The sequence below is a fragment of the Trachurus trachurus genome, assembly GCF_905171665.1.
Source record: "Trachurus trachurus genome assembly, chromosome: 14".
Classification (NCBI taxonomy): domain Eukaryota; kingdom Metazoa; phylum Chordata; class Actinopteri; order Carangiformes; family Carangidae; genus Trachurus; species Trachurus trachurus.
In genome coordinates, this window is record NC_139903.1 from 31,002,064 (window position 1) to 31,074,152 (window position 72,089).

The following is a 72,089-nucleotide window of genomic DNA, read 5'->3' on the forward strand; positions in this document are numbered from 1 at the left end:
ATATCTCTCCAGAGACATCACCACCAGCGTTAGAGGAGAGACCACAGTAACAAGATTGGCAAAAAGGCTGAGAAAGCCACATACAGGATATGTTAATTTGATTCTATAAGCAGCCAGTAGGTAGAGCACCTGACTCTGTACCAGCTGTGCAGTGTCTGCTAAAAGTAGGTTATACAGTAGAATGTAACGACAGGTCTCATGAAACACTGGTTTACTCCTCAGGGTGTATAACATGATCCCATTAATGAAGAGAAATATACAGCATAGTGCCGTAGTCACAGTGGTGATAATCACTCTTTCCAATAAGCCCTGATACTGTAACTCAACAGTAATGTTAGTGTGACTCTGAGTTGCATATGACATTGTAGAGAAGCACTAAGATGTATAAAGGATTACGTTGCTGATGCTGGTGAAACACAGAAACACAGTGACTCTTGTTCAGTTTGTATTCCAACTGTTTACGTCCATCTTTTAAACACAGATACATGAGGCTTCACAAGAAGAACACAAAATCATCACCATATACTTTCCCTGTGCAGACAGCGTAGAGCTGGTCCTTGTTAGTTTGTAGGCAGAGTTGTTCTGCAGGGTTTGTATATCCTTACATACAAATTATTAGCTTTGTCCTTGCAACCTGATCACATGACACATCACATGTCACCGTGGTTACCACATTAGTAATAGCTGATGCAATCTCTCATCTATTATTATCCAACATGCTGGTCCATGTGTCATTGTGCGAGGTGGAGAGGTCAATGAAAAAGTCTAATGGACAATCCCACACATTTTGTCAGGGCCCAGTGACAAAATGTGTGGTGATTTCTTCTTACTATTCTACTAAGGAATCGCCTTTTGGGTGGACTAAACATGCTTTAAAAAATGCACACACACATAAGTGCAAGTCCATTTTATCAGTACTGGTGAAGATTTACATATTTTATGGGTCTCCTGCATGGGTGGGCAAAAGGGCCTGATAACAGAAGTTCCAACCCTGGGCTTCGACTTACAACATATGCATCATGCCAAACAAATCTGTTGCTAAACCCAAAACCCAACAGGATGCCCACCATTTGAGTGGAACATAAAAAAATTTTGCGACATATTAGTGACATGATGACATCATATGTAACAAACACTTCCAGAAAGATACTATGGGTGTGATGTTATGGGAACATAGAGCTGTAGGAACATATGGCCTAATATTCAGTGGGAAAAAAAGTTAAGAGATGTGGGAACATAGGGCTGTGGGAACGGTTACATGCTGTCATTCTGACATTCCAACATCCCACCACTCCAACATCCCACCATTCTGACATACCGCTATTCTGACATACCGCTATTCCGACATGCCATCGTCCCACCATTCCGACAAGGCTTTATACAAGGAAATGTGCAAAATAACAGGTGACTCCCTCCTTCTTATCTGGACTCTCTACTTCTGGACTCCCTCTATCTATCTGGCCTGTCTAGCCTCTACCTGGTCTTTTTACTAAACTTAACCAACTCCTTTCATTAAGAAGACCAACAAGTGCAAAATCTTTTTGGGGAAAAATACCCTAATAAAGGAATTGTCGGAAAGGCAGGATGTTTAAAAAAAGAAAAAAATGACCGTCATTCCGACCATAGGAGGCAAGAATTGTCGGAATGATGGGACGTTTGATGGGACGTGTTGCCATTTTGACAATTAGAGGCCTATGTCGGACTGGTGGGATGTCGGAATGGTTGCCCCCCTTACCTGTGGGAACATAGGGCTGTGGGAACACAGGGCCTAATGTTCTGACACTTTTTCATATGGCAATTTTCTCTCGTGAGAGTAAGCACGGGGTTTTGACTGGTCCGGATGTTCATTGTATTAATATGTAATGAGGCGCGCATTGATTGGACGCAGGAAGGACAGAGCCAGAATGGTGGCTGGCCCAGTGGGCTACATGCAGGCTGTATTGGAAACCACATACTTTGCTGCTCTCTGTTGTGTACCGTAACCATGTTATAACTTCATAAAATAAAACAACATTTTATCGGTTCATTGTAAAACATGTATTTATTGATGCAAATGTGGTGATTTCTGTACGTAGGCTACAGAGCCCCGGTGCAAAGCTGCTGCTGCTCTGTGTGAAGCTTCACTTTTCATTCAAACAAACTAATGCTACTGACACAATTGTTAGATTTCATCAATGAGACCAACATTTATCTCCTAAAAAGAATTTAACCAGTCGGCGGTAAACCTCTACAAACCTGCGGGTAAGTTAATTAACGACCGTTTCCTCCGCGGGCATGACAACGTAGTTTGACCGGTTAACGAGCAGCTGCAGGCGGGTTGCTGACGAGTCACTCTCCGCTCCCAACGCGAAGCAAACTTCTAAGCCGTCATTTGGATAAACTAACCGCACATTGGGGATCTAAACCCTTACTTTCTCGCATGAAAAAATATTAAAACTTAATAAATTGACGATCGTTTCCTCCGGCGGCATGACGATGTCGTTCGGCCAGGTAAACGAGCGCTGCAGGCGGGTTGCTGACAGTGACTCCTCCGCTCCTCTGTCTGGTGCTCGGCTCGCTGCAGCTGGCTGCACCTCACTTCTCCCAACGCGGAGAAAACTTCTAAACAGCCGCCATTTGGATAAACTAACCGCACATTGGGGATCTAAACCCTTACTTTCTCGCATGAAAAATTATTAAAACTTAATAAAGTGATGAAATAACAGCGCTACAGTGGGAAATAAAACAACACGTAATGGCGGCGCGGCAGAAGTCGGGTGGTGGAAGAGAGGAGTGTTTATGAAAGCAGGCTCCGTAGGAGCAGAATCAAAATCTCGTAATTTTGTGGTGTGCAGCCTCATGAGCTACTCTGGCTTAAAGCAGATATCAGCTTCACGGCCGTTTCGGCTAATGCTGCGTTCAAGGCAGGCTTTTGAAACCGTAAGTTACAGCTTCAAGTCACAACTACGACTTGGTAGCGTTCCAGGTAACCCGTAGCTCGTGTTTTTACCATCCTGTTGTCTGTGAAAGTTCCCTATAACGGCCACTCGTAACTTCCGACCCGTGAACTCGTACCAGATCGAACTGGTATGACTTCACAGGAAGGAAAAACACAAAGTACGAGTTTCTTTGAACGCACCATGAGTTAGCAGCCCCCGCCCTTGTCAGGCATCAATTGGTCCTCGTGCTACGTCACCACATTCACGCGCATCCCTTGGCTGCACACACAGCCCTTCATGCCGTTCTCTCTCCTCATTGGATAACACTTGTATCCCACAAGGAAAATTTTCTCCTCGGGTTACAGCAGAGCAGAGTGACGGAGAGACTCGTGTTTAGGCTGAAATACTTCATGTAAGTGATTGCTGACGGAAAATAGGACTATTTAGGACTTATATTAACAAAAACATTCCACTGATATCTGCTTTAAACAAAGAGCCCAAACGAAAAAACTCAGCCACTTTCAAACCCCAGGTTTTCAGGCAAGTCTCCACTGAGGTCCAACACCAGTATACATGTTTTAACAAGGTAAATGCGATTTCCGGGTGATGACTCCTTTAAAATGGATTTATAGCGTTTTGGAAAAGAACTCCTCACTTTTTCACAAAAGAAAAAAAAGATCAACATCATATTTTGTTAGCCTCATCTTAAGAGTTTTGTGAGTAAAACTTAAAGGGCAACTTCGGTTTTTTTCAACCTGGGCCCTGTTTTCATATGTTTTTCTGTATACGTGAGTGATGGATAATACTTTTATTGAGGTGGCTGCAGTATTGAGCCGGGCAGGCAGCCTGCAGCCCAGCTAACACTCTACCACGGGGCAAGTGGCTCCCGTCAAAGTTCGCCCTATAAACGGGCATTTTTTTTCAAACTGACAGGCTCAGATAGTTACAATGAGTGTCCCACAACAAACTAGAAAGGAGAAATAAACGTAATAGTCTCTACCTTTAGCACGTCTCTTCTTCTTCTGACTGGCAGTAGTCATCCCCGGTCAAAGTGGTCACAGCAGACCCTGTGGTCGGCACGGCGACGGTGCAGTGCATCGACAGGAGTGTTAGCATCCATTTGTAGCACAGCTAACTGTTAGCCCTAACTTGTGAAAGCTCTGTGAAAGCTGCGCGAAGAGAGGCCCAACATTTTGTTGTTACAATTTGTAAATTCTCCGGTCGTCTCTCTTCACCTCAGCCAGGTAACAGTATTCCCCACCGGTGTTTTGCCGCGAGTTATCGCAAGATTTCTGGCGTGGTGAGATTTGGACACAGATAACAGCAAACAGCAACCTCCAGCTAAAGGTAGAGACTATTACGTTCATTTCTCCTTTCTAGTATGTTGTCGGACACTCATTGTAACTATCTGAGCCTGTCAGCTTGAAAAAAATGCCCGTTTATAGGGTGAACTTTGACGGGAGCCACTTGCCCGGTTGAAGAGCGTTAGCTGGGCTGCAGGCTGCCTGCCCGGCTCAATACTGGAGCCACCTCAATAAAAGTGTTATCCATCACTCACATACAGAAAAACATATGAAAACAGGGCCCAGGTTGAAAAAAAAACGAAGTTGCCTTTTAACAGAAGCTTGTGTTTTCCTTGATGGGCGTGGCTCAACAATTCTGCCCAAAGAGTCCTGCCCTGAGGTCGTCGTAAGTTATTTATACCATATTTCCTCAAAAAATAGCCGGTATTCATTTAATAGCAGGGTCTCTTATAATGGCCGGGGGTGTGATTTACACGAACAAATAAAGGCTGGCCCCAAATACAGGAAAAAAAAAAAAACAGATTTCAGTCATTGTGGATGCACTGGTCTCAGCCAATTATAGTGCCACTGAACCCACACTTTTCAAGGAAACACTGACAACACGACAGAAGAGAGCTTTAGCAGCATGGCGCCCAGAAGAAAATTTGAAACTAAGTTCAAGGAGAAGGTTTTGCAGTATGCAGAGCAAACTTTAGGAGAGGAAGCTGCAAAACGCTTTGACATTAACCCGCGAAGAATCCGATACTGGAATAAACAAAAGAATGAGCTGCTCTCGGCTGACAAATTAGCATGGAGCTGGAGGGAAAGCTTTCAGAGTGGATTTACCAAATGCGGGACAAACATAACTGGGTGTCCAGAAAAAACTGAGAAACTTGTTTCATTCATTCATGACTTTGTTGCTGATCAGCTCTAAAAGGAGGAAGGACATTATTGCAATGGACGAGACAGCCGTTTGGTTCGATATGGCTCTCAAAACCACAGCACACGAGAAAAGCCATCTTACCGTTGTTCTCGCTGCCAAAGCCAACGGTACCAAACTTCAGCCTTACATCAGGCGGCTGTGGCTCAGGTGGTAGAGCGGGTCGTTCACTAACCGGAAGGTTAGTTCGGTTGGTTCGATTCCCGGCTCCCCCTGTCTGCATGTCGAAGTGTCCTTGGGCAAGACACTGAACCCACACCTGCCCTGTGTGAATGTGTGTAAATGATTATCTACCAAAACGCCTGTCTGCGAGCAGTGCTGTATGAATGTGTGTGAAAGGGTGAATGTGACCATTACATTGTAAAGCGCTTTGAGTGGTCTGAGTGACTAGAAAAGCGCTATATAAGTGCAAGTCCATTTACCAAGTCCATTTACCATCATCTTCAAATGAGCTATTCGTGAAGTGAAGGTGATGAGGGAGCAGATCACCCACGCAACGATCGCCACATCTGTGGCGGCCTTTGACACGGTGGACCACGCTTTGCTACTAGCTGGCTGGAGTCCTGGGTAGGCCTTGGTGGCTCCGCCCTTAATCTGCTCCGCTCTTACCTCTCAGAGAGAACCTTCTCAGTTGTCATTGGTAATGCCTCATCATCATCTGCCCGTCTTTCTTGTGGTGTCCCTCAAGGGTCCATCCTTGGCCCATTATTATTCTCTATATACGTACATGCTCCCTCTAGGTCAAGTCATCCACAAACACAACATCCAATTGCACTGTTATGCCGACGACACTCAGCTCTATGTCCCTTTAACTTCCTCGAACCCCACCTCGTTAGCTCCCCTCATGGCCTGCTTTGCTGACATCCAATGTTGGATGTCCCATAACTTTCTTCAACTAAATGCAGATAAATCAGAAGTTCTTTTGTTTGGCCCTCTCAGCTACAGATCCCATATCCTTAACAGTCTTGGCTCTTTGGCAGTGAGCGTTAAACACCTGTTGCAAGAAACTTGGGCGTTTCATTCGATTCACATCTTTGTTTTGAGGCTCATGTCAAGAAAACTGTGCAATCCTGTTTTATGCACCTAAGAAATATATCTAAAATCAGACCGTTTTTATCCTTCAACGACCCCAAAAAAGTTGTAAATGCCCTCGTCTCCTCTCGTTTAGACTACTGTAACGCCTTCTACACAGGTCTCAGCCAAAGTTGTCTCCACCGCCTGCAGTTGGTGCAGAATGCCGTGGCCAGACTTATTACTGGAAGAAGATCTGAGCATATAACACCAGTTCTAGCTTCTCTTCACTGGCTGCCTGTCAAACTAAGAATTTCACCATTTAAGTAATACATGTTGTGGTTATTCTGCATGTTCTGAGATGGTTATTGTACAGAGCAGGGGCCTCATTTATCATTGTGGATACTTTTCCCCCCGTTTTGTGCGTACACACTTTTTTCCCGCCAAATTTGGGATCTATCAAGCCAAAACTTGGTGGGAAAAAGTGCGTACATTTACACCCACTCTGACCATGGCGTACCGGCATTTACACCCTTTTTGAAGAACAGGAGGAATTGGCGACGCCGCTGCTGAGTCCGAGAACTGCAGTGTGCGAGGGAGAGAGAAGCACGGAGTACACAGTGTTTGAAGAAGTGGTGGTGATGATGAACCCCCCCCACCACCACCACCGTTGACGCTCTATAAGCCCTAGTATATAATGTTATGTATGTTTATTGATCAACAAAACGGGTTGAGGCATTTTAGGGGGGTGATTATGGTCATTTCCCACTAGCGCCACACGGCTCGACACGGTTCTACTTGTTTTGTTAGGGTCCGGGCAGCGCAGCTGACAGGACACTATTGTATTCCTAGGAATTCTTCTTCTTCTTCTTTCTTTCTTTCTTTCTTTCTTTCTTTCTTTCTTTCTTTCTTCTTCCAAGGAAGTCATACTTCCCATGGGCGAAAACTCACCAAACTTTGCACAAAGGTTCAGTCCCATGCCAGATTCACTCAACTCCAAGGACATGTGCCCCCCCCTCCTAGGGGGGGCACAATAAGCGTTTAAATTTAAAAACTTTAAAAATTCCTACCAAACCAACGGTAGATGCTACAGTGTTGAAACTTCACCACAATGTAGCCTCAATACTGCTGAAACTTTTGTCCACTTAAACTTATTACAAATTATGAAGTCCATCACTCTGTTTTTTTCAATAACTGTAAAACTTTTAAAATGTATCTCCTCCCACAATTTTTGCTCAATTGACACCAAACTTGCTACAGAGCATCTCCAGACCGTCCTCCACAAAACTTGTTTCTCGGATTTTTGATTAAGCAAAATTTGAGCCTACAGTGCATGAAAACGTTTGACTGCAAACAGTACTGTAAACATATACCATCAAATTCTTGATAAATACATTTTCAATCTTCCTGAAAAAAAATGACAATATTCTGGAGTCATGGTTGATGAAGTTTGGCAAATATCAGAATTTTAACTCAAAAACTGAATTTTTGAGAACATTTTGAATTCTGCTCTCATGGGAACAACTGCAATCAATGTGAGAGTGGAATTTATAAACATCAGATTTTCTCTTATGAAGCAAAACACTTATCATTAAAAACAAATCACCAACATTTCCATGCTGTCAAGATGCAATTTATGTATTATCAGATTTTTGTTTAGATGACTGAATTATTGACATTTTGACCATTTCATCACAACAGCTGCCCGGGCACTGGCTCACCTGAGTGGATAAATGAAGCTACACAGCAGGTCTCACTACCAGCCACTTAGCTCAGCGAGTTAGGAGCTGGTTCTTGGTGTCAGAGGTTGTGAGTTCGAGACCCAGCAAGGATGATGATGGTGACAGATCAAAATGTCATATGTCCTTAAGCTGTTTTGCTGTCTAAATGCAATTTATGTATTAACAGATTTTTGTTTAGATAATAGAATTTCTGACTTTCTGAAATCTGCCTTGACAACAGCTGCCTGGGCACTGACTCCCTGAGTGGATAAATGAAGCTACACAGCAGGTCTCACTACCAGCCAATTAGCTCAGCGAGTTAGGAGCTGGTTCTTGGTGTCAGAGGTTGTGAGTTCGAGACCCAGCAAGGGTGATGGTGATGATGACAGATCAAAATGTCAGTTGACCTCAATATGAAACGCAAGACAATTGTCCTAATGGTGGCATCACAGCAAGCCTCTAAATTAAAAAAAAAAACAAATAGCTTGGACTGGTCCATGCGCGAAGTCTCCTAACATCTTAGACTCATAGTAGATGTTTGACAAATATCATTATTTTACCTCAAAAACTGATTTTTCTTTTTACTGTGGTTTCAAATCTGCCTACACGACAGTGAATGGCTTACTCAATTTGTGAAGCCACTGTTGATCTACCACTTGTCAATTAGCTCAGTGCGGTAGACAATGGTCTTTGGTTCCCGAGGTTGTGGGTTCAATCCTCAACTGATGCAAATTGAACATTATAAGGTCAACTGTCTTGTCTTCCTATTCTCCTGTTTGTTGCTCAGAATTGCCTAAATTTGCCCAAAAGTAGCCCGGACCCGACCCATCGCTGCGCAGCAGCTATAATTTTTTTTGCTTTTACACACTCTAGTCCGACAAGAATCAAACCCGCCAAGTTTAAAAACACATATGATACATGATAAATGAGGCCCCTGAGCTCTAACTACTGGGTAAGATTATAAGATATTGATGTTCACTTTGAAAATGTATTGTGTTGCTTATTCTAAGACTTATTATTTACAAGACAGAGTTGATTACTGATTGACTATAATTTTAATATTGACAAGTGGAAAATGAAAAGGTCACAGGCATCTTTCTTACAAGATGAAGACATGTGAAACTGTACAATATAAACATTCAAGAGAGCGATCAGTGGCAGCCTTCATTTTTGTTACTTTTGGGCGGCCCCCCCAGATTCACTGTTGCTACCCCCTGTGCCCCCCTCCAGAGAATACTCTGGACCCGCCCCTGCGCACACAGCCCAAAAAATCCACCAGTTTTTTTTGTGTCATATGCAGAGGACAGCAGATTTAGAATGAGCTTGATGACAAACTAAAATCTTCACACTCCATTTCCACCTTTAAGAAAAGCTTCAAAAAGCAACTATTATCAACATGTTTTATTATTATATTTGTATAGAGGCTTGTTTATGGGTGAGTTAATCTATTTACTTGTTACTGTATGTGTTTCTTTTGAATATCTAATGCACTCTATCAATAATGCTGGGATTGTCTGTTGGATGTCTGTCTGCATATTGTTGCGCCCAATATCCTGTCTGTCGTTGTTGGGTATGTGTGTGTGTGTGTGTGTGTTGGAGAGGGGGGTGGGGCGCACATACACATACAGTATGAGCAGCAGAGAGACAAGCTGTATTCTGTCAGTTAAAGTCAAAGAATCAATTTTACTGAACTGGAACATATGATTTTGGGTGATGTCATTATATAACAAACCCTGTTAAGAATTTTACTCATACCTTGACCGTGAATTTAGCTTTGTTTCATAAAAGTCCAGTAATGTGCTCAACATTATGAGGCTGTATTTATCCGTTTCCTGTGCCACAACAAAGATCTTGACCCAACATCACTTCTCAGCCTGGGCTGGACAGCAGAGATAGTATAAGAGAACGGGCCTAATGGTCTGATCTCTGAGGCCATAGATGAGAGCACTCAGACATCTGGGGGACAAAACCAAACAAAGATAGAAAAGATTGAAAACGCGTGCCAGTATTAGCCGTGGTATTGTGTAAAGAGCTGCTGATAATAGATTGAAAACGGTCGATGAGAGACTGAGGCCCAGCTGCACCAGATGCAGCAGCAGTGTGTTCCGAGCCTTTCTGGCTGAAGCTTTGTCTGTAGAGGCTGACCTGGCTGCTACCATCACACCAATATATGAGAAAATTATTCCCACAGCTGATGAAAGTAACAGAAACCCAGTGAAGACTTTATCAAATTCTTCAGCTATCGGCCCAAGTGACATAGCAACGGTGCCGCAAAAGTCCTCCATCACAATGCTGTTCAGTTCCTCAAATGTAAACTTTGGTAGCATAAAAGCTCTAACGAGGGCACTTAGTGAACTGAAGGCCCAAATCCCAAACATTGCCACTCCTGTGTTTCTGATGGTGACTACGACGGAGTGCCTCAGTGGGTAACACACAGCTACATATCTCTCCAGAGACATCACCACCAGGGTTAAAGGAGAGACAATTGTTATAACATTAACTGAGAGGGCGAGAAAACAACACACAGAATATGTTAGGAAAATTCTCCAAATACCCACTAGGTGCAGCACTTGAGCCAGTACCAGCTGTGCAGTGTCTGCTAAAAGTAGATTATACAGTAAAATGTAACGGCAGGTCTCACAAAACACTGGTTTACTCCTCAAGGTGAATAACATGGTCCCATTAATGTAGAGAAACACACAGCACGGCACTGTGGTCAGAGTGGAAATCACAGCTCTTTCAAGAGTTCCAATTAATTCCTCTCCAGCAGTGCCATTCATCACAAATCGATTTCCATATGACATCTGACTGGATTTCTTCCAGATCATCACAACAGTGAAGATCCGCTGACAGCAGATATAGCTGTTGAGCTCACACAGAAAAATCTACAATCATGTACACAAGTTCACTTTGCAAACAGGCAGAAGGTTGGAGGCTTTGCTTGTTTCCATATGAGCAGAGCTTGTCTGCAGGGTTTGCCTGTCCTCACTCTGTATATGAGCTCTGTCTCACACCTATCGCTTGTCACGTCACAAGTACGTAATCTCACCTCATCTTCCCTGGAGATGTAATGTCTTCCAAATCTGAAATGAAAACAGATCATGTGTATCTGCCTCTTTGGTGCAAGGATGACAAGAATTGACCCCACTGCCCCCTAAAACCCATTGACAAGCATGCCTTCAGATTAATTGACACGTCTCTTTACTGTCTCCAGAGTCAAAGCAAAGGCTGGAGAACTGCATTCAGTTTTTATGCTCCATGGAAGTTAAAGGGATATAATATAAAAGTTGGACCCGTTATCGGTCACTGTTGCAACTACTTTGTTGAGTAGTCCATATGAGTGAATGTTTTCGATTTCTGCACCAATAACATCATACGTGTGTCTACCGCAAATTCTCCTACATGCCAATGCAGCCTTGTTGCGCTCTAATGTGGATCTACTGATCCAGTGGGAGCGTAACTCCCATATTAGCTGCGGTTGTTAGCAGTCCAAATATTGCGGTAGTTGACACAAAGTCGAACTCATTTAGTGCGGCCTTCCATCTCTGCATACTCTATCTCCAGGTAAGAGGAAAAAGATGTTCTGTGAGGCAGCTCGGCATTGATAGTAGTGGGGATCTTGTTTATTATGGCACGAAACAAGGGTGAGTCAACTGTAAGGGCAGCATTTCCTCTACAACAGTGGTTCTCAACTGGGGGGGGGGCACAGACACTCTCCCGGGGGGGGGGGGGGGGGGGGGGGGGGGCGCAAGCACAGGAGGGGAGGGTGGGGGTCATCCCCCAGTCGGTAATTTCTCCCGCTAATCATGGAAGGAAAAAGGTACGATTGTGGGGGATATTTTTCGCACTATCTGGCAACCCTGGCCTGCCTGCGCGTATGAGCCTGGTGACGTGACTCAGTGACTAACTGGAGGCACTGATACGCCAAGTCGCGTTGGGTCTCCTGCCGCTGTTGACATCGGCACGAGGAAACGGGCCCTTGAATGGCTGGTCCAGACCCCTAGATTTAAAATATGAGACTTGTTTTTGCTCCCCACTAGACCAGTTCTGAGTTCAGTTTAAGTTTCATACACTCCAGCCATTCTTGCTTTAATAATAATAAATTTTATTTGTAACACGCTTTTCCAAGTGCTCAAAGACGCTTACATAAAAACACAATTTAAAATACAATGCAGTAAATTATCACAGTTAAAATACAAAAACAAGATACACAAATTTAATTTATGGATTAAAAGCCAGTTTAAAAAGGTGGGTTTTTAAAAGTGATTTGAAGGTGTGGGGGTCTGTACAGTCTCTGATGGGTTGGGGGAGTGAGTGAATTCCAGAGGGTGGGGGCGGCAACGGAGAAGGCTCTGTCCCCCCAGGTTCGGTGCTTGGTCCGGGGGGGGTAGGGTCAGGAGATTTCCTGCTGAGGATCGGAGGGCACGGGGGGGTTGTAGTGGTGAAGAAGGTCTGTGAGGTAGGTGGGGGCCAGGTTGTTAAGTGATTTGTAGGTGAGCAGGAGGATTTTGAATTGTATACGGTGTGCGATGGGGAGCCAGTGCAGTTTCTGGAGGACAGGGGTGATGTGTTCTCGGGAGCGGGTGTGGGTGAGCAGGTGGGCGGCAGAGTTCTGGATGTATTGTAGTTTATTGAGGAGTTTGGATGATGAACCGTATAGGATGCTATTGCAGTAGTCCAGTCTGGATGTGATAAAAGCATGAATCAGGGTTTCAGCAGCAGAGTTGGTGAGTGCGGGGCGGACACGGGCAATGTTTTTGAGGTGAAAGAAGGCGGTCCTGGTGATGTGGTTGATGTGGTGGTCGAACTTAAACTGGCTGTCGAAGATGATTCCAAGGTTCCGGATGTGTGGGGAAGGGGACAGAGTGCAGTTGTTGAAGGTGAGGCTGAAGTTTTGGGTGGTTCTGGTGTGGGATGTGGGACCGATGATGATGTCTGATTTGTCACTATTCAGTTGGAGATAGTTTCTTTGCATCCATTTGTTTATTTCGGTGAGACAGTTACTGAGTGTGGAGTGGGTGGAGTTGGTGATGGCTTTGGTGGAGATGTATAGTTGGATGTCGTCAGCGTAACAGTGAAACTGGAGTCCGTGATGGTGGATGATTTTTCCGAGGGGGAGCATGTAGAGGATGAAGAGGAGGGGACCAAGCACCGATCCCTGGGGGACGCCTTGTGACAGAGGAGCGGTGGTGGAGGTGCAGTTGTTTATGCTGATGAACTGTTGTCGGTTGGAGAGGTAGGAGTGTAACCAGGAGAGTGCTGTGCCAGTGATGTGAGCTGAGGATTTCAGTCGGGAGAGCAGGATGGAATGGTTGATTGTGTCAAAGGCTGCTGTGAGGTCGAGGAGGATGAGGATGTTGAGGTGTCCGGAGTCTGAGGAGAGGAGGAGGTCGTTGGTAATCTTGAGGAGGGCTGTTTCGGTGCTGTGTTTTGATCTGAAACCGGATTGAAAGCATTCAAAGAGATTATTGGAGGTGAGGTGGGTTCTGAGTTGAGAGGCTACAGCACATTCCAGAATTTTTGACAGGAAGGGGAGATTGGAGATGGGGCAGAAGTTATTTGGGTTGTCAGTGTTGAGACCAGATTTCTTGATGATGGGTGTGATTGCAGCCAGTTTGAGGGTTTGAGGAACAGAACCAGAACTGAGGGAGGTGTTGATGATGTTGGTGATGAGTGGGGAGATGACAGGGAGGCAGTCCTTAATGAGTTTGGATGGGATGGGGTCCAGGGTGCAGGTGGAGGTTTTTATACCGGTCATGAGAGTTATTAACTGTGCTGGGGATATTGGAGAGAACTGTGACAGGGGCTGGATGGTGGCAGGTGGTGAGGAAGGAGGTGAGGCTGGTGGTGAGACGGGAGGGATTCCAGGGGCGTTGAGGTTACTGTAGATGGTGTCTATTTTTGTTTGAAAGTGTGAAAGGAAGGACTGGCATTTTTCTGTTGTAAACGATGAGGGGGTGTTGTCGTGAGGTTTGAGGAGTGAGTTTATGGTGGAAAACAGAGCCTTGGGGTTATTGGAGCCAGAGTGGATTTGAGTAGTAGGTGGTCCGGGCTGCGTTGAGTGTATCTTTGTATTGTTGTAGGTGGTCTGTGTAGGCAAGGAGGTGAACAGATAATCCAGTTTTATTGCAGTCTTTCCAGTTGGCGTTTCCGGGATTTCATTTGGCGGAGTGCGGGGGTGTACCAAGGGGCAGAGTGAGTGAACGAGACAGTTTTTGTTTTGGTGGGGGCAAGCTGATCCAGGCAGGAGGAAAGTGTGCTGTTGTAGTAGTTGACCAGGTCAGCAGGGTCATCAGAGGGTAGGGGAGGTGTGGCTTTGTTACCTTACTTTGTTACCTTACAATGATAGGAACCTCAGTCAGTACTCAATGTGCATTTTTTTTTTTTTAATCTGAAACAAATGTTCCCTTCATGTTCTTCTCAAAGTACACCAGAATGCTTCATTTATGTTTGTAAATCCCTTTTTTTTTTGGGGGGGGGGGGGGATACGCCCAGTCCGCCCTACAGGGGTTTGTTGACAAACCATTTTCACTCCTTCTGAGTTTGCAGGCATACAGTATGCATCTTCAGGTATATGCACCGCTACAGGGGTTTGGTCGAACCTTTATATTGGTATCTTTAATGGACAGAAACTCAAAATAATGACTGTATTACCAAGTCGAAATGTATAAAAAATATATAGGCTATCGTATGTATAAAAATTGCGTGTATCGTTTAGGGATTTATATTAAATGTTTACCATTTCATCCCATATAAATGTTTACACGTGTACACTGACACACCCCTACAATTTTTTCTTTGTGAAAAAGTTTTTATTTTTTTATTTATTACTTAATTTGCTTTGGTGCAAAAGCCACCAAACAGTGCATACAGATCATTATTAAACATACACACAGCAAAACCACAAACAACAACCAATCACACAGAACATGACAAGGACACAAAATAAAAATAAAAACAAACAAAAAAACTAAACAAACAAAAAAACAGCAAGGGAAAGCTTTGAGGGCAGAGGTATGTACATATCCTCAATTCTCCATGATAATATGTTATCTTGACTGTGGAACCAAAAGTGTTTTGATCAGTTCTCTTCCCTTTTCCAATACAGCTACATTCATCTGTTTGGCACCATGTATTTTTACAACTGAAATCTCCAAGTTTAAGATATCCACAACTAGGGCTGGGCGATATGGCAAAAAACGTTATCACGATATGTTTTTCCATATTGATCGATTCTCGATATCGTCTCGATATGTATTTTTTGCTGACGCTGCCAGTTCAAGCAGCATCCTGACTGAATCCTGAAGAAACCAGAGAATGTGTTCAGTTTGGGAGGATGACACGAGTTCACTTTAATGTTCATTAAGGGTGGAACAGTTCAATTATCCACAGTTTGATTTGATTTACATTGTTGTTGTTTTCTGTTGTCTTTTTTCTACCATACATCAGCTCTAAAATGTGTCAATCACGAGGCTTTAGTCTTTCTAGTTATTTGAACAAGTTGTAGACAAATATTTAGCTATTTAGCTACTCTGACAACAGGCTTTATGCCGAGCCCCACTTCTTGAACTTAACAGGCTCTGATGAATCCAGGTGTGTCTGACTCTGACCTCAGTTGTCACAACAACTGTCAGACACACCTGGATTCATCAGTTTGTCCAATAATGTAAGACAGGAAGGAAAGGAGCCTGTTTGAACTCAGGAAGTAGTGGAGCTGTGCATAAAGCCTATTTATTGATCTGACTCGGTAACCACGAGCGCAGTTCACGTCAACTCAAGTGATCTGCAGGTTGTTGTTTCACTTCACCGCTCCGACGCGACGCTCCGTGTGTGCGCGCGGCGCTGACAGAGAGAGAGGGAGGGAGGGAGAGAGACTGTCGGCGCATACTGTGAGTGGATTTGACTCCGCGCGCACTGTCCGCGGACTTTTGCGGTTTCATAGGCGAGCATACAGTGTCACATTTGAAACAGATCGAGTCCGCGCGGTCATAGAAATGTAGCTTTGCGTGGAAGGGACCGGCGGACGCCCGCTTTGGGTCCACGTCTGCCTCATCTGGACTATTACTAGATTGTTTTTGAATGTCATTTCTTTGAAATTAGCAAAAAACTTTTTTTTAGTTTTTATTGATTTTCCACGTTATCAGCTGATTATCTAAAAATAGAACGTTGCGACTTCCGACTCATTTCGCCAGAGCGGGTCACATATAATATTTTCATAACTTTTGTGATGGTACATCGACTAACAACAGGTTGAATGACACTCTGTCATGGCCTGAGGGTCTGTATTGCCTTCACTGGCACTAACCAGCTTCCAGGTGGATGGTAGGAACTGCTGCTTTATGGCACACATCACGTCCCCGTTTACCCATTTGTTAAAAACACAGAAGTCGAGGCCAACGCCTAAAGCCTGGTTTATGCTTCTGCGTCCCTCTGCAGACCCTACACCTTAGCCTGACGTGCACCTCCAAAGAAATCCTGACTACTCGGCGCGTTGCAACGTGAACCGTGGGGACTGTGATTGGTCCGCTCAGAAATTCAGTGTGGTAAATTCACCCGTTCAGCCTCGACTGGTCGGACAGACCACCTCCGCAACAGCTTCTTCGTCGCCTACGCTTCAACATTTCTAAGCGTTTGTTTTTCAGTTGCGATTGTTTACCACACAAAGACACAGCCACACCCCCCTAGCGGCTTGGTGGTGAATTGTAGAGCAACGCGTTCTCTCGACGCAGAACTTCGAATGCTCAATGACGGCGTAGGATCGACATCGCCGCGACGCAGAAGCATAAACCAGGCTTTAGTGGGATTACCGCTATCATGCAGACCTGCCAACCTTGAAATATTTTTATGAGTAGAGAGAAAATTAAAAAAAAATGTTTTTTAGAAAATGCTCTATTTCTTCACCCACGTTCAATTTTACTGTAGATGAACTATATCATTCAACTACTTTTCTACTCTTTGTGCTTTGCTAGGGATGTCATAATATCATAATATAAAAAGCAGGGTGGTTGTGCGCACATCCAATGCCTATTTTAGGCCAGGTGCCGGACAGTCAGGATAATTGCAAAGAAAAAAGGGAATATCCGCACACTGATTTAAGCTCCCATTTATTGGATAGCCTACTTGCTTTCGACGTTTCGACCGATGTGGTCTTCCTCAGGCAAATGGTGTGACAAGTGGCAGGCATATATATATATAGGCTGAAGGCCTGATGACACCACACCTCTGTCATTAGTTGGATGGGCTTCAGGTGAGCCAATTATAGGCCACTTAGTGTGCCCAGAGGTCAAGAAAGTACAATAAATCTTAACAAACACAATACACAGACACACAGGTCAAGTGTTAAAATAATGTATACAAGAAACATGAGATTATAATCAATAATCAGCAATAAAAAATACACAAAGTCCAAAGAACACTAATATGGAGATTTATCTCCATATTAGTGTTCTTTGGACTTTGTGTTGTGTTTGTTAAGATTTATTGTACTTTCTTGACCTCTGGGCACACTAAGTGGCCTATAATTGGCTCACCTGAAGCCCATCCAACTAATGACAGAGGTGTGGTGTCATCAGGCCTTCAGCCTATATATGTATATGCCTGCCACTTGTCACACCATTTGCCTGAGGAAGACCACATCGGTCGAAACGTCGTAAGCAAGTAGGCTATCCAATAAATGGGAGCTTAAATCAGTGTGATAATATCATAATATGACATTAGGCTACCTTAATAACAAGCCCATGACATTTATTGCAGTATTGTAAAGCATGTCATGATATCAAAATGTAACTGTATTATAATAGCACAGTACAATAATTATTTAATTATCCATAAGTCAACAACAAGAACATTTGGTCAAAAATAAAATACTGTAGCTTATCTGCCTTTCTCATTCACCAGCCTCTCTCCCCTTATCCCACCCTCACCTGCCTGTCTGCCCCCACCTCGCTCCTTCTCCCTCCCTCACCTGGCTCACCTCGCTCCTTCTCCCTCTCTAACCTTAAACCTGCTTCTGTATCTGCCGTCACATGACACAACGGTAGTTTTTTTTCATTCATGTGAAAAGTTTAACGATGTCCGCGTTCTACATGCGGGATGTGTCGGTCTCACGTGCGTTACGTCTGACCGCAGCTCTCAGTAGAAGCTGCAGCGACTGTTGTTGTTGCTCCAGGTAGCGCTAAACATCAACAACAGCTGCTTTGAAGTCAGCAGTGACAACGCAGCCACACACGCACCAAACAGTCCGCTGACACGGTGACACGGACGTTCGCAAGCGCCGTCATTTCTATCATTAAATGTCCGCGTCGCGCGGCTCTGCCATTTCACCCAAGCCTAAAGCCCATAGGAGGGCGGGTGCATGACGTCTGTCTGACTACCCATTTCTCCGACCATACATTTCTTTATTTTTGCGTCCATTAGTCCGACCTCCCACTTCTCCGACTTAAGTAGCCCTAACCCTTAACCTTACCCTAAACCTAAACCTAACCTTAACACTGTAGAATGGGTAGTCGGAGAAATGAGCCGTCGGACTTTTGGGCAGTCGGACTGATGTATACTCCCCGAGGAGGGCGGGTGGTTGAGTGAAAATGAAGCGTTCTGATTGGCCGAAAGCACACCACTTACGCGCAGATCTGTGTGGCACCGGAGCATGATCTTCAGTGACAACAAGGCTGGTGACAACTTGATTGAAAATTGGCGAAATACGAGATCAAACAATATGCGTACTTTAGAACATAGAATCGTACAAGCGTACGAGGAACAGCACTCACAGATGTATACAGATGATACAGACTGTATCATGGCAGAAGCAGCAAGAGAACCAAAGAAATTAAAAGTTTTGTCTGAGGAGACTAAAAGACAAAAGAGGGACAGTAACGGGCAAATTTTCACTGGATGCAGAACGGCTGTAGCTCCACTTCGGTACGACAGCTGAGCCGCAGCCGTTTCTACTTTGGTTAATGTGTAGCTTCAACCAGCTCCAGCACCCCCCCCCCCCCCCCCCCCCCCCCCCCACAACGTGCAGAGCTTCTATGTTTGCCGGATGCTGGAGCACCGTGCATAAATTCAGCACAGAGCAGCTCGTCCGGGACAGGAAATCGTGTACAAAATACTAAACAAAACACTGGTGTTTCACGCTGGTTACCTTTGTTTGTAAACGTTTGGCCTCTGTCACTGCAACTGCAGAAATTGGACCGAATTAGTGCCAATCATCTGGTCTGAGGTGTCCACAACCCCCATGTAGCTATTGTACTCCGTGACAGTGGTGGGGCGGGGGACAGGGATCTTCTGTTGTGGCCCTTCCTTTGCCTTCCACCAGCGCTGCACGGTGTCTCCACTGTATACCGGGTGGATGGTGGAGCACAGGGAGACCTCACGCGTGTCCATCCATTTCACGAAGAGAAGATCCCTGCCTGTATGTCCCACAGGCTCCGAAGCCCTGCTGTCTCAGGTGCCTGAAGAGGAGGGGACTGGTGTAAAAATTGTCTGTATAGACAATGTATCCAGACCCTAGGTACTCTTTTTTGACCAGTCCAACCACAACATCGAATGACAGCCCCTTCCCTGATGCCATGCTGGACTTGCCTGTGTAGAGGCTGAAGTTGAGTGTGTAGCCGTTAGAATCTGCAAGCACAAGAAACTTCAGTCCCCACTTGGTTGGCTTGGCCTTCATATACTGCTTGATGTTGAACCTGACCGTGGTCGTAACCATCCTCTCGTCAACTGCAAGGTGCTGTCTTGGATGGTAGATGACCTTGCACCTCATGCAGATCAACCGGTTACATGCTGCTATTCCGACATGCCGCTATTTCGACATTGACTTCTAATTGTCGGAATAGCGGCATTAACATTATTTTTCAAGCGTCCTACTATTCCGACTTTTTTTTTTTTTTCATTGTTGGAGTAGCGGCACTTTACTATTTTTCAAACATTCCGCTTTTCCGACATTGATAGTCAGACGTGTCCTGATTTTATTTTATTTTTTCATCTGAGACACTGTTTCTCATACACAAATACATAGGCCTATTAGAGAAGAAAAAACAAACCCTCCAAGTTTAAAAACACACCGGCAGCTGAGATTTGGGAGGTTTTTGTTTTTATTGTAGCTTATTAAAATGCAAGATCATTTTTCTGACTGATTTATTGCCCGATGCCGTGTATCTCGCTTTCTTTCCCCCACCCTCCGCCCGTTGTCTTCGTTGTCACTTTGTTGCCGCTCCACAGAGCGCACATGGCTAATTAACCCATAAGAACCCAGACCCATTTATCCTTGAAGGAAAATTAAGTGGGGTGAAACACAGACCAAGTGGAATGCATGGAACACATTTTTGAAGTTTTTTTTGAAATAGCGCCACCTATTGTCAGAGATCTGGAATGTTGCATATATGTCACATCGGGCGTTTTTGGCATCTTAAATTTTCACTTGAAAATAAATGGGCTTAACATTTTCTTTTGCTCTGTAACACAAATTTGACCTTTTATTTGCATTTCCATAACATATATCAAAATTACAAATTTGCTGGTTACTATTATCACCTTTTTAAGACAAGTTTCACAACAAAAAAGGGCAAACACTATAGAAATGCGAATATTGCCTCATATTGAAGGCTTTAACCAGTTACTGAAGCCTTAAAAGCTGTGCAACCACAATTTTCTTTCCAACTACAAATACCTTGGCATCTGGATGGACAGTTGTCTTAATTTTAAGCACCATATCACCACCCTCATTGCTAAACTAAGAACAATACTTGGCTTTCTATACAGAAATAAGCACCGTTTTCCTACTCACCACAGGAAAAAAAATGGAGACACTATTTTTTCTCTGTTTTATGGAGTATGGAGATGACATCTACAGATGTTACTGGTTCAAAATTGCGGGGTTTTTCCTGCACTGCAGGATCGCGTGATCGCGTGACTTTTCACCACAACTGTTTTCCTCTAGGTGGCAGCACCGTACTAAATACTGCTCAGACGTTTTGGGGACAATGCTGACAGCCTGATAGCCGCGATTAGGAGTGGCGCTGTTCATGATACAGAATACAAGAGGATGAAAGGAGAACTAGCTGCAGACAGTAAATAATATAGTAGCCTCGTTTTTCAATGACAAAATGTAACGACGGCAGCTACAGTAGACTATAGCCCACGTCTCACTCTCTTTTTTCGGTCATCTGTCTCGTCATCTCCAAAATGTGTTTTTAAAATGAGCCAACTACAGTACTGTGCAGTAGTGCCGCAGATTTCTCACTCCGCACCTTGTTTGAGAGTGCAGCTGGATGATTTCTTGTGAATGAACGGGTCTGTGTCACTTTGGGGCTGGGCGATAAAACATAGGATAAATAACTTTCCCTCGATAGAAGACGCGGCCGATACAAAGTCGTTTCATTCATCCATTTTTTGACAGACAACACAAACAGCCAGTGATAATGAGAGTGGTGACACCGTCAGCCATGCAGCCGGCCTGGACTTTTTATTTTTAATTATGAAGGATCATCTGCGCAAGGCAAAGATGATAGCATCAACAAAACACGGCGTAACACACGCGGCTGTATGGGACAGGCTTTTATTTAATTCAGAACAAACCGCTTAGCAAAAATGGAAAATATAGTCTATAATAATTAATTGATCTGTTGTTTGGCCACTGTTTGAAAATAACCCGAATTATGAGCAAATAATCTGATCCAGAGCAGCAGTCATAATCAGACTTCTTCTAAATAAACCTAAACATTCATTCTTTTTTCTCTTCTTCTTCACAGGAGAAAATGAGGTGCGCTGCGCTCACGGACGCGTTGATGTTTTGTGATTTATCTGCTGCCTTGACTCTGCCCTTTATGTGCGTTCAGATTAACAATAAGACAAGCCATGGTTGAGTTTATTGAGTTAATAATCAGCATCTTAGTACCTCTGATCCGGAGCGATAGTGTTATGAAAATCGCTACAGTTGAACTGGTCTGGTTTTTAGCTGCTCAATCTCATTGTTTCAAAGAAAAGGGATTGATTTTTATAACGAAATGAAACGAAAACAATATTATATTGATACATTGTTGTAAAAAAAATCCAAAAGAAACGAAAATGAACTAAAGAAAATAACTTTCACAAATAACTTACACATTAAAACAGTGCGATTGGTTGAAAGCTGATAATTAGCCATGTGCTTATAAGCTGATTGGCCGAAACCAAGAACAAAGCCGCGTGAATGGCCAATCGCCATACGGCCGACATGTAAATCAGCTGTTTCGATGGGCGTTATATGAATAGAGATGTTAATGTGGTACTTTGCACATAGGCTACTTTCTGTAACTGGAAGAAAAACAGCCAGCTGGAAGAATGTGTTGCCTAAATCTTTTACTGTGTGGGAGATCTCCACCAACGTAGCCGGGGAGAAAGCAAGTGGGACCATTCTGCCCAGTCTCTGAGCAGCGCACGTTTCACAGATAAGCTTCATAACGGGAGTAGCCTAATGTCAGTAGTTTCTGTTTAAAACATGCTGTTTCAACCGCCCCTCCTCTGTGTCTCAAACGACCCGCATAGGTGGGACGTTTGAGACAAATAACAACATACGTTTAAAGTTATAAAACAGCGCGATCATCCAACATATGTGTTAAATTATAGCCTATGTAACTAAGAGAATAGACATGTGAGTTGTTGATCACATGATAAAAATGTTTGTTTACATAACGTCACCTGCCCTAATGTGCGTGTCCCTTCTTTTGTCTCTAGTATATTTCCCACAACTTTAGAACAAAGAACTGACTCATGCCAGATTTTTTTTCTCTAGCTTTATTTAAAATATACAGCAGCTTTATATTAGGCTACAGTCACCAGCAGGCACACAAACAGCATCCCCAGGACAGGATATCGATTACGGTCACATGCCAGTCGCTCCTCCCTTCAGTTCTATAACTTTCTCAATGACACTGTCCAGATGATCGATGTACTTATTACAGACGCTGATGGTCAGCTTCTCCATCCAAAATGTCTGGATCGCTGCTTCCAACTCCTCACTGTTAGTTGGTTTCGCCTCAGAGCGGTTTAGGGTTATTTAGAAGAAGAGTAAGTTATTTAGAGCGGTTTATTTAGAAGAAGTCTGATTATGACTGCTGCTCTGGATCAGATTATTTGCTCATAATTCGGGTTATTTTCAAACAGTGGCCAAACAACAGATCAATTAATTATTATAGACTATATTTTCCATTTTTGCTAAGCGGTTTGTTCTGAATTAAATAAAAGCCTGTCCCATACAGCCGCGTGTGTTACGCCGTGTTTTGTTGATGCTATCATCTTTGCCTTGCGCAGATGACCCTTCATAATTAAAAATAAAAAGTCCAGGCCGGCTGCATGGCTGACGGTGTCACCACTCATTATCACTGGCTGTTTGTGTTGTCTGTCAAAAAATGGATGAATGAAACGACTTTGTATCGGCCGCGTCTTCTATCGAGGGAAAGTTATTTATCCTATGTTTTATCGCCCAGCCCCAAAGTGACACAGACCCGTTCATTCACAAGAAAGTACCACATTAACATCTCTATTCATATAACGCCCATCGAAACAGCTGATTTACATGTCGGCCGTATGGCGATTGGCCATTCACGCGGCTTTGTTCTTGGTTTCGGCCAATCAGCTTATAAGCACATGGCTAATTATCAGCTTTCAACCAATCGCACTGTTTTAATGTGTGTGTGAAAGTTATTTTCTTTAGTTCATTTTCGTTTCTTTTGGATTTTTTTTACAACAATGTATCAATATAATATTGTTTTCGTTTCATTTCGTTATAAAAATCAATCCCTTTTCTTTGAAACAATGAGATTGAGCAGCTAAAAACCAGACCAGTTCAACTGTAGCGATTTTCATAACACTATCGCTCCGGATCAGAGGTACTAAGATGCTGATTATTAACTCAATAAACTCAACCATGGCTTGTTTTATTGTTAATCTGAACGCACATGTATAAAGGGCAGAGTCAAGGCAGCAGATAAATCACAAAACATCAACGCGTCCGTGAGCGCAGCGCACCTCATTTTCTCCTGTGAAGAAGAAGAGAAAAAAGAATGAATGTTTAGGTTTATTTAGAAGAAGTCTGATTATGACTGCTGCTCTGGATCAGATTATTTGCTCATAATTCGGGTTATTTTCAAACAGTGGCCAAACAACAGATCAATTAATTATTATAGACTATATTTTCCATTTTTGCTAAGCGGTTTGTTCTGAATTAAATAAAATCAGCAAACCTGGCGTGCTCAACTCAAGGTATGAACGGGTGAATCGGGTGCCAGTCCAAAAAAATTCAAAGTCAAAAAACGCTGAGGACGGCTGATTGCCGAAACGCGTCCGTTTCTCGCTGCCGAGCAGTTTTTATGAATTAAAAAGTGTTTAACTTAAAGTGAGTGCTGAATTAAATAAAAGCCTGTCCCATACAGCCGCGTGTGTTACGACGTGTTTTGTTGATGCTATCATCTTTGCCTTGCGCAGATGATCCTTCATAATTTGTGATACATAATCATCAAGTCATAAAGCAAGACAGGCTTTATCATATTACAATAAAATGTGATTTAGGCAGGGTATACAGTAGTTAGTTCTAGTTTAATAGCCTAGAGTTTAAGCTGTGGATTACTGCACAGATCACTGAGTCATCCGCCTGTCGTCCTCCGTTCTCACAGATGCCACCTGGCGGTTGTTTTGGCACATTGAGGCTTTTCATTAAAACCTCTTGTCTCGCCAAAGAAAAAAAATGCCTGAGTCTTGTGCCGTCTCGCGTGGACCACGCGTGAAGTCCGCAATTTTGAACCAGTAACATCTGTATGGAACAGCTGCTAGTTCCACTTTGATTCAACTGGATGCTGTTTACCACTCAGCCTTACATTTCATTTCCAATGCTTCATATAATACTCATCACGGCACTCTTTATCAAAATGTCGGCTGGTCATTTCTGACAGTAAGGGGACAACAGCATTGGTTTTTATCCATTTTTAAAGCCCTGTCACAGTTATTGTCTCCTTATTTATCATCTCTGTTAACTATGAAATCACAAAACATTGGTACCCACTCGCAGAACTGATTGTTGGGTCATATTCCATTCGTCAGAACTGAGCTGGGTAAAACGTCCTTCTCTCACAATGCACCACATGGGACCCTCTCTCCCATCAGTACAGCAGTCCAGAACCCTTGTCTCAAACCTGGTTCATGACTGTTTGACTGTGTTAACTTTTCTTATTTGTTTCCTAATATTTTCTTATGTAAACTCTCATTCTTCTTTGCTGTATTTGTTGTTCTGTATACAACATCTATTGCACGTCTGATGGTCATCAGTACATCCTGAACACTGTATCCTATTTTGTTACAGAAAATACAGCAAAAAAGCATAATTACATTAATATGGGACCAGCATGGGATACTAAAATCTTGTTCATTTACTGAGAAGAGTGTCTCTGCTAAATCTGTGGTTCAATTTCCGGACTGATATATCATTTTATTAAATATTGATTGAATTTGACATTATTTTTATGTTAACATTTTTAAATTATGTTTTAAATTGAACAACATAGAGTATATTAATTCAAAATACCTGAATCACCTAATTTAATTGAGCAGTTCTTTCCCATTTTTCTCATTGTGACATAGGCGTCACATGGTATTTTTCCTGACTTTTTTAAGGCTAAGGCCCGATGTGACGTATATGTCACAGCAATATTTTCTTAAGTTGTTTTATATGAGTTTCTTCAAAAAATGAGGTCAGAACAGGTTAAATACAACAAGGGACATGTTATAAAAGGATTTGCATTGTGAAATGGGTGGTGGCTTATTTTATTGACAGAAAGCAAGCTTTTTAAAAGTAGCGGCCTCTGTGAAATGTGCCAACTCTGCTGGCCACCATCTTGGAAATGTTGTCATGGATAGAGATAATTACAGAGAGTCATGTGACTGCACCAGGATGTTGAGTAGATGTCACTTAGGGACTTCATGAGTTAAAAGTTCAACATAAATATGTGTAAGGGGCTTTCCAGGACACTTGAAGGCAGTGTGACACCCGTGTCACCGTGGGTCCTTATGGGTTAATATGCACGTGCTGACCATATATGGTTGTGTCTAGGCATTCCGGGGCGGAGGTGTTCACGTGCGCAACTGCGCACCATTCTTGGATCCAGTTTGATTTATCAAAGAGAAATTGCGGAGAGTTGTGCACGCACAGTTTGATAGATCTGAAAAAGGTGTAAATATTTTGGGTGTCTTTTCGCCGTAGGCCTAAGCAAAAAATTTTGTAGCAGCAGTTTTACACTGCTTACTTACAGTTTTGATAAATGAGGCCCCAGGCCCTAAGCCCAGAGACGCTGACAGCTGCAGCTCCGTGGCTCATCCGCGGCGCTGTCCGTGGTGCTGAAGGTGACAGGTTAACTTGACAAACAAACTGCAGCATAGTTCTGTTTGTTTATCATGTGTGTCAGTTTTGTTTGTGACTTGATAGTTTAGTTGTTGAGATGAAGAACATCACTCCCTCATCAAACCAGTGATAGGCATGCTGAAAAGAAAAGAGAGAGAGAGACGCGCCTGGGTATCGCAGCTGTAAAAAAGGAAAAAAAAGACGACGTGTCGGAATAGCGGTATCAAAAAGTGTCGGACTACCGGCATGTCTAGATAGAGGGATGTCGTAATAGCAGGATGTCTAAATAGAGACATGTCGGAATAGCGGGATGTCTAAATAGAGACATGTCGGAATAGCGGGATGTCTGAATAGCGGGCGGACCCCAGATCAACCCCATGAGAGGTCTGACCCGGTGGAGGCGGTCATAATCCTCGGTGCCCTTCCTTCACATCATTCTTCTGGTCTTTTGCTGGGTCACTGATATGAATATTTGATAATATGGCCATGAACCGGTCTCGGGGCATGATGGTGGCAGGGAATGGCACATGGAAAATTGTTTCCTTGCGCCTAAAGTCACTAACATGTACAGCAACATGCCAATGAATTTTTTCATCTCCTCTGGATGTATTTCACACCAGAGGAACTTTCTCCAGATTTTTGGCTGCGTTCTTGTTTGTGTTTTCACACAGTAGCTGGAAAACTTCAGCATCAAAAAAGTGGCCAAAAATTTCAGATGGAGATGGGTTTCCCACATTGAGGGGGGGCTGGACACCAGGGGTGCGCTTGGGGTAGAACCTTAGTGGCTGTGGGACTCCATCATCAGGCTCTGCCTGACTCTTCCATCGTGATGGATGTGGTGAGCGACTACGGTCTCTAGCAGCATCACCAGAACCTCCTGCATCCCCATGGCCTCTCTCTCTATGTCCCTGAGTGTGGCCTCTTCCACTTCCTCTCCCAGGTCTCTCACTTGATGGCTGCTCCTCATCACAAGACAAACTGAAAGTAGTGGAGAAAAATATTCAGCTATCACACTCACTGCATAGTACAAATAAGGCATGGTACATGTGTAAACAGGGTTCAAAATTAGCGCTCGCCAGTCGCCAGTGGCGACTAACTTTGATGCTTTGGCGAGTAAAAGAAGCCGGCTGACTGGCCACTCTGGCGAGTGAAAAAAATCCAACTACTTCGTTGTTGTTACTGTTCCTCCCGACCCGGCTGTGACGCTTGGGTTGTGAGCCGGTGTCGTACAGATCTTAAAGCTCACAACATGCCGTATAGCAATGATTTGTGACCGATTACAACGCTCGCGGCGCACGTGTGGATCGCACATGGATCAATTATAATACATCCATGTATTTAACGGCAAAAAAAAATATCGCTCCATTTTTATTATTTTTTTGCCGTTAAATACATGTATTATAATTGATCCATGTTAAATACACATGTGCGCTGCGATATCTGATCAATGCCACATCCATTGTGCTCTGTCTCTACTGATCGCGCTCATATGGAACTTTTCTTATTGAAAGTGCAGCCAAACACCAGACTGAAGAGAGAGGAACAGCAGAGCTCCTCTGACAGCTCCTCTGTGGAGCTGCGACGTCTTTTTTTTTATTTTTATTGCAGCGCCGTTATTACAGGTTATGCACATCTATGTCCGTGTAGGCTACATTTATTGTCTGATCTTCCTACATGGTGCACAGTGTCAGTCCTCCTGTGTAACTTTTAGCTACTAAATATGACTGAAGGCAGTGGAAGTCTGCACGTGTTGACACGCCCCCATGAGTTGACGACAATTTTTTAAAATAATAAAGATAGTATTATTCGGTCAAGTTCTTGTTATAGGTTAATGGTTAAACGGTTAACCATGTGCATCCCTAAAATAAACCTTTTAGGGAAAAAAGGCAAACTTGACTCCTTTATTCCACTGAAAAATATGCTAATAGCTGGGCGATTCTCTAACTATGGTACCTTTCTTGTCCTTGGCAGATATTTTTAAAGTCAAAAACATTTCTACTTTTTTTTTTTTTCTCACACTTACTACTCATTAAGGGGAACTTGGAAAAAATTAATCATGGTTCAATTATGATGTTTTCTATAAAATTGGAAGCATGTGTGTTTTTAGCGATTTCGCCTCTGTCCCTAGGTCAGACTTTTGGTCTATGACCTTGTTTAACTTTACAGTAAATGATAAAATAATGTCAAATTCAAGCATAAAGTATTCATTACTATCCATTTCAATTAAATATATTGTTTTTTAAAATATTTATTTTCAATATGTCATATTTTTCACATGTAGAATACTTGTCCCTTGGGTTTACCGTCATTTCCACAACCCTGTACAAAATACAGTCCCAGGCTTATAGACCACTTCGGCGTTGGCGTCACAGTGACGTTGCCAGACTTACTGGTGGCAGAAAAGTACCGGAAGTAAGCAACAACCTGACCATCCTGACATACAGCTCAACTTTAAAAAGCAGCACAGCTGCTTGGCTGCAGCACGACCCTAATCTGTGATGATGAGCCCACATTAGAGGGTGAATTTTATTTAATTTTCGTAATCGCGGTGCAGAACAGTGAGTTTGGAGCTGACGAAAGGAGAGAAAAAAGAGAGTCGTGCCGCGGCGAGACCGGTGAAATGCTGATTAGAGGAGTGATCAACGGTGACCGCCGCGCTGACGGACCCGGTGGAAATTGGGGTGATACAACGACTGCTGAGGAGGAACTATAAAGAACTCAGCTGTGATTTAAACTAGGACCTAAACCGAGTCGAGTAGAGCCGAGCTGTAACTGTGTAGTGGAGAAGCGGCAACACACGCGCGTCCCCTCAGATGCGGCTGCATCTCCAGGTCACTGGTGTGTGAGTGTGAGAGAAATAAAAGCTCTGACTTGCTTGGGCAGACGTTGTTTGGTGTCACCCGCTGATTTGCACATGTAGGCTACAATATCTAGACCCCGAATATAAGACGACCCGTCCTTTCCAACTTTTTTCGACAGAAAAAATACTCTTATATTCGGGTCAGTGTATAAAATATATGTTATTGCGTGCATCGTTTAGGGATTTTTATTAAACATTTACTGTTTCATTCAGTGTGAACGTTAACACGTGTACACGTTCACCCTCTTATTCATTTATTTTGACATTCATTCATTCATTTTTACACACATCGGGTCATGAGCGGTGTCCCTAGCAACGGTCTGTGATATATAGCCTAACAACAGTCTGACTGTTATAGCCTACAGATATAATAGACATGGATCCGTTAAATAAACTGTAATATGCAGCCATACAAGTAGGCTACAGTTTGCTGTCAGTATATAGCCTACCGTAGTTGGTGGACTTGTTGATGATCTCCCTACAGCAGCGTTTTGTGTCCCTGTCGCTGGCTAGGCAGTACGTCGGTCCGTAACACACAACACACTCCGTTGCTAATTGTTAACTTAGCCTACGCAGGTATGACAACCTGTTTTCTGTTGACAAAACATTAAAATAATCAGAGAAGGCCTCTGTATGATCCATCTTCCTCTGATTTGATCGCTCTTGATGCCGGCTTTCCACTGTTGACACCAGATCAGCTGTCACGTTCTGCCACCAGTGAAGCCCCGCCCACAACATACGTCATCATTGTTTAGTTAGTTTAGTTTATTTAAAGTGTAAAATCACCATGGTGCAACATGGTCTCGGTACACTTTACAAAATTAATTACAATAATAGAAATAGCAAGTCACTTTACACAACAGTTTACAATAAATGATCAGGAAAAAATACAGGCCAAATAGGCGAACATAGCCTACTGTGGAGGACAAGCAAAGAACGTACAGGGAGATAAATAGGACACTCAAATTTTGCCAAAACATTGTGTAAGAAGGTGCTTCTTAAGAAGTGTTTTAAAAGTTACGGTGGAAGTGGATTGTTTGACATGTAGTGGGAGACTATTCCATAAGCAGGGTGCACGGTAGGAGAAGGCCCTATAACCAAATGATTTTTTATTGACTGTGGGAACAACCAGAAGATGAGAGTTTACAGAGCGGAGAGGGCGGGGTGGAATATAGGGGATGAGTAATTCAGACAGGTATGATGGAGCCAGGCCATTTAATGCCTTACATGTAAGGAGAAGGACCTTGAAATCAGCTCTGGCCTGGACCGGTAACCAGTGGAGAGATTTCAGGACAGGAGTTATATGACTGTGTCTATGGGTTTTGGTCAGTATTCTAGCGGCTGAGTTCTGTACAAGTTGAAGGCTATGAGTTGTAGAGGCGGGAAGACCGGAGAGGAGAACGTTACAGTAATCTAATCTGGAGGATACTAGAGCATGAAGGACAATTTCAGCGTTGTGATGGGACAGAACTGGGCGGATTTTGGCGATGTTACGAAGGTGAAAGAAAGCTGATTTAGTGATTTCCCTGATATGAGGCTGAAATGATAGGGAGGGGTCCAACGTGACTCCTAGATTTTTTACATGTGGACTTTCCGTAATCGTGCAACCATCAACAGTACAACAGAAGGATGGAGACATCTGCTTATTATTACATGATTTGAAAACAACTAAATCGGTCTTGGCAGTGTTTAACATGAGTAGGTTTTGACTCATCCATGTTTTAATTTTGCCGATACAAGCCTCAAAATTACGGGACTGGGAGGTGTCATTGGGCCGTAAAGGCATGTACAGCTGAATATCATCCGCGTAACATTGATATTTAATGCCACATTCAGAAATGATCCTACCTAAAGGAAGCAGGTAAATACAGAACAAAAGAGGGCCGAGGACAGAACCCTGGGGTACACCAGACCTTACACTAGAGCATTTGGAGTGAGAATTATTATAGTTGACACACTGGGTTCTGTCAGACAGGTAGGAGCGGAACCATGAAAGCGCCGTCCCCTGGACACCAGCGCAGTGTTCCAATCGATGAAGAAGGATGGTGTGGTCTATGGTGTCAAATGCTGCGCTTAAATCAAGCATGAGAAGTATATATGCTGACCCAGTGTCTGCTGTGATTAGCAGATCGTTAACGACTCTGGTCAATGCTGTTTCAGTGGAGTGACAGGAGCGGAAGCCAGATTGAAATTTATCAAAAAGATTTCTAAGTTTACAAACTTAGGGTGTATTCACACCTGTTTAGTGCGCACCCTGGTGCGCACAAAATGTTAAAATGATACAATGTTTCATTTTTCAGTTAGTGCGGTTGCGTTCACACCTGCTTTTTATCACTCGGGACCAAACTTGGAGAGCGTCATGTCTCCATGACTACCGGTTGGAATCTGCGCTGATTGATAAAACTTTCATGATGGAGACTCCAGTAGGGCCGGTTGTTAGTAGCTCTGGTCATTTATTTCTATATTGTTTGCATGTGTAACTCTGTTTGGTACTTCCGGCTGGTTTCCGGTTGCGTTCACCCAGCTCGGTCCCGTCCTCTGCTCCGCGGACCCGAGGGACGGACCCGCCGACCTGTCCGGTGTCTGAGCGGACTCAGCGGACACGCACCGACCGGCTGCCCCGCTGCTGCTGCTTCGTTTGTGGGGACAGAGCTCCGCAGCACCGGAGCACCGGGTGGTCTCCCCGCTGCGTTAACCCGTTGTCAGTGACTACGGGAGCCCTTTTAGCTCAAACTTGTTGAGTTCGCCTGGCAGTTGGCTCGCACCAGAGTGCGGTTGCTTTCATACCTAAACTAGTGCGCACCAGAGTTCGGCTGGAGCCGAACCGAGACCACCTCCTCAGGCCGCACTAGTTTTGGTGCGCATTGGAGTGCGATGTGCTTTCACACTGACCCAAACTGGACCAAATTTAGTGCGCACCAGATTTAGTGCGCACTAACACTGCAGGTGTGAATACACCCTTAGAAATGGTCTATTGCTCTAGATTTGTTTACTCAGTAACCATAGCAACAGACACTCCAAAGGGAACTTCATGGATTCACGAAAGGGTGCTCCCCACAGGGGGTAATAAAAACAAGAAATATCAAGGTAAATATGGCTTAAACTTAGTGAACACTTTTTGTATGTCATTTCCGAACTGCTCATATTTCATGAGGGGGGGGGGGAACTGGATTTTTAAAAGTTTCTTAGTTGTAATTTGTGATCATTTAATGCTAATTTTACAACTAACACTAGTAAGCTAAGCAGGCATGAGATTTTGGAGGGAAAGTGAGAAAATGTCATTTCCACAACCGTCATTTCCACTACCGCCTCCATGGTGGTGGAAAAGACAGGTTGGAGTGGAAATGACATGTCTGTGTTATTAAACTGTTGTTTGGCCAATTATTATTTACTCATTAAAAACAAAGTTTAAAAACATAATTTATTTTTCATGTCCAGTGTTTCCCACCAAATTTTCTGAGAACCGAGATTTAAGTGGTCTCTCTGTTTCTTAGATGACACGAAAAACAGCCCCTGCTAGAAAAACCAGCATAGACCAGCATAGCTGGTGACCAGCAAAACCAGCATGGGTTATGCTGATCACCAGCAACACCAGCATTAGTTGTGTTTTGATGCTGGGATGCTGGTGACCAGCATGGTGACCAGCATAAATAACATGCTGGTCACCAGTATCCCATGCTGGTTATTTATGCTGGTCACCATGCTGGTCACCAGCATCCCATGATGGTTATTTATGCTGGTAACCATGCTGGTCACCAGCATCCCATGATGGTTATTTATGCTGGTAACCATGCTGGTCACCAGCATCCCATGATGGTTATTTATGCTGGTCACCATGCTGGTCACCAGCATCCCATGATGGTTATTTATGCTGGTCACCATGCTGGTCACCAGCATCCCATGATGGTTATTTATGCTGGTCACCATGCTGGTCACCAGCATCCCATGATGGTTATTTATGCTGGTCACCATGCTGGTCACCAGCATCCCATGCTGGTTATTTATGCTGGACCAGCAACACCAGCATTGTTTGATGCTGCCAGCATCCCAGCATCAAAACGCAACTAATGCTGGTGTTGCTGGTCACCAGCCTGGGATGCTGGTCACCATGTATACCTGTATTCTTGACAACCAAGCCAAGCTAAAATAATACAAACCAGAACAGTAACATGAAAGTATTAATTAAACTCTAGTACATTTTTAATTAAGTGTTTCACAAAAGTATAATGAATATATTGTAGGTATAATAAACAAATTGCAATACAATATGACCATTAACACAAATTAGAACAGATAGATTATATTAGAACAGATTGAACAGAACAGATTAGAACACATAGATTACATGGAGATGGCCAGGCAGATGATTACATTGTTGCTTTTGATTTTTGTTTGTTAATGTCCATGATTTTTTCTGTTATGTATCTCCCAGCCCTTCCCAATCTTGATTGCAGTTCTGTCTCAGGCAGGTTTTTGTTTTCCAGCCACTCCCTGAAGCAGCCTGAAAAGAAAAACAAACAAATAAATCAGTATAAATCCTCCCCCAGACTTGAACAGAACTCGAAACAGTCCTGTCTCTAACCTCTGCAGCAGATCCTTCCTACAGGGTCTCTGCTCTAATCTGCATGGCCAACTAGAGATCTTACATTTATGGGCCTGGTTCTGTTACCTTCACCACAAGTGGATTCCAGCAGAGGTGGAGAAAAATCTCTGAGATGAGATGAAAAATAACTCAATAATAACAGTATTACATTTAACTCTCCACAACAGACCGAATCTCCATACTAATATGATTTCATGAACAAATAAAATAAGAGTAGGCTATGTGAATAATTTAATAGGAGTATGTGAATGGGGTGTCAGAGTGTCAGGACACGCAGACTTTTCACTTACGGCAATATGACATAAATACCAGATTCCTGCTGAAAACAGTGACCTGTAAATGCAATAAAGTTTTCCCACAACAGACCACAGACTACTTGAATACTCCTAATCAAATAAGTCAGTCCTTTGCATCCCACAAAGACCATGTGGATACTGCTGTAAAGAATATAATACCTTTCAGTCCTCTGAGCTTTTCCGGCGTCAAAGGGGCTTTCGACGTTTTAGTTGTGGGACATGTTTTGCCAATCAAACTCCTCTCTGCCAGGGTCTTTGTCCCCCATGTGGCCACAGCCAGCTCCTTTACGAAAATGGAGTCTCGGGAGCTGGATTTAATTCGTTTCCAGGTGGCCCTGCGGATGGTAACTCCACCTCCCAACTCAATCTGCTGAATATCCGTAACACAAATACTATGTATTATACATACAAAAGAAAGAAGAATTATATGTTGGGGTAGCACTAAACACACAGAGAGACAGAGATTTTCTTTCATAATACTGTTTGCTTAGTTGTTTAGTTATATTTGTAATAGCAATGCAAGCATCCTCTGTAAAAAAGAACAAATAATGTACCTCATTTTCTTTTGGGGATTCAAGTGGCTTCACGGGACTCCCACTGCCAGACACTGACACTACTGTATACAGAGCATAATGTAAGATACCCACCCTTACGGAACAACAATATATTGCAATATATTGTTGAATATCGTGTGATATATTAGACAATATATTCCCATATATAGGATTTTATATTTATATTTTACAATATATTGCAATATATGCATGGATCATATATGTGTATATATTGAAATATATATTGATATTTTTGTTCCGCTCCTATTAAAAAAACACTATATTTTTATATTACGTGATATATGCATATATATATATATACGTCCATATATATATATATATATATATACACAATATATTGCAATATATGCATGGATCATATATGTGTATATATTGAAATATATGTTGAGATTTTTGTTCCGCTCCTATTAAAAAAAACACTATATTTTTATATTACGTGATATATGCATATATATATAAGTCCATATATATATATATATATATATATAGATTGAACATTTGATTATATTGAATGGAACTCTGATGGAATGAACCTTGAATAATAAGAAAATAGTTAAGACAAAAATCTGCATGACACAAATAATGATTTTATTGAAACAGAGTTGTCCATTAAATCCTTCACACCGGATCTTTGTCCTTCCATATTAAATCATTCACACCGGATCTTTGTCCTTCCATGTTAAATCCTTCACACCGGATCTTTGTCCTTACATGTTAAATCCTTCACACCGGATCTTTGTCCTTACATGTTAAATCCTTCACACCGGATCTTTGTCCTTACATGTTAAATCCTTCACACCGGATCTTTGTCCTTACATGTTAAATCATTCACACCGGATCTTTGTCCTTACATGTTAAATCCTTCACACCGGATCTTTGTCCTTACATGTTAAATCATTCACACCGGATCTTTGTCCTTACATGTTAAATCCTTCACACCGGATCTTTGTCCTTACATGTTAAATCCTTCACACCGGATCTTTGTCCTTACATGTTAAATCCTTCACACCGGATCTTTGTCCTTACATGTTAAATCCTTCACACCGGATCTTTGTCCTTACATGTTAAATCCTTCACACCGGATCTTTGTCCTTACATGTTAAATCATTCACACCGGATCTTTGTCCTTACATGTTAAATCCTTCACACTGGATCTTTGTCCTTACATGTTAAATCCTTCACACTGGATCTTTGTCCCTTCATATTAAAGTGATAGTTCACCCAAAATTCAAATTTCACTCATTATCTACTCACCCTCATGTCGACTAAGAGCTGTGAGAATTTTTCCGTTCCTTCTCTGAGTTACGGGGGGGTCAAAAAACATAGACACATCAAAAAACATTCAAATACCTCCATACTGCTCGTCTGTAATGTCCCTCTGGTGTTGAAGCCCCGACATGAGAAATTGTTCCGCCGGTCAGTACAAATCACGTGAGAATTGCACTGACACAGGAAGAGCAGTGAACCAAGACACTGGGAGCTTCCGTTACAAACAAGCTTAAAATATAGACTTATTTAATTTTTTTCTGAACAATTTCTCATGTCGGGGCTTCAATACAAGAGGGACATTACAGACGAGCAGTATGGAGGTATTTGGATGTTTTTTGATGTGTCTTTTTGGACAAAAAATCCTGGTGTCCATTGACAACCATTATATGGACAAATACTGCTGTGTGGACCCCCCGTAACTCAGAGAAGGAACGGAGGACTCTGAAAATTCTCACAGCTCTTAGTCGACATGAGGGTGAGTAGATAATGAGTGAAATTTGAATTTTGGGTGAACTATCACTTTAAATCATTCACACTGGATCTTTGTCCTTACATGTTAAATCATTCACACAGAAATCACGCAGCCATGTTCAATCCTCCACGCTGGATCTTGGAGGTATACATGCATAAAGGCTTGCATATTGTGGCAGATCAATTAGCATGCATTTTCTGCTGAACAGTGTCACATCAAATGTCTGTTTCCTGCCCCGGAATTCCCTTTTCAGACTAACAACATTTTCAACATTCACCAGTGTGTTATTTGATCTATCATACTTTCTCCCAAAAGCAAAACATTTTTTGACACCACGTTGCTCTACTACAATATAGTAGTATACAGTGATTATTTGTCCATTCTCTAACAGCACAGTGAAGCTGTTCCTTTTCACTACCCTTGTGAACTCTTGTGAGTAATACAGCTCTCCGTTGACTACAACTCGGCTGAATATTTTCACGACTGTGTCTGTGGTGACAGACAGTTGCTCTCTCATGACCAGTGTCTCTTCACTAGAAAGTTTTCGTGAATAATGCAAACCAAGGGTAATAATGTTATCACACACTCTTTCAAACTGCCTCAGTCTTTTTCGGCCAGTTAAGTTAGTAAATAGCTGGATGCATTCAGGAACAGCATTTATTAGAGCATCATTCCTCAAAAGAGGCAATATTTGTCTATATGAGAATTGCTTCATTATCTGTAAAGGAACAAACTGAGTGCCATGAAACATTTTCAGTATTTCACCATTGAATGACTCAAAAATATACCCAGAATGAGCCCACAGTGGTCCCCAATTCCTGACTGATTCTGGCAAATGAAGACATAAATGTACGTTAAATGACACATGGCTCTTTCCATAGAGTGTTTCAAACTGTTTGACAAAATGTACAACAAGTTCTTCACATTTTTTTACATCCTCTGTTGTAATAATGTCCTTGCAAAGTAAGTACATGAATGTGACAAGGACTAACCAGTGCTGGTAAAATACCCGGGGCAGAATTCCTTTTAGCACAAATATACTGTAAAACAGTAACCAGTTCTGCCATTCAGAAGCCTTCCAAAACTTTCTTTGCTGAAGAGATCGGGGTACTCTTGTGATATTGCATGGAGGCTTGATTAGCAAGAGTTGTTCATCAAGTTCATTCACTCTATTGCCAATGTAAAATGGCTTGTCATGGTTATCACTGTCCAGCCACATGCTAGCCATTTGGCGAACCACACCAAGATGTACATTATGCATATGGTCAGGAGGCATGCCAGATATGATGTCAAAGTGTGGAATCTTCATCAGAGATGTGGGCCCTTTAACACCCCTCACAGATTTTTTGGTCAGCAAAGCCTCTCTTGCATCACTAATGGTTGAAGCGTGGTCCCTCGTTGGAACGTCTTTGTATGGGTATACCCTGACAGTGCCGCGACCCTTTTCAACTTGTTCACCGGGATGTAAACACAGGCTGCATCCATACTGACCATTAAACTGGGTCATGTTTTGAAGGATGGGCCTAGCTACCGAATCACACATCATAAGAGCTGCCACAACTCTACATTGTTCCAAAATGCTGTTTCTTTTTATCTTAAAGCCCACAGTTGACAACTTCTGACACTCTGAAGTGAATGGCTTTAAAAATGTATTAACATTTGGCTTTTTATCACCAAACCACAAGCCAAAGAGTAGAACATTTTCTTTGCGCACAGGGTAAGGAAGCTCATTTACAATCCCATATAATGGCCAAATACCATAGAGGGATGATTTGAAAACAGGCACTCCATCACAGTTGAGTGTTAAGGAGTATCCAGAAGTGCAGTGAAGTGGGCCTCCAATTTTGTACAGATTGTCGTACATTTTACCACTTCCGATATCTTCATACGTTTCAGAATTACATGTGCCATCTTTTGACTTGAGACAATGTGCAATATCTTCCCTTTGAAGAAGATGTTCCAACTGTGTTTGGATTGGTAAGTAGATAAAAAAGTTTCCATTCTTTAACGAGCTGTTTTTATCCCATGTTGTGTGGCATACTGCACATTGTCCTTCACTATCTTGGTCACCAATGTAGTACTCACAGTTAGGACAATATATGTGACATTGTAGGTGCCCCTCTACTGTCTTAAGCTCTTTTAAGAACAGATACTTCGAGGTTAACTTAGTGTTTTCTGGACAATGAATATTGATTAAATCTAGGAGATCAGAGAGAGCCATGCCTGTGAGTCCATGTCTCAAAACAAATGAAAGTATAAGTAAAAAACTCTGATCTTGAGTTAGTCGTGAACCATTGTAAAGTGGCTCTTCATTTTCCAGAGGTAATTGTTCATGACTGACTTCTCCAAGATGTGATTCCTCATTTAGTGACTCATCTGGACTGTCTTCCAGTGAAAGGTTAATTTCTTCTTCACTTCCAATAATGTATCCAGGAGTGTCATCCACATCATCAGGAATACAGTCATCGGTATTTGGTGAAGCTTGATCCCCACAGTCAGCATACAGGCTCTATATATGGAGGAAAGAAAAAATAATCTGATTACAAATGTTATTTGACTTTGTTATTGGTATTCTCTCTCACACCTGCACTGTACAGATTGTAAATCAAATGTAATTCTGTCAGGACCATTATGTCAAAATATTTAATTACTTGCATTAAGTTTTATTTGGCGGTATGATACTGTTCTGGGACCCCCTGCTCTTCCACATGCTTGCGTGGAAAGCCTGAGGCAGGAAGAGCACCTTCCTGCCTTTCACGAGCCATCATGAACGGCATAAGCAGGGAGCGCAGCAGCAAAGAAAACCCAGACAGAGCAGAGCAACTAACAAGATACAATGATAGGATTCATAACAGATGACAGGAGGAGCTCGGGTGGAGGTGGGTTGCATAAAAGCCGGCAGAGGAAGCAGCAGCAAGGGAGGTGACGTCGGCCTAGAGCAGTTTAAATAGCGCGCTCTGATTTCAGTTCCCCAATAGGAAGCAGCCACGGGGAGTCAGCTGATCTGACTGCACCTGTGATTACAGCTGTGCTGATTAGGAGCTTGACGTCATGGCCTGCCAGAACGCTACGCTCAATTTTGTGAATAATGAAATGATTAGCCTATACCAGCGTTTTTCAAATGGGGGTACACGTATCCAGGAATTAAGGTTGGTGTGAGATCTTAAACGACAGCATCAAAGCGATAACTTCATAAAGCGAAGGCCACCAATGCAGGTGTTTCACTGCCTCAGTCAACACAGACAGAGAGAGGGCTCTCAACCTGTTGAAGTTAGGATCTGAAGCCACACCTCTCTGAGCACAGCCCCCCATACCACCCTGTTTCAGGACACAGACTGACTTGCAAAGCAGTAGCCCTACTGTCTGGTATTTTTGTGTGTGAAGAAATGTTTTTTTGTATAGGCCTATATATTTATCTATATTTTATGTCATGAATTAATTTTGAGGACACATATTTATCGATAGCATTTTAAATTATTAGATTATTGTCAGGCACAAAAATCTTAATTATCGGGTTGATTATTTTTTTAGTCTGTATTTCTATATATTTTAATTTCCAAATAGTTCAGAAGAGGCCACTATAACCAATATTTTACACAGGTTAAAAGTAAAATAAAGCAGACAAAGATGACACAGTGCTTCGTTATATGTCTTTTGGTCCTAAAAATACTTTGTGCTGGGTGGGGGTACTTGTCTGAAAAAATATTTCACAGGGGGCACTTTACTGATAAAAGATTGAGAACCACTGGCCATACAGTGTTTCCTCTAGGATTTTTTTATGTGGCGGAGTGTCAGAATAGGGATGGACATTTTATCCAATGTGCAATCAGTGCATCGATGCAAGGGTCTGAGATACATTGTATCGTTTGGAGTGGTGTGCATCGGATATAAACTGGGCTGAAACCACGATACATCTCCTTGCAAAAGATTTGCATTGGTAAAATCCAATTTCTTCGTATTATAGCCTATATATTTTTAATGATTATTTTCAGTCAATTCACTTCCATAATTAAAGGTTGAATATGTAGTTTTACCAGAACAATAACAGAACGTTAGACCGTTGCTAGGTAAAATGGGCCGTTGCTAAGGACCCCGTTCTGATCAGAGGACGCAGAGGAGGAGAACTATGCAGGATTTACCTTATGTTTATTTTTTACCATCATTTAACAGCATAATAAAATACTTGTAGCTTGTTACAGGGAGAGTGGAGGCTCTCTGCCTTCCACACCGCTGCTGCTCAGAGCCTCCGCTGTCACTGCTCTCCTCAAGTTGGGAAAAAAAAAGAAGCTCAGAGGCACCGGGGGTCGGCGACAGTAAACATGTTTATGGCAGATAAGACTACACAAATATACCCATCCTAACATGTATATGATAATCCATTGATCCACCGATTGATGATTGAAAAGGTTTTGTTGAAAACAGACGCATACGACCGGGAGGAGGCAGGAAAACAGCTGATTAGAGCCACGTGTGGTCGGCTACGGGCAGGTACGAATGTAAACACAACGTTGACAAAAAGTCATTGTCAAGCCCGTCAAAAATTTTAAAAATATGAATGCAGACTAAAAAAAAATTTTTATGGAGAAGCAATACTTTCATTCTGTACACCTCAAAACACACTGTGGATGCAGGCCTGGAATTTCGTCATTTTAGGGGCAGGGCCACTTGGCCTTTCGTGTTGTCAAGTTTTTGAGGGCACAAAGGCCAAAAGCCAGGGCATTAAGGCCATAATATAAAACAATGATTTTAAATCCATGGCTTTAATGAATTTACTAACTACCGGTATCTGTTAAATTAATACATAAAACGGGCTCAAGCAAACCAGAAATTTTCTACTTTAAATTAATTTCTGCATTTAATTTTTTGCACAAGGGTCCAGTCCTATGCAGCTATGTTTTGAAATTCCTATCTTACTTGTTTACTATTGCACTGGGCGATATGAGAAAAAATCCTATCACGATAATTTTTTTCATATCAGTCGACATCAATTTATATCACGATATAACTCAAATCACTATTTTGGTCAAGCTTAAATATTCCCTTATTGTCACAAGTGAGATTTTAAGTTATCAGAAGGTTATTTTGTGATTTTTTTTTCCCTGTCAAAAATTAAACATGACAGATGAACATTATACAACATCATATAAATAAGATGTTTATATGATAAATAAAACACATGTTAGTGTAGTAGCTTGCCTGGATCTGGGCAGTGTTCAGGTCGGCACAGTTGAACTTTACGCCGGAGTGCGGTGTGTTTTTTACAGTCTATGGTGTGAACACAACAGTCGCTCTGGGCTGAGCAGCAGCAGCAGAGCGACCGCACCGTGACCGCGTCCGTGTTGGGTGAACGCGGCCGGACGTCGGTCCACTCCAACTGTCTAGTGTGTGAAAGTTTAGCGTTACTTCAGAGTTAATGACGCACCACGCATCTTTTCACGGTCAGCCATCCGAGTTCTCCTTGACTCCTTCACATTTTCTTCCGAGGCAAAACTCTTTTTTTTATTTTTTCTATTTTTTACCCGCGGTGTTCCTCTGCTGACGTGCACAGCTGTAGCAGCCCAAACACTTAGCACGCGTTGACATGTTGTGGCTTGGCTCTTTTCCAGCCACATGATTGGTTCGGCGAGTGGGGGTTGTTTGATGAAGTCACCTGGTTGGCCGGTGATAGATTGGTCATCAAACTGTTGTTATAGCCCGCCCGAGCGGTTTATGCCAGGCTCGAATCAAACCCACCCCGTGATGATGCTGCCAGAATGGCATTAAAATACGCATTGTTCTTTCTTCAAAGACGCAGGTGTCAAAGCCGTGTTGAGGAAAGAGGCAAAGGAGAAAACCGCAAAATCAACCGGGGCAGTGTGGGTGGGGCATCAAGGCCACTGTGGCCTTAGGGCAGATATTTTTTTCAAGGGCACAAGGCCAAATCGGACGGGCACGAGGGCCATGGCCCTCGTGGCCCTCGTGAAATTCCTGCGCTGTGTGGATGTATTGGTTTTTTTTTTTTTAAATGTAGCTTTTAATAAATATTCTACATATTCAACCTTTAACTCAATCATAACTCAGCCGTTTCTCATGAGCAGACTACTTGTTGGGGAATGAAAAACACACTCTGATTCACCTAGGCCTCATCAACCGTCCCATGAAATACAGAATCGTCCCATATCTGGAGACTAAAAGACGTGTCCCTTATTGAACTGACATGCGGCACACTTTGTCCCATATTTTTGAAAATTCATGTCGGGTGATTTTTATTAACGACCCAGTGCAGTCGTGACTGCCGCTACTGACTCTGCCTGTCTGGAATAAGCTTCTCATTGACCAATGAGACACTGTCATGTTGCTGGGTTGCTGAAGTGTTGCTCGGATACGCCTGCGAAGCCGCACTACGCTACCCCAAACAAGTGCGGTGGCGTAAAAAACAAAAAACGATGGACGTGTAGAAAAGACAGGAAAAGAAACACAAATGGCAGGAAAACGTGAGAGATCATTTATACAGAGCAAACTGCACATCTAATGTCTGTATTAGTCACGGAGGAATCACTGAGGTTAAACAGCCTGGGTCAATTAAAAACAAAACAAAACAAAATTTAAAAAGAAATTTGAAGGAGCGGCAGCAAGGATTTAGGAATGAATGTAGAGGAAACACTGCTATATTATTCTAAACATGAAATATTCTCAGTTAATCATGCAGGGCGAGGCATGAAAGAGTGAGGTGACAAAGAGGATTAATACATCAATTTGTCGCGCCGAGTTATCATGAGCTGCAACACAACTTTACCTGTGTAAGTTTAACGGATTTGATTGGTCGTTATCGTGTGGGCGGGATATTCAAAGCTTGGGGCGAGTGTGTGTGCATGTTTAGACGTTTCAATGACGGATGACGGATCCAATATCAGTGGCTTTTGAATCTTTTGAATTTTTTTGAATTTTGCACAAAGTTTGGCCTACATCGTCTGTTAGATGAGTTTTTACACTCATTTTATGACCCAGAGTGGGTTTTCTTTTCTGTACACCTTTAAGATCAGCAAGTAAGTTTTAATCCTAAATGATGAACAATGGGTTAAGTTACTTACACAGACTTCAGCTCCTCCTGATACACTTTGTTGTCCACTGAGAGGAACCCATGGTTCTGAACCGTCATCAGTTTCCTAAAGAGACAGATTACAAAATAAAAATCCATGGATAGTTTACAAGTTAACCTGCAAGTCATCAAAATGTAACATTGCTAGTTCTTAAGATACTGTATGTCTAATGGTGTGTTCAGACCAAAAGCGTCGGGAGCGTCAGCAGCATGAGCAGCAGATGCTTTCAACGCTCTGTTCAGGTCCAGCGGCGGCGGCCAAAGGGCGGGACTTTCAAGCAGTGCGGAAGATGTGTCCACTCAGGCACTCTCAATTTCTTCCTCCCGGTCCGCAACTGGCTGCCGCCGCTACAACGCTCCTCATTTGCATAAAGTTGAACTCCCCTCAACTTCTAATTTGACGCTCTCAACGCAATTCCGCGTCAACACTCCCGACGCCCCTCAACGACAGTCTCCATTGAAAATGAATGACTTACGGGCGCCGAAACGCTCCCGACGCTTTTGGTCTGAACGTACAGTAAGAATAAACCTGTACACTATACTCACTGCAATGCGGCTGATGTCATGTGCATCTTCAGAGTCATTGTCAAAGTTGTAGTGAGAGAAGTTTTCATTCAGGTTCTGTGTCGAAAAAACACAAAGTATTGATTAAGTCACATGCACAGTCACCTGCCACCAACAAGATGCAGCATATTCTATGTAACCTACTAAACATACAAATACATTTAAACTTTGTGCTCAAACCAAAATGCAATACAATACAATACAAATTTATTTATATAGCACATTTAAAAATACAACCCAGGTTGTCCAAAGTGCTGTACAGCAAAACACACAAGCAAAGATCAGTGGCAACAAACTATACACGTACATCAAAACATGGAATAAAACAATAAAACAAAAGTGACCACACATAAAACCTGAAATGCCAAGGAAAAGAGATGATGCTCAACTCCGTTGATACTTACACAGACTTCAGCTCCTCCTGATACACTTTGTTGTCCACTGAGAGGAACCCATGGTTCTGAATCGTCATCAGTGTCCTAAAGAGACAGATTACAAAATAAAAATCCATGGATAGTTTACAAGTCAAACTGCATGTCATCAAAATGTAACATTGCTAGTTCTAAAGATACTGTATGTCTAAAAATAAACCTGAAATGTACTGTACACTATACAGTACTCACTGCAATGTGGCTGATGTCATGTGCATCTTCAGAGTCACTGTCAAAATGGTAGTGAGAGGAGTTTTTATTCAGGTTCTGTCAAAAAAACACAAAGTATTGATTAAGTCACATGCACAGTCACCTGCCACCAACAAGATGCAGCATATTCTATGTAACCTACTAAACATATAAATACATTTAAACTTTGTGCTCAAACCAAAATGCTCAACTCTGTTGATACTTACACAGACTTCTGCTCCTCCTGATACACTTTGTTGTCCACTGAGAGGAACCCTTGGTTCTGAATCGTCATCAGTTTCCTAAAGAGACAGATTACAAAATAAAAATCCATGGATAGTTTACAAGTTAACCTGCAAGTCATCAAAATGTAACATTGCTAGTTCTTAAGATACTGTATGTCTAATGGTGTGTTCAGACCAAAAGCGTCGGGAGCGTCAGCAGCATGAGCAGCAGATGCTTTCAACGCTCTGTTCAGGTCCAGCGGCGGCGGCCAAAGGGCGGGACTTTCAAGCAGTGCGGAAGATGTGTCCACTCAGGCACTCTCAATTTCTTCCTCCCGGTCCGCAACTGGCTGCCGCCGCTACAACGCTCCTCATTTGCATAAAGTTGAACTCCCCTCAACTTCTAATTTGACGCTCTCAACGCAATTCCGCGTCAACGCTCCCGACGCCCCTCAACGACAGTCTCCATTGAAAATGAATGACTTACGGGCGCCGAAACGCTCCCGACGCTTTTGGTCTGAACGTACAGTAAGAATAAACCTGTACACTATACTCACTGCAATGCGGCTGATGTCATGTGCATCTTCAGAGTCATTGTCAAAGTTGTAGTGAGAGAAGTTTTCATTCAGGTTCTGTGTCGAAAAAACACAAAGTATTGATTAAGTCACATGCACAGTCACCTGCCACCAACAAGATGCAGCATATTCTATGTAACCTACTAAACATATAAATACATTTAAACTTTGTGCTCAAACAAAAATGCTCAACTCTGTTGATACTTACACAGACTTCTGCTCCTCCTGATACACTTTGTTGTCCACTGAGAGGAACCCTTGGTTCTGAATCGTCATCAGTTTCCTAAAGAGACAGATTACAAAATAAAAATCCATGGATAGTTTACAAGTTAACCTGCATGTCATCAAAATGTAACATTGCTAGTTCTAAAGAGCAACTAAACCCCTAAACCACTTTTCTCTGCTGAAAACAAATACTGTATATTTGAGTATGAAGTAGTTGTAGTTGTCACTTGATTCTGGTCCAACTCTTGACATTTTAATAATAATATTTCAATTTGGTGTATTCTGTAGTAAAAATGTAAGAGTGACTTCCCTCTATGGGTTGAAACACAGCTATTACAATCAAATGTTTCTGTTGACTGAGATGGAGGCCTATGACGTTTTGGAGGCAGCTTTGGTCATGGGCCACCAGAGGGGTATACTGCAAAGCCAGTGTAGTGGGTTAGTGATGTATGTTGAGTCTAAAGCCAGGCTCTCCTGTACTACAAAGGTAGCTCTCTTTTAACCCGGCTAGATCACCGTGGTAAATTATGTTAAGCTCACTTTGTGCTCCAACCAAAATGCTCAACAACATTGATACTTACACAGACTTCTGCTCCTCCTGATACACTTTGTTGTCCACTGAGAGGAACCCATGGTTCTGAATCGTCATCAGTTTTCTAAAGAGACAGATTACAAATTATTCAGTCAGGCCGCTCCAGAGGAAATTATGATGTATCCAATTACCTGGCTTTAGAGTTTCCCTGTCTGTTGAATTAATGTTATTGCTAAAGAATAGCTACATTATTCAGCTAAACGCCACACATGTGATACTTACACAGACTTCAGCTCCTCCTGATACACTTTGTTGTCCACTGAGAGGAACCCATGGTTCTGAATCGTCATCAGCTTCCTAAAGAGACAGATTACAAAATAAAAATCCTTAGATAGTTTACAAGACTACCTACTTGTTACCAAAATGTAACACAGACAGATAGAGTAAATTATTCAGTCAGGCCGCTCCAGAGGAAATTATGATGTATCCAATTACCTGACTTTAGAGTTTCCCTGTCTGTTTTGACCAAGTGTCTCTTTAGGAAGCTACAGGTCAGGTTCTTGTTGAATTAATGTTATTGCTAAAGAATAGCTACATTATTCAGCTAAACGCCACACACGTGATACTTACACAGACTTCAGCTCCTCCTGATACACTTTGTTGTCCACTGAGAGGAACCCACGGTTCTGAATCGTCATCAGTTTCCTAAGGAGACAGATTACAAAATTGGTCCTCAGTCTTTATGGACTATGTTAATTGTTGTTGTTATAGTATGTTGTCGGACACTCATTGTAACTATCCGAGCCTGTCAGTTTGAAAAAAATGCCCGTTTATAGGCGAACTTTGACGGGAGCCATTTGCCTCATGTAAGAGCGTTAACTTAGCTGGGCTGCAGGCTGCCTGTCTGGCTCAATACTGGAGCCACCTCAATAAAAGTGTTATCCATCACTCACATATAGGCCTACAGAAAAACATATGAAAACAGGGCCCAGGTTGAAAAAAAAAAAACAAAGTTGCCTTTTAACACTTACCTTACATGTTTCAAGTTCATGACTTACCAGATCCTCCTTTGGCTGATCATTGGTCTCTCTCAGTTCTTTCCTGAGTGCAGATGATAGAAAACACTAATTAATGTTTTTCTTTGAAAACATCAAATGATCCCCTAAACCACTTTTTTCTGCTGAAAACTAGTATATCTGGGCATGAAGTGCTGCTCTGCTGCGGCTAACACCTGCTAACCGCTGCCTGGATGGGACTCGTCAGCGGCTCGTTGTCGGCCGGGGAGTCGGTCACCGGCTGATTGACAGTAGATTCACTGTGTCACGGCTCTGTGTCCTCTCCTAGTAGTGTCCGCGCTAGAGCGGCTCGTTGGTAGCTCGTTAGCGCTGTAGCAGAAGTGGCGATGTGTGTGTGTGTGTGTGTTTTTTTTCTATCCTTTGTTTGATTTCGCGGGTGTGAATGCGGCGCAGGGGGGAGGGGGGTCTGAGAGTGCGCTAGAGTCCCGCCCATAATCAAGGCATTTTTTAAATTTCAAGCTTAACTTAACGTTCTATGGAATATAACTTGATGACTGGAATAGAGGGTATGCGTTTACGTCACGTTGCCCTCGGCAACGCCCCGTTCGATCGGACTGAGTGGCAAAACAAGCGTCCCTCAACATGCTGGCGGATAGCGGTGGACTCATAAACTGGATAAAATATCTTATATCAAAACAAATTGATGTCAAAAGGAATTGACAACCAGCTCCCCAAAACCGTCTGCTGCACGGACACTTCCTGTAACACAGAGTGTGACCGCGGTGCCTGCAGAGTGACTGACAGGCTGCTGTTACTGTGCAGAGGGACGAGATTACAGCTGTTACTGTCGTCCCGACGCTTAAACCTGCGCACTGCTTTTATTCTGAAAAACTCTGACAAGTCAAACTGTAGGATGTGTTAGAGGACTAATTTATCTGTCTAAACATCATAACTATGACACCTGACACTGTAAACACAGCTGATCGATCGAAAAAAATGACCGCTCCAGTGAATTTACTTGCCGTCATTGAGAACAGGTTCTTGAATGTAACTCGGTCAAAGTGAGACGTATCCTCAATATTTTTAGCAGCTCTGTGAGGTCATGCATGCTTTACATGCTGGCAAAGCTAGACATGTCAGACTTGTGTGGGCTTGGAGAAAATCGCTTCGTTACTTGCTCGTTTTTTAACTTTGGCGGCTCTGCCACTCGTCTTTTTGCCACTCAGTGGACGTTCCACAGCGACTTCCGAGTACCGTGACGTCATGTGCATACCCTCTATAGACTAATTTGCCAAAAATGTTGAACTAATAATTATTCCTTCAATGCCCATGGGATGTCCCAGAATGAGATCAGTTGAGAACCCTTGTGCTAATTATTACAAAGGTTGAATATGTAGAATATTTATTAAAAGCTAGCTATACTTTTTCAAAAATAATACATCCATGGGGCCTTTAGAGGGGTACAGAATTAAAGTATTGCTTTTCCATAAAAAAAAATTTTTTAGTCTGAATTATTATTTTTAATATTTTTGACGGGCTCGACAATGACTTTCTGTCAACGTTCTGTTTACATTCGTACCTGCCTGTAGCCGACATGTGGCTCAGTTCTCAGCTGTTTTCCTGCCTCCTCCCGGTCCTATGCGTTTGTTTCCAACCAGGCCTTTTTAATAATCAATCGGTGGATCAATGGATTATCATATACTTGTTAGGATGGGTGTATTTGTTATCCGTCATAAACACGTTTATCGTCGCGGACTTTCGGTGCCACGGAGCTCTTTTTTTTTTTTTTTTCCAACTTGAGGAGAGCAGTGACAGCGGAGGCTCTGAGGCTCTGAGCAGCAGCGGTGTGAAGGCAGAGAGCCTCCACTGTCCCTGTAACAAGCTACAAGTCATTTATTATGCTGTTAATGACGGTAAAAATGAAACATAAGGTAAATATCCTGCTTTAGCTCTCCTCCTCTGCTGTCCTCTGTTCAGAGCGGAGTCCCTAGCAACGGCCCGTTTTACCTAGCAACGGTCTGGCATTCGACTGCTGGAATTCTTTTTCTGTTGTTCTTGTAATTCTACATAGTCAACCTTTTTTCTTTAGCTATTGTAGGCGACATTAATAAGACTATACAGTCCCATTACAAGCAGTAAAATAAAACAAAAAACTATATCCCCTTAGCATCCCTTCCATGGGAATCAGTTGGAGACCGCTTGTAGCCTAGTTAACATTAGCATTTGTTGCATACATCGGCCAGAATCAAGAATTAAAAACAAAAACAAACTAACCTTTTTTTCCATAACCGTCGTGTGCTCTTTGGAATGTCCGTCTGATCAGAACATGGTTGAATATATTTCCTTTTCAATCGGCCTCGGTCCATTTTTTTACTTTAGTCAGCAGTATGCTGACTCATGGCTTCATCCCATGGATGTATTTTTGCTTCATCCTTGCTTTAACCAGAGTGCTTTGCGGCAGGCGACGTTGCAGCGCGGGACACGCACGTAGCGCATGCGCAATGCTTGAGCGGGAAAGTCTCTGAGTCAGGAGCGAGGACCGTTGAACTGCAACTGTCAGCAAGGAAAATGTCGAGACCATACAGGTTTGCGCTCGTCAGCTGGGCGAACGGACCAGACATGAACACCACCAGCATCGTACCAGTCAGCTGGATTATTGATTTTGATGTTCATGCTGTGAAGAAGCCTTTTTTTGTTGAATGTCGCCACGCCAACCAAAAAAAGCCTTCCGGTGGATGGCCGGTGGAGGAGGCCATGGTCCTTCAATTAGCAGGCAAGTACACTCTCACTGTCTTTTACTTTTGAGCCAGTTATTGTACAAGGAATACATTTTGGGGGCAGCACCATTTTGAACTTTCAAGCTATCAGGTGCGCACAGCATTTCTTCTACTAAATGTGTAGAGCTCGGCAAGGGTGGGAATTATTCCTCATAATGCAACTGCAGGTATCCATGCCACTGTCATTGTCATGGTCACTAACGTTAGCGCAGCGCTAACGTAGTGCTGTTTCAACGTTGTGCCGCTTTTGCCGGGTTTTAGTTGCCATTCTGGTCGGTTTAGCCATACTTTTGCACTGAAAATAGCTAAATAAAGTCACAGTGAAAATACCAGCTGTTCTCACAGAGAGCAACTGTCATGAAGAAAAACTTAGGGTAAGTTTGGGGCTTAGAGTTCGGACATTTAAGACCGTTTATGCCGCCATTTTGCCTCAACTAAATGTGTAGAGCACAAGAGATCAAAGAGTAGACGCCACATCAAACGCTACGGCCTATTATTATTTAAACATAAAATTTGACAAAACTTGTAATACAAAAAATATTAGTCTTAATGTAAGTGATAAACTTGGGAAGTTTCATGGTGATACCTGTTAGTAAAAATTTTTACCCTATTCACCTGGGGCGTCTCTCCAGGCTTTCAACCCATTACATTTACATTAGGACACCATCCTGAAAATGACACCTTTCCAGTGGTCAAACTTTGGTAAACTTTTACTATGTTATTAAGGACATCTAATACTATAAAAAACAACTGAGAAACCTTTTGTTAGAATTTTTTTACGGTCAAGTCATAAATGCACCCGACTACTAAGCAGAAGTGTGTGCACAGAGTGCATGTGTTTGGTAGGTGCAATAGATAGTTTTACCAGTGCATTTATTCAATAACTTACTGAACATTATAGTGAAATAATTAATTTCAAACATAATTTTGATCAAAATACTACTTTAACTATTTATACATTTTATAATAACTCCTTAATATGCTGTGCTGGTCAGAGCGGCGTCCCCAGCAACGGTACGTTACACTTGACGACCAGTCATTAGCTATCCACAAGTTTCTTTAGAACGCTATGGGCAAAACCGGAAGCCAGTTTTGCCGGTTTGGTGGAATGATTGATTGATTGATTGATTTTATTTAATTCATGCTTGCAGCGGAGGCCAGAGACTCCACTGAAAAAATGCAGAATTTTACAAGGTACTGAGATAAAATATTTAAAAAGAAAATACATAGAAACAATAACATTCAGAATTCAGTTTAAAAGTTTCAAGTTTCGAGGCAGTGAGCAAGGGCTCAGTTGGCTATCATCTGTTGCCACTAGCCTGATTGCAGAGTGCAGCGTTGAGTTCCTTAATCTGCTGGTCTTCGCCATTGGTTCAGCCAGCTTGTGCTGCCAGCTTGTGCAGCCAGCTTGTGCTGGTTCCTCAATTGTACGTTTACGTTTCCAAGGTTTTCAGTCGTTGTCATAGTTGCTGTAAACGCATGTATCTATTAATGCTGGCTTTTAACACGGATGTCAATTTGTGTGATATCCACTGTTAAAAGCTGGTGTGATGATACATGCGTTTTACAGATTTTCATTGAAGAAAAAAAAAAAGAAATACATGCATTTACCGCAACTACCGAAACCATGGAAACGTAAACATAAAATTCCACCGGAAGAGCAAAACCGGCAAAACAGGCACGTTTTTTGACGTTCGGAAAAAGGTGGATACAGAAATAACCATGTACATAGGCCCTATGTCTATGGAAATAACAGCCCGTAGAGAGTAGCATTCCTGCCATGAATAAATATATAGAGATAAAAGATAAAAGGTGTGTAGTTAGAATATCACAATTCTAAAGAGAAATCTGGAGAACGACTGCTCCAAGTTGTTCAGTCAGGGCGGTGGCACCCGTGACCAGGCCAAGATTGAGAGCTTCTTGTGTTCTTGACCTGTATCAGGTCAGAGAGAGAGAGGTCAACTCCTCATTCCTAAGTAATACATCTACAGAATGTCTGTCGTATTTATCTGTAAAAATGTGCATTTTTGACATTAAGAAAATGTATCCTTCCACATGAATGTAGAAAAAGAGGCTCCACTCAGAGCTGCTGAGCGGGAGCTCTATCCAGCCAACTTGTCCGCCAAGAGGGTTAGAAAGCCAAAATGCCTTGACTTTGGAGACGAAGAGTCTGTCGCCAGCACCTCCAGCTGTGGAAACTCTAAACAGGTACCGGTAATTACTGGATACTGTGTTGTCTGTCTGTAACAACATCTATTGAACATCTGTCCGTCCTGGGTGAGGGATCCCTCTTCTATTGCTCACCCTGAAGTTTCTCTGATTTTTCCCTAAAAGGTTTTCTCAGAGTTTTTCCTCAGTCGATGTGAGGGTCTAAGGACAGAGGATGTTGTTACGATGTCATCTTGTTCCTGCTGCAATCAGTTTACCGTATTTTCCGCACTATAAGGCGCACTTAAAAGCCTTTAATTTTCTCAAAAAACGACAGTGCGCCTTATAATACGGAGCGCCTTATATATGGATCAATTGGTTAATTGGTTGATTCATACTCAGCTCCATCTAGGGGATGCATAACGTAACCCCAGTTTGACTGCAGTATCTTCTATTCTACCGTAGATGACCAAATAATCGCCCGCGTGCAAATACGCGCCTGTGCTCTAATAGCCGCCGGGGTCCGAGCTCATTTGGCAAAATAAACGCCGGTTCAATTAAACGCCCGGGCGATTAAGTGTTTACCATAGTCTTGCACAGAAAACAAAAGTTTTTTTTAACAGCACTTTACCGGCTCTCACCTCTTCTGTCGGTCAGCCCCTCCTCTCGCTCTCTCTCTCGCATGCAGGCGCGCGCACACACACACACACACAGACACAGGCGCGCTAGACTGAGGGATATAGGGATATAGATAAATGCGCTAATGTACAGTGTTGAAATTACCGCGATCGACCCCCCCTTCCGTTATCATTCATAACACTGCTCTGATCAGCTCCCTGTGTCGCGGTTACACAGACAAACTGTCTTTGTATTTATTGTCTGATGTCAATAAAGATGCGTCGGGGGAAAAAGTAGTTTTGTTCCAGTGGTGCTATGGTGAGCTCCTTGTTCTTTGCATGATGGTCTGGAGCTGCTCATTGCAAAAATAAATTGTAGCCTGTTGCAAATACGCACCTGGTTCTTATAAACGCCCGGGGTCCAAGTCGATTTAGCATATTAACTGCTACTAAATGGTCATCTACGGTATGCGCCTTATAATCCGGTGCGCCCTATATATGAAAACAGTTCTAAAATAGGCCATTCATTGAAGGTGCGTCTTATAATCCGGTGCGCCTTATAGTGCGGAAAATACGGTATATAATAATTCCTAAAATGTTTTTGTGTATTCATCTCTTTTTTGTGTCTTTGAGCTACTAGTTGATTTTGAATTTCCCTGTAAGGGATGAATAAAGTCTCTCTCTACTCTCTTATAGAAAAAAGCTAAGGTGTCTGCACAAAAAAAGGCAGAGGAGGAATTGCTGACAGAGGATCAGTTGAGCTCCGATCCAACAGATTCGTCGAGCCAGATCAACTCCGATGCAGCAGAATCGTCGAGCCAGGACCTTACCAGAGACCTGCAAATCAAGAACTTAACAAAAGAGAACGCGAAACTGAGAAATATGGTAGTTAAAGGCAAGTACTGTTGTATCATCATCTATTACTCTCTATCACATGGTATTAATCCATTTAGACATGAACTTTTTACAAAGCATTTGCTAGCCACCTATGTGCCCAGATACGATAATACCTCAGATTTATTAAGTGCTTTTCAAAGAATAAAACTAACTTCATTAAGAAATAACTATTTAAAAGACTAACCTAATGAACAAAAATCACTGGAATTCAAAGGACCAATTTGAAAATATCAATGATCAAGGAATAGTCCTCACCCTTGAAGAAACATAGGTATTTCTTATAAACAGAAAAAGTTCTAAATTGGGTGGTTTTCAGATACATATTGGCTTCTATGATTGCTGTCTGTATAGATGAATTTCAGCCATCTTGAGTAACAAACATGATTATTAGACTGTATGAATGAGGTCAGCTTATGCATGCAGTGCGACCAAGGGGTTTCTCTGATCAGAGCATATTTAGTGTGTTTAGGTAGGGGGGCGGACATAATGAATGTATGGCAAACAAACACTGTGGGCCCTAGTTTGCTGGCGCAGCGCAGGTGGCGCAAGGTAGCGCAGCCTAATGCAAGTTTCGACCAGCGCAGCCTAGCGCAAAGTCAGATTGGCAGATCGCGCTGCGCTGAGATAGGCGTGGCCGCACAGCAGGGGGAGGCGTCACAGATTCTGCTTGGTGCAGTGGAAGTTTCGTCCGAAAATGTCCCGCCGAGGTTGCGCTGAAAGCTCGCCACCTCCAACCAGGTCTAGTCTCAGCGCAGCGCGGAGCGCAGCAGGTGCAGTGGAAGTTTGGCTGACTGACCTGCAGTGCACACACGTCACCAAGACCTCACAGGCAGATCTCCACAGTTCCAGACACATTTCAATGCAATAAATATCCACAATAACCACTATTTAATGCAACTAACGGAATCAACACGTGAATTTATATCTATATAGATTGTCCCGTCACAGCTGACGTCAGATCAAAGTAGAGATCAAAGGCTGTCGGCGCGTAAAGGAAACTCCACCTTAATTAACACAGCAGGGACGAACTGGCACTGAAAAGCAGCTGTGGATGTCCCAAGCAGGACTGAGGGTGGATGACTGCATGTCGCTGCCGTGTTGAGATACCACTCTGCCCTTGTGATGATCGCTGTATTTATTTATTTACTTATTAATTCATAAGCACGTGCGACCGCATCACGCAGCCGTAATGAAAAACAAAACACAAATCATTATCTCTCTTAGTCCACCACAACAGCCTCGGTATCAGATAGTCAGTATATAGCCTACTACAGTATACTCAGCATCTCTATCACAGAAAAAAAAGAGACGGACAGAGAGAGAGAGGGAGAGAGAGAGAGCGTGTCCTTTACATGGTGTGTGTTTATTTTGTGATTAGTGTAGCCTACACCTCTCATCTTATACACAGGGTTTGAATAAATGTGAGTTTCTTTATTAGTTTATTAGTTGTTGTTTCTTAGATTGCGTAGGGGTTCTCAGTGTATCAGATCAATCCTGGTTAAGTATATTAGTAAACTCATTATTGGTCACTCTGAGCTCGGACCTCCGGACCAAAACAGCTGTTTCCTCCTGGGAGAGGTTCGGCCTCTGGCGTCGCTGTTTCCTCCGTCCATGTCCAAGTATAAAATGACAAACTTGCAGCGCGCATCACCCGCCGCGCAGTTAAAGGTGAGGAGAGGAGCTCCTTTGATTGGTGAAGATCTGACTCGGCTGTGTCAAACCCACTCCACGCCTTTCTCTCCTCCTCCTGTCTCCCTCCCGCCCTGTCTCCTCCCTCTTTGCCGTTTGCGCCGGTGGGAGGGACGAGGGGAGGGGTTGCGCCGGTCTAAGTCTGACTGCGTGGCCCACCAATCTTGCGAAATGGACCTGGGCCACACCCCGTTGGCGTGGCGAAGCTGCGCTGATCACAGACTTCACCTGGTCGACGAAACTAGAGCCCTGTATGTTCCAAATCTTATCAGACAGGTTTTCAGGATGCCAAGTAGCCTACACAAGGGGGACACTCAAGATGGCGCTGCAACCGCTGTGTTACTGAATGTGATATGCCTATCTATCAATAATCTTGTATCGCTTTTTTTCTTAGAAATTCCGGCATTGTTGGTAGATGTTAGGAAACTGGTCTCCATCATCTCCACCATGAACAAAGTTGACGACCCCCCAACAACCCCAACCAACAAAGGTGATGACCCCCCCACCAAAGTCGGTGTCCCCGAAGATGAGGGTGCAACTTGCACACCATCCAGATTTGCACAAGTAAGTATTAATTGGTAAATTTTGAACAAACATTTGAACATTTATGCAAATATAGCCTGCCTAAACACAAACAAATAACCTTAAACAAATTTTAAAATGTGTCTCGAGTAGGGATGGGCCTTTGAAGAAATCTTTTTGATCAATCATCGCAGAAATTAACAATCAATTATTTCACTCTTAAACCATGTAATAATATTAATAATCGGCCTGTATAATAATAATTATATGGACTTTATTGGTTGTCATGAAAAAATAAAACCAGAGGGTTTATTTCTCCATGACAACCTCTGCATGATCTAGGGCTGAACAATTAATTGCATTTACAATTCAATGCAATTTGATAAAACGATTGATAAAATTGCATAGGCTGCGATTATGTTGTAGTCACGTGTCAAGCAACTGAGCGTGGAGTTGTCGGTGAAAACAGGCAACATCACCACGCTGTTACTGATGTCAGGCTCAGCTGAACATAGCACTACGCAAACTTTAATGTCACTGCAGTTGGTGCACTCCTATTTGTGTGATAAACATGCAGAACCAAGTAATTGTATGTGTGTATGTGTATATAGGTTAGTAGAAGCACACTTATCATGGGCATTAAAAATATTTGAAATGGCATTAAAAAGGGCATTAAAAAGCATTCAATTAGATTTGCTGGTACCTGCAGAAACCCTGTCTGTTACTGTTCATAAGACTGATCAGCTCCCTGTGTCGTGACATGGTGTCAATAAAGATATGTTGGGGGAAAAAAGTAGTTTTGTTCCAGTTTCAATTTCAATTTATTTATTTGCTATGGAGGACAATGTACACTCCCTCCAAGGGGGTGCGCCTACCCAATTGCAGCTTTAGGCTGATTTACATTGTTAGTTCCCCTGCCAGATGTCATTAGGCACGATCCTTAGGGGAAAATCAAACAGTAATAATAATAATAATACATTCAAGTAAGTAAAAATCAAGTAATAATAACAATAATGCAGTGGTCCTATGGTGACCTCTTTGTGACCTAGCCTGCTAGCCTAGCCTTTTTACTCCTGGGCTCTAAGTCAATTTAGCATATTAAACGCCTGTGCTACTAAATGGTCACTACGGTAAGCAAATAAAGGCCCGGGCCTTTATTTGGTGTTTTACGGTAAGCATTTTTTGGCATTCTATTGCTTGTGGCTTGTTACCTTTTTTTTTCTTTACTCATGTTATTATTTCTTTGTTTACATAAGGTGAAACTCGGGAAAGGAGGAGGCGTGACAGTGTCAGCACACTGCTGGGAAACGGCGAGGTCATGCAACACCCCGAATGGCATGGCACGTGTCCTCCTCCTGGGACTCTTTGATCTTGATGTCCTACTGAGGTCAAACTTAAAAGGAGGGGTCAGCAAATTGGATCCGAGCGCTGAACGGCGGCAGGCTCTGGATCCAGTTAAAATTCAAGCCTTGCAAGGTAAGTAGTTTTCAGAGCTGGTGCTTTCCCATAATGATTGAATCTCTGCCCCAGAGGGTCTGGTATCAGGCTGTTTCCGGTGCAGGCTCCACTCTCAGGCTGCCTCCAGTGTCAGGCCGGAAGTGCATGCAAAAAACTTAAATAAAATCATGTAGACATTATTTACATTTTGTATTGTATGATTCCACCAGAATCTTGTTGAAAAAACAAAATAAAATACTGTAGACAGCAGTCAGACTAAAAAAAAAGAACCTTCCAATCCGGCCCACGACTTAGTTTTAATAGTTTAAAAGTATTATATTTCTTGGTCTCTCATTGTGTGTTTTTAGTGAACTGATTCTAGATTCAGTATATCTATGTGTCCATCACTGAATGATTGTTCTGCTCCACAGATGCTGTCATGAGCCATTTTCCTGGGGCCAAAGAGGCAGATGTTCGAAAATCGATAAATGGCCGAATCTGTGAGCTGCGCCATCAGGTGAAGCACAGAGCTGAAAATTAACTGTTAGTCAACAGTCAAGTTGTGTCAATAGAAGCTTGTTTATCCTTTTACCCTCTGTTGTCTCTGACGTCTGGTTGAGTTCTCATAAACGCAACATCAAGAATAGCTTCAGATATGCAACCACACTGCAAGATGGGGATAAATCCTACATATTGGGGCTTTAATTTTACATATAATTTAAAAATATGATATAAAAATTTTCACAAGGTCAATAATACACTGTCTGCAAATTTACTACCCTCTCGTGGCGTTAGTGGCTGTTTTCAGCCACCACTTTTGTATAAATCTGTTAATCAACTTCAGTCCTGATCAAAACGACTAAATATTTTTAAAATAATTCAAAATTTTAACCCTTTAAATGCCAATTAAAAAAATAAAGTCACTGATATTGGAAAAAATACACACAAAATGTGATAGCATGTAAAAACATTTTGATGTACAGTCACTTTTTATATTGAAAACAGGTAATTTTGTGTGTATTTTTTTCCCATATCGGTGACTTCATCTTTAAAAAATCTTTTTATATTTAGTAGTTTTGATCAGAACTGAAGTTGATTTACAGATTTATACAAAAACATTTGGAAGAAATATTTCTGATCTAGTCAATTTGCTAATAGTGTATTTTTGACCTTGTGGAAATTTCGAAATCATATTTTCAAATTGTATGTAAAATTTAAGCCCCAGTATGTAGGATTTACCCCCATCTAGCAGTGCAATTGCATATCCTACATATTCATCATCTTTTGAAGAGGGTTGTACTTTTATATGTTGTCACCAGTTTGTAGTTCTGGAAATAAACTTTTGACTTTTGACAAATTCAGCCTTGTAATGTGTGGTTTAAAGGTTTGCACATCTGCATGCATTTTATAATAAATTAAATATATTCCACAATATATTGAACACATAGCTGTACATATATTTCATGTATGTCTCCATATAATTTTACATATATTTAAAATGTATTCTACCATATATTAAATATATATTTGACACTATATTTCTTCATATATTACTAATACATTTTACCATATAAATATAAATACATTATTGTAAGATATTTATAAATATAAATTTGCATATATTTTTGAATATATAATTCCATGTATGTCTCCATATAATTTTACATATATTTAAAATGTATTCTACCATATATTAAATATATATTTGACACTATATTTCTTCATATATTACTAATACATTTTCCCATATAAATATAAATACATTATTGTAAGATATTTATAAATATAAATTTGCATATATTTTTGAATATATAATACAATATATTATGTATTCAGCTTTAATATATTATAATATATTGAAAGGGGCAGTTTTTTGTATATTTTGCAATATATTGCAATATATCGCAATATATTATACCAATATATAATATGTTGTATAATATATGTTTAATCAATATATTCTTCAATATATTTCAATATATAATATCTTGTAAAATATATGTGTTTCTAATATATTTTCCCATATATTTATAATATATAATGTATTGGAAAATGTAATGGGAAAATAATATATTACAATATATTGTAATATATTTTAAACAATATATTGGTAAATATATTGTTCTTTCGTAAGGGCAGCTTTCCAACATTAACTTGTATCAGAGCCTATACTTGAAAATACAGGGAATCACATGAAATACGCTTCTGTAGAATAAAACATAATTTTAAACTGAATCACTACTACATGAAGCAAATTATAAGGTTAGTTTTTAGGAATTGCAGTAATCACACAAGTTACAAATACTCAGAACAGGAGTAGTCTGTCAGACATCAATTGATGTTTACCCAGAAAAAACTTTTAAATAGCAATTTCATATATAGCAATAGGTGAAATGATAGTCAAGATTGTTATTTCCAAGAATCCACAAGTAACATTTTGGTTGCACTTACTATCAGAGCTCCCCCTTGGACTTGGGCAAACAGGACCTTGTACCAAGACAATAACAGAGATATCACAAATAAGAGATCATGGAAAACATGGCAATAAATACTACAGTTAACAAACCTTGTTCAAACCTCCTATCTGGAGTGTGCTGAATTTTGAGAGTGCTATTTGTGTGTGAGCTATTATTTCATCAGTGCTTCAGTGCAAATAACTTGTTACATGACTCAGGGTTCAATGTGTAGCCTACCGCAAGGACAGTTGTGGACAGAGGAAGCGAGGGATGGAACTGTTACCTTTTTTTTTTTTTTTTTTTTTTTTTAAGGACAACTTTTTCTGCCTTTGGCACATCCACTCAAATCCACATACAATTCAGTAGTCTCTGTTGTAACAGAAAGTAGTTTTGCCCATGTAATCATAAAATCATATAATAGAAAAACAAAAGTAGTGACAAAGAGTCAAAAACTGTGTATGCTTTAAGTGATTGTCAGTTCAGTAACAAACAACAATGCAGTTTTTGTTTAAGTTACATTGTCAGGCCAGAGGTAAGGCAAACAGTATTTCCTCACCATTCATAGTCCTCAGCAGTTGTTGCTGCAACTTGATGTTTAATTTTCGGAGAGTCCTGTTTTCCGCCTCCAGGTCGCTGTTGCGGATCTCCTGCTCCTGCAATCTATATAGAGAGGAAATACAACATTACTAATTGAGATTACAAGAGATAATACTTTTTAGTGAACAGGTTAAGATTAATCTATCTACTTATGTTGGTGACAGGTAGCAGTGTACCTGCACGTATAGTTTGTCAATATCCAGGCACCACTACATGAAAAAAATATGGGTGGTGTGTGACACTCATCTGAGATACCTAAAGAAGGAGAACTAAAATGCTTTGCAACTTTGGCATACAATCCACAAAATATCAGTGTGCTTAATGATCTAAATGGTTTTAAAACACAAATATTTTTTGAATATAATGAGCACATGGTTCAAACATACTTCCCAACAAAATGTTTATATTCAAGGCTATTCAAAAGACCCTTACCTTTTTTGTGTGTCCTGTTGTAGGGCAGATACCCCTTTACATAGTTTCTGATAGTGCTCAAATCTTTTCTTGGTGTCCTCGTAAATTTTCTGAGGAACAACCCCATCACTGTCATCACCATCATCATCTTCTTCATCTTCCTCTTCAGAGGACACAACATAGGACACATCACTTTTTTCCTTTTTTTTCTTAGGTGTTGGGCACAGGGGAGATTCTTTCTGTCTTTTCTTTCGGTCATTCAAAATGGCCAAGAGGTTGTTTTTTTTTGCTTCCTCTGCTGATTTTTTGTGAGTCATCTGGGCCCAGTATTTCAAAACTTGTAATCTGGATCAGAATAATCCGGATAATGAAATCCTCCTTTTCTCAGTCATGGATCACGGTGATCCTGCTGACTTTATCTGAGTATTTCAAAACACTGGCAGGGTGGATCACCGTGATCCCTACCTGGCCGGATACGGATTTCCAAATCTCAAGTCTCCGCCTCCGGATCTGAAACATGGCGGACTACTTCACCAAAGGAGCAGCTGGGAGCGCGACTTTCACGTCAAAAGTGTAAGTTTACTGCCGTCTAATGTGTAGCGGTTTTAAGACCATACGAACGCCAACCAACACATCATGCAAGCCAACTATTTGATTTGTCACCTACTTGAAACGAGAGCGTAACGATCCCTAATTGATCCACGGCCGTGCTAACGGGAGCTAACTCGGCTCCATTGACTTGTGTGTTAAGGAGCTAGCGGGCTAGCGACGTAGCTGCTGTGTTGATCAATTTTGCGGACTTTGGTTTAATTTACAAGGGAATTAATCTGACGTACATCATACCTTAACTGTTTTACACTTACACCAATCTGTTCAGAGTTTATTAACGTTATGCAGGGGACTTTTTTTCTTTTTAAAGCAGGCTACCTGTGCTGTGTGCACTGCAGACCAGACTGCTGCAGTAATTAGGAAATGTAACATTAACTTACACAGCACGTGAACAATACAGTTCATTCAGAAGTGTCAGTAATGCTGGTGATATCATGTTTTTGACCATTTCTGTGACTAGGCTACTGTTTATTTCTGACTATGGCAAAGATAAACTCATACACCGTCTCTTTTTACTTTCAGAGCCCACTCAGCCATAGACCACTCAGCAATACCACTGCTAATAAGGACAACAGTGCAACAAGAGTCTTGGAAATCCTTGGAAACCTTGGTGTTTGGATTTTGAATAAAGTGCTATACTTGAAATAAAGCCATTGAAACTGCTTGAAATTGTGATTGCATTATTTTTCATAGCATAAGCCTATAGCTTGGTCAGTGACCCGATTAGAAACACTTTCCTCTTAATTTGTCTTCCTTATGTAGCCTAGAAGCCTCTCACTAAACATGATTACCGTATGTTCATTTATCGAACAATAACATTTGATTTGATGAAGTAAAATAATCAGTTTGTATACAAACACGTTTTGAAATACATTACTGCATGTTTTAAAATATCATTCACTTCACAAGCATTGTAAAAATGCATTTTCAAGTTTATTTTGAAGTCAAATTTGTCTTCATTAAATCAGAAGCATGAAAATATGCCTTGTAAATGCTTGGAAAGTGCTTGAATGTGATTTAAATTAATAAATACAGCAGTTTTAGGATGTATGGCCAAACAATATTTTTTTTACCATGTTTTAAATTTCTTCAATTACTTCAATTATTTGTTAAAACTTAAACACTAACAATTTAGATTAAGTGTAATTAACATATTGAGTTACAAAATCAAGGAAAGTGGAGCTGAGACATTGTCAATCCAAGTCAAATCCACCTCTGAGGTGGGATCAGAATGATCCTGAAATTTTGGTATCAAGTTGATCCTGATATCTGACTTAACTTTTGAAATACCCAAATCAGCCTTTTATCTGGATTCAAGGGAGGATTGGATTACCAGAGCTGAAACCCTGATCTTCAGGATCAGGATTCTCTGGATCTGTGTTGAAATACCCAGTTTTCAGATCAGATCTAGATTTAATCCAATCCGACCAGGATAATCCTGTCAGATCACGTTTGAAATACTGGGCCCTGGGGACAAGGACGAAAGCATAATTTAGCATCAAATCATTACAAAACTCACGTACCAAGCGACCAAAGAAACACAAACATTTTTTTAGACTTAAATTGACATGCACCACCATGGAAAAGAAAAGAGGTAACGTTAATACACAACATTCTGGCAGGACAGAAATTTCATTTCACCATAGGACTGATTCAGGTTTAGGATATCAGTTCAGTTCAGTTTTATTTAATGTCCTTGTTTCTCTCATACACATATAGGGGTATTACATTTGTATGACTAATTTACTGTAGGTATTAAAGTTATATTAAGATGTGTGATGCATTTGTGTACTAAAATAAACAAACATTGGTTTGTGAGGATGTTTACATTTTCTTAATTTGGACATTTTCTTGCTGTCCCAAATTACCAATAGTGGTATGGTAATTTGGGACAGCATGTTCAGGTTATTTGGGACAGTGTTTCTGGGTTTATATTGAAATATTTCAATAGTGTAGTCATATCTTACATGCTTAAAAGTGAGAAATTCTTACACATATAGGGAAAACAAGTACCTTTGTACATTTCAGAATATCAAATCAGCGGTTAATGTTGAATATGTGAAGTGACGTTCAAAAATAGATCAGATTGTTTTATCTCTTATTATGTCATGAGTTATCTTTATTTTATATATTTATATTTAACAAAATATAAAAATAAATGTATTTTTAAAAACATGCATGCTTCTCCTGAGGTCAATAGTCTGCTCACAATATGTTTTAGGCTATTAAATCTGCTGTTTGTTGAAATAATTTGTATATTTGGTTGATTTGGTTACAAATCACGAGATTATAAACAATACACAACATAAAAATAATAGGCTATAGGCCTAATATACATAAATAAGCAATCTATTCATGTCTTTTTTAATGTAATTGCAGCTCCATGCAAAATCCCATTGCACAAGCCTGTGTCCCAAATTACCAAACCTACTGTCCCAATTTACCAAACAAGTTGCGAAAAAATAGTTTTGTGTCAAAACCTTTAAAATAGAGTGCTGTGCTCTCACAAAAGAATTTGAGCACATAATTGTTTCACATAAAGAATGCAGACACCTAGAGGAATCCAGACATATCTCATTTGTTGGGTTATTTATTAATCTTGATGACAAAAAATGGCTCAGAAAATGAATTTACAAAAATTGTCCCAATATACCTGAATTCACCCTATAATTTCCTGAGAGCAGCTAAGTTGATTGAGAGAATACCCTTATTTCTTATTTTGACAAATTCATCAATTTAATTGAATTTACATTCTTATTTTTTCTTTCATTTATTCTTTTGGTTTGGTATGAATCCTGATCCACCTAAGCCGGTGCATTTATGCAAAGAAACGTTTTTTTTGCAGCACACACACACACACACACACACGTACATTTTTTTCCTTGGCGACCTCCTGCTCTGAAGGTGGCGCTGTGGGGCTCGACCATGGGCTCGACTCCCTCAGCTTTCTCACACGGACCCGCTTCCCTTTTGCCAGCTCTTCCTCCACCGCTTCTTTGGTCTCTGGAGTACCGGTAAATATGCCGGTAATGGGAAACATTGCAGTGGTAAGTACTGGAAGAACTTGATTGTATATTTCATAAACGTCGCGAGTCAATACAAAAAACATACTAAGTCATTACTTCCCCAGAAAAAAACGTTAAAAATCCTAAGAATATATCTTAACGGCTACCGTTAGCTAGCTAGGCTCGCTAGCTAACGGTTAGCACTTTTGACAGGACGCTAGCTAACTGACTGTGCCGTAAGTAACTCACCCTTGAGGATCAATATTTGAGCCTTGTAAAGGTCCTCTTTCCACTGCACCCAGTAAGTCCTATCTGTGTTTTTCTTATCCTTGTCGAAGTCCTTAATATAGGAAATCGGGACAATTTCTTTACACCCATCTTCATACTTAACGTACGCGAACATCGTTAAACTGTCTAATCGGTAATGAACGGTTAAATAATCAAACCTCAAACCGTTAAGCAATTCCAAAGAACCGTTAACCAAGGGTCTCCAAGCGCGAGGGGATTCAACTCCAACGGCGGGGTCGCGCGACCAGATGCTCAGATGCTCAGAGGCTCAACATTCTGTCAGCCTCTAATGACCATCAATCCAAACAAATCAAGGAAGCAAAAGTCTCCCAATTTTAAGACTATACAGTAAACAGAATATCAGTTTAATATTACATTTATATGTAGGTTTGATTTTGTTGAAGGTAAGGCCATGTGTTAATTGCCCATTACTGTAGGTCACTCAAAGGGTTTGAGTTTCTGTTTACTTAATGTTTTATCATACAAACTATGGAGTGGTGTGTTGTGGAGGCAGCACTAAACAGAGGGACACAGTGGCTGGACAAGTTAATCAAAAAGGCCACCTCTGTCATTGGTGCCGAGCAGGACTCTGTGGTGTCAGTGGCTGACAGGAGAACTCTCTCCAAACTGCTGCACAGACAGACTCGGGAGGTCCTTCCTGCCAAGAGGCAGTAATTGGCTTTTTATTGTCACTCACTCTTTTTATTTTACTGTTTATTTATTACCTCAAACCCCTTATTTTAATGTCTGTCTGTCTGTCTGTCTGTCTGTCTGTCTGTCTATCTATCTATCTATCTATCTATCTATCTATCTATCTATCTATCTATCTATCTATCTATCTATCTATCTATCTATCTATCTATCTATCTATCTATCTATCTATCTATCTATCTATCTATCTATCTATCTATCTATCTATCTATCTGTCTGTCTGTCTGTTATAATCCAATCCATGAATATTCTATCTATCTATCCATGAATCTGTCTGGTAATGATTTCCATCTTCTATTTAGATTTCATGATGTCCAAACGCAAGTACAAATTGTACTTGGAGCCCGAGAGCACTGTTAAAGTACCTCGGGCCACACACAGAGGATTGCATTTGGATGTAAGTCACTTCATGAGAAATCTTTGGTTACCCTTGGAGTGTGCAATTGTGAGATTTGACTGTATTGTTCGGACAATCTATTTAAAGGTATTTCCTAAATGTATTTTTTAAATGTTTTCAGATCTTGCCCGCCACTGATGATGCCACTGCAGGTTCGCCCACAACAGATGATGAGGTGAGAGAGTGATATGTTCATTTAACACATACATTGCACTAGTCTTCACACTGTTAGTGAATAGAGCTTATATGTGTTCAGGTCTTGCAGCACCTGGGATATGACAGAGTGGTGGATGATGTCTCTGGATCAGCCTCACACACAATAGATGATGAGGTGAGATGTGTCACACATGTTAATGAAGCATTGCACCGTTGCGTACCGATATTGATTCCCAGGAACCAAGTATTGGTACCGTGTAGATTCCAATGTGAAAGATTCCCATCCCTATACATGACACGGCATTTCATCGTTGAAGTTGTTGTAAAAAGAGCTTATGTGTGCTCAGGTCTTGCAGCACCTGGGACACGACAGAGAAGAGGATGATGTCTCTGGACCAGACTCACACACAACAGATGATGAGGTGAGAGAGTGATATGTTCATTTAACACATACATTGCACTAGTCTTCACACTGTTGTGAAGACTAGTGACACCTTCCGTTCATCTTGTGCACAGACCATGGCTCCATCTGAACACCAGTCGTCTCCAGAGGGCACAACTGACCAGGTAGGCCTCATACCAACTGCCCCTACATCGTACATGACACGGCATTTCATCGTTGCAGTTGTTTTGTAAAAAGAGCTAATGTGTGCTCAGGGCTTGCAGCACCTGGGATACGACAGAGAAGAGGATGATGTCTCTGGACCAGACTCACACACAACAGATGATGAGGTGAGAGAGTGATATGTTCATTTAACACATACATTGCACTAGTCTTCACACTGTTACTCCTAGGGGCCGAATTCCCACAAAAGTACCTAGTATCAAAGTTGTTTTGTAAATAGAGTTTATATGTGTTCAGAGGCCTGTACTGTGAAGGAGGCTCAACATGGCCAGGCTTTATGTTCATGATGCAGCTCAACAAAACCTGAAGTCGAGTAAACATGGTACTACGAAGCTGGTTATCAACTTGGTTTGTTACATAAGTCCGGCTTTCAGCTTTATGCTCGGGGCACATTCACATCAAAGGAGACGTTTTAATGGAGAGAGTATGAGCGATACAAAAAAGCACGATCACAGCCTGAAGCAACAGTGTTGCTGCAAATATGACGAGATGAGGCTGCTTTTCATTTCTGACAGCTCGACATTGAGCTACTTTGAAATATGAAGCTTTATTCGTTGAAACTAAATACACCAGAGTAGCTATTTGTGTCATTTTAAATTGTGTTTTTTATTATTTTCATATGTTTCATGAATCGCAATTAGCCTATAGAATGTGAGTTTGTGTTTTATTGAAAACAAGACTGTGTGAGTATAAAATTAGGTTACAGTGGGTTTTTTTAGGTACTGTAGCTACAAGCAAATTCCATACTGTCTCTGTGCAAAGACAACAAAGACACTTTTTTAATGTGAAAACAGCGTAGACTTATTCAAGATTTGTGTTTGGGCAACACTGAAATAACAGGCGAAACATTGAAATTAATTTATTCATGGCCACATTAAGTGAAATTATTAACTTTACCGATTATCCATTTGATTATCTGACTGCTGCGAGCGGATAACTTCTTTCAGCGGTGACTGACTGTATATAAAAGTAAAATATATAGGCTATAGCCTAATATATAATGAGCTCCTGACGCTCAGCTCAACAGCTGAGCAGCGTATTCCCTCAGCTGAACGTCTGTAGGCGGAGACGCTCAGAGAGAAAGTATACAGCAGCGGATCAGCTGATCTCTCCCTCCAGTCAAACGCTCCGTTCTGATCCAGCTCCACTGGACTTTCAAAGTAAAGTTGACGCCAGCTGTAAATGAGTTAAATAGTGAAACAGCGGCGCTTTTATAGCCGGTTTTATGATTAAACTCTGAACATAACCTGGTCGGGAGGTTATGAGCTAAGCATAAGTTACCATGCTGATCTAGCCGGGTTAAAAGAGAGCCACCTTTGTAATACAGGAGAGCCTGGCTTTAGACTCAACATACCTCGCTAACGCACTAAATTCGCTTCAGTACACCCCTCAGGTCTTGCAGCACCTGGGATACGGCAGAGAAGAGGATGATGTCTCTGGATGTCACTCACACACAACAGATGATGAGGTGAGAGAGTGATATGTTCATTTAACACATACATTGCACTAGTCTTCACACTGTTGTGAAGACTAGTGACACCTTCCGTTCATCTTGTGCACAGACCATGGCTCCATCTGAACACCAGTCGTCTCCAGAGGGCACAACTGACCAGGTAGGCCTCATACCAACTGCCCCTACATCGTCCATGACACGGCATTTTATCGTTGCAGTTGTTTTGTAAAAAGAGCTTATGTGTGCTCAGGGCTTGCAGCACCTGGGATACGACAGAGAAGAGGATGATGTCTCTGGACCAGACTCACACACAACAGATGATGAGGTGAGATATGTCACACATGTTAATGAAGCATTGCACAAATTCATGTAGGACACTGAAGTCATAAGCCCCAGCGGTTGTCAGCCGACAGCCAGCCCATTAGTCACTGACCAATCATATCCATTTTCCCATAATTAGTGGTCTGTTTAATCCATGTATGGTTCATTCTTTTGTTTTCCTGTGTCAAAACAAAATCAGAAAAATGAAAAAAGGGGTTTGTTTGTCTGTTTTGAAACAAAAACGATCGTCAGGTATCCTTCGGGACGAAAACGTCCAGTAAAAGTGATGGTTGTAAAAAATTAGAAAAAACAGGGTTCTTACGGATCCTTAAAAAGTCTTAAAAGGCATTGAATTCATTAATCTAAAAACAAGGCCTTAATTGGCATTAAAATGTCTTAAATCAATTTTTCAAACGTCTTAAAAATTTTAACACTTGGTAAGTGGGATTTTATGATTAGAATTAGTCTCAAATCTCAAAATAATTGGTAACATTCTGACATGGAGAAGTTAGTGGCGGCCGTCACTGCTAAATTTCTCACCGCCACCAGCTCCCAAATCAGTTCCCCCCCCCCCCCCCCCCAATCATTCATGTAGCAGTCACTTTACCTTGGACCACATAGGAAAGTGGGTAAAATTGTCCCTAACCCTATGTAATAGATGTGGTGACGTTTTTTTTTTTTTTTTTTTTGCATTTGTGTTTATTGTGAAGTCGGTCTTAAATTTCATTTCAAGTGGCTTTAAAAACGTCTTAAAAAGTCTTAAATTTAAGTTGGCTTAAGCTGTAGGAACCCTGAAAAACTTTTTCAACTGTTTTTGCACAGATCTTTTAGTCAACCTCAGGTCCTTATCAAAACTACTAAATATTGTTGTTGTTGTTGTTGTTGTTGTTGTTGTTGTTGTTTTAAGGATTTTTATATTTTAAATGACAGTATCGTAAAGGGTGTAACTGATTTTTGTAGTAGTATCTGTAGTTCTGAGAGATGGGGCACATTTTTTTTTGTTTTTCTTTCACTGATCAAAGTGCTGCCAGATCGCAGGCTGGTCATTTCAGCCGAGAGGAGAAGTTTGTTTTAATGGAGAGCAGTGAGGAATACAAAAAAGTTATCGCAGCCAAATACGACAAGAGATGAGGCTAGCTTTTAATTTCTGGCAGCTTTTAACCTTTACCTATTTAAACAAAATAAACAAGAGCTACAAAAGTCTTTTTTTTTTTTTTAAAGATGTTTTATAGGCTGTTTGTTTTCATTTACTGATGGCAGTTATCCTATAGAATGAGAGAATAGGCGTTGTTACACTTCACTTTCTGGTCTTTTTTAATTCCTAAACAGAAAAACGCTGTTTTTATTTCAAAGCAGAAAAACAGACCAATTTTTCAATTTTTCTGATTTTGTTTTGAAACGGAAAAACAAGGAACGAACCATACATGGATTCTACTTAAACCACTTGTCTTCACACTGTTTAAGTTGTAATACATTGATCTCTACTTCAACACCGCTACAGGGCTCTACAGTGCAAGCACTTCCCCTGCATTCCAAAAAAAACTACACATCTCACAATCCTTTGGTCGCAACACTTTTTTTTTTCCTGCGCAACCAGTGTCACACGAAAAGTGACAGGTCAACAACACTGGGTTACTGGCAGTTCACTATTTTTGTCTCTCACACTTTCAAAGAAGAAAAAGAAGAAAAAAGACAGGATGAAGTCAATCAAGTATTTTTTTCAAAAGAAAGCACAACGAGGAGGAGGATATAGGAGTGAAGTGAAGAGAAGAGGAAGAGGTGGACATAGTAAATTGCGGCTGAGGCTGTGGAAGCTAATGCCAGCCTTGATGTTGACGCTATGGCGGATAGTGAACCCTGCCCCCGCTGCTGCCCGACTGGAGTGAGAACGAAGTGAGAGAGAACCCACAAATTAAATGCAAACTGGCTCAAAACCGTCCCATGGCTTCAATATAAAAACTAATTCTTTGTGTCAGGAAACCCACACCTGAACAAGGACAGCCTGACAAAACAAAACAAATAGTGAGAAGCCACCAGAGGCAAATCTTTGTCTGTGAGGAGGAAAAAAGGGGACAGTTAAAGATAAAGATGAACTTTGCGTTTTTTTTATCACGAAGAGGAGCCTTTTGTGAATCAATATCAATCCAATTTATGACAATGTTGTGAGATCGGCTGAAATGATCAGTTAGATGGGTGACCTTATGAAACTGTTGCGAAGCTGGGAGCCACAAACTGTCTGGCCCGCCGTGCTGATTGATAGGAAGCCAGTCACTGTCCTAGTCGGACAACAGACTCCTAAGCACTCCAATGCCAATGGTAAGTTGTTACTAGTTTGTATGTTATGCATTTATTTAAAGGTTAAAGTGAAGTTGCAACATAGTGTGTGCGTGTATCTGTGCTGTGAATTGTTTGGTAGACAATTAACATTGAAATGTTTTTCTGTTTCTTGCACAGGCTAGAGCTGGCAATCCTGACCATTCAAAATGCTTTGCATCTATCCATCTAATATGGAAGACATGTCACTTCAGTGGGAAATCCCAAAGAGAGCTGTATGTGCTCAGGCAAGAGCTTGGTGTTGCGGCCCCTGAAAGCTTCAGACTGGGCTCAGCATGTGCCGTGACAAAACAGTTGAGACAGCAGCAAATATTTCATTTGCACTCCGAGTTTAACGCACCAGAACAGGTCGGAGATACCTGAGAAGATGACGGAATAAACACAAAAGGAATTAAAGGCCCTAGACAAAGAAGGTCAGGTCAGCCCACCAGAGAGGAAAATGGGACTGCCAGAAAACTTTAATCGAAATGAAAATAACAAACTGAAACAACAAAGCCCCAACGATCTAAATATCGTGACAAAAGAACTCGAGAAAACGGAGCCACCTGCCCCCTGTGCAACGCACGTCTGAGAGAAAGAGACCTCCGCCACCGCACCTCCCTATGTGCCATACCTTGCTGTGGGATCAACAACAGCAGAAGGGCAAAAAAAGCAAAGAAGGTCAGTTTAACAGTGAATTTGATATGTTAAGGTATAAGGTTTATAAAGGATCCAGAAGTCAACTTTCATGACTTACTTCAAACTTTAAACTTTATTATTTGTATAACATGTTTCAACCAAAAAAGATTTAACCCAAAGTGCTCCACTAACCCTCTGGGCCTGTTTTGTACATATGTTTTTGGCCATGATAGAACTAAAAGTCTGTAATTTTTTAGGGAATTTTATTTTTTTTGCCACTTCACTGCATTGAGTTTTTAATTAACATCAGTTCTTGTCATACATACTGTATAACTCACTAATTTCTACATTTTTAATCCCTTAAATGCCAGTCTGTTTGCACAATGACAAACAAACCACCAAATGACAATTGCACATATTTGTGCTTCCATTTCTAACACACACTCACACATTAAAAAAAAAAAATGCAGTAACACATCATCACCAAAATTGTGTCATTAATTTGCTCCTTTGTGGTGCAGTAGTCCACTAGTGCCCCCTAGTGGGGAAACTAATATTACATGAAATTGCACCCATGGCCAAAAAAGGACCTCTGGCATAATCTGACAAAAAACAATAAAAAACATAATTTTCATGTCTCTAGTTTAGAATGACACCCAATTTAATTAATTTGTATCATTTTATACTGGAAATAACAAGGAATGAAAACAAGTGGTTTTAATGGGTTCCAGTAGGCCAAAAATGGCCACAATAGAGTCAAACGTAACAATTTCTTTTAACAGAATATTATTGATATATTTGAAGAACTGATGATGGAAAATTGAAATTCAGATAAATGTCCAGACCCTTGGGAGTCCATTTGCTTTAACACA

At 41.5% G+C, this 72,089-nt stretch overlaps 1 protein-coding gene and 1 long non-coding RNA gene across 2 annotated transcripts in view; both read right to left on the bottom strand.

Annotated features, from left to right (window-relative positions):
• LOC310996584 (odorant receptor 131-2-like) overlaps nucleotides 1-363 on the bottom strand; it is a gene marked incomplete at both ends in the record, with an annotated part of 945 nt that extends 582 nt beyond the window's left edge. The window contains one exon of the mRNA XM_083986006.1: nucleotides 1-363. This exon is cut by the window's left edge and continues 582 nt beyond it. Within this exon, the coding sequence (XP_083842132.1) occupies nucleotides 1-363 (363 nt within the window).
• Nucleotides 364-33,431: 33,068 nt separating this feature from the next.
• Nucleotides 33,432-59,813, bottom strand: LOC310996745. Its single transcript, XR_014595910.1, has 4 exons — nucleotides 59,688-59,813; nucleotides 34,554-34,615; nucleotides 34,159-34,369; nucleotides 33,432-33,601 (listed from the first exon to the last, which is right to left on the bottom strand). It is a non-coding gene; the product is annotated as an uncharacterized lncRNA (long non-coding RNA).
• Nucleotides 59,814-72,089: the final 12,276 nt, after the last annotated feature.